Source organism: Rhinopithecus roxellana, chromosome 9, assembly GCF_007565055.1.
Source record: "Rhinopithecus roxellana isolate Shanxi Qingling chromosome 9, ASM756505v1, whole genome shotgun sequence".
In the NCBI taxonomy this organism is placed as follows: Eukaryota; Metazoa; Chordata; class Mammalia; order Primates; family Cercopithecidae; genus Rhinopithecus; species Rhinopithecus roxellana.
The window spans coordinates 38,050,924-38,123,012 of NC_044557.1; the positions used below are offsets into that span (position 1 = coordinate 38,050,924).

The following is a 72,089-nucleotide window of genomic DNA, read 5'->3' on the forward strand; positions in this document are numbered from 1 at the left end:
ACACACACACACACACAAAGAGAGATCTTCAGCAAAGGCTGAGAGCCTTATTGGCTCAAAGTAATTAAGTAAATCTCTGTCTAATCATTAGCTGATCACTAAGCTAATCAAGCAGAGACTTCAGTGGCCACGTATACCCTTATAGACTTTACACAGACTTTACAGAATACGAGCCCAGAAACATCACTTAATAAATAAACCAACAGAAACAACAAAAACTCTTGAGGGATGGGAGAGGAGTGAAGAGGAATGTGATTTCCAAATCTGTCACATTATATAATTTCAATTGCCAGAGTTCAACAACAACAAAAAGCTACAAGATATGCAAAGAATAGGAAAGTATGACATATGTTTTTAAAAATCAGTAATAGATGCTAAGGAAGCCCAGATGATGGACTTAATAGACCGAGACTTTAAAATACATTTTCCTGAATTACATGATAACAACGTAATTATAAGAGTTCTTAAAAGCAGGAGGTAGAACAAAAGAAGTGGTCAGAGTGATGCAATGTGAGAAGGACTCAATCTCCTGTTGTTGGCTTTGATGATGAAAGAAAGAAGCCAAAAGCCAAGGAATGTGGGCAGCCTCTAGAGGCTGAAAAAAATGCAAGGAACCAGATTCTCCCATGAGCCCTGTCAGGCTGCTGACACTTTGATTACAGCCCAGTGAGACCTGTGTCAGATGCCTAACCTTCTGACCCACAGATGATAAATTCGTATTGTTTTACACCACTAAGTGTGTGGTAACCTGTTACAGCAACAACAGAAAACCTATTATGAATAAACCAGGCACAGAAAGACAAACATCACATGTTCTCACTCACGTGGGAGCTGAAAAAGCTGATCTCATGGAAGTTAAGAGTAGAATGATGGCTACCAGAGGCTGGGAAGGATGTGAGTTGGTTAATGGGTACCAACACACAGTTAAATAAAAGGCACAAATTCTATTCAATAGCACATGAGGGTGACTATAGTTAACAATAATTTATTATATATTTCAAAATAGCTAGAAGATTTGAAATACTCCCAACTCAAAGAAATGATAAGCATTTGAGGTGATGGATATCCCAAATACCCTGATTTGATCACTACACATTACATGCATGTATCAAAAGATCATGTGCACCCCATTAATACATACAATCATTATGTATCAATAAAAAATTTTAAGTAAAAAGTAAAATTAATTTTGCTGATATATTTTATGGCAGGGCTCATACCTGTAATCCCAGCACTCTGGGAGGCTAAAGCAGGCAGATCACTTGAGCCCAGGAGTTCGAGACCAGCCTGGGCAACATGGCGAAATCCAGTCTCTACAAAAAATACAAAAATTAGCCAGACATGGTGGTGCACACCTGTGATCTCAGATACTCGGGAGGCTGAGGTGGGAGGATCACCTGAGTCAGGGAGGTCGAGGCCACAGGGAGCTATGATCTGTGCCACTGCATTCCAGCCTGGGCAACAGAGTGAGACCTCATCTCAAAAAATACACATATATTTTGTATTTTACCCAATATATCAAAAATATGATTTCAATAATTGATATAAAAATGATTAAAGCAATATTTTACATTTTTAAAAGCCAATTACAGATTTTGTTTATGAGAATGGGGTACTGATATAACAAATACCTGAAAATGTGGAAGTGACTTTTGACTTGGGCGTGGACAAAGGCTGGAAACATTTTGAGGAGAACGATAGAAAAATCCTAGATTGCCATGAACAGACTGAGAGTCTATTCAAGAAATAAGGACATTAATGACGCTGCTGATGAAGTCTGAGAAGGAAATAAGGGAGCATGGCAGCATCTTAGAAAGTCGCTCAGTAGGCTGGGCACAGTGGCTCACGCCTGTAATCCCAGCACTTTGGGAAGCAGAGGTGTGTGGATCATCTGAGGTCAGGAGTTCACCGTAGGCCTGGCTAACATGGTGAAACCCCATCTCTACAAAAATACAAAAAGTAGCCGGTCATAATGGCGGGTGCCTGTAATCCCAGTTACTCAGGAGGTTGAGGCAGGAGAATCGCTTGAACCCAGGAGGCGATGGTTGCAGTGAGCCAAGATCGTGCCATTGCACTCCAGCCTAGGCAACAGAGCAAGACTCCGTCTCAAAAAAAGAAAAGAAAAGAAAGGAAAGGAAAGGAAAAGAAAAGAAAAGAAAAGAACAGAACAGAAAAGAGTCGCTCAGTAATCATTAACAGACTGTTGGTAGGGTTAGGGGAAAAACTGCTCAGCAAAAATGTAACCAGTTAACCAGGGCTTGCTGGTTTGGGGGATTCTCAGCCTTTCTGGATTGCAACTGATGCTAAAATTTAAGACTTTCACTGGCAGGAGAGGAAAAAGAGCTGAGTATGTGGATGCATAAACTTTTGCTAATACCTCAAAACCATCAAAAGGTCAAGGTATTTAGTCATATGTCACAAAAAAGATTAAGCGTGTGACTAATAAATCTCTTCAGCCCTCTCAGGAGAAGCCAAAAATAAAGATGAGACTGTCTAAGAAACATTTTGAAAGACCTTGTTGTCTAATAGAGTGAGTCTCCAGTGCACATGATGTATACTGGAGACCTACAAGGTTCTTGGGAATTTTAAATACGAGCAGAAACATTCCCATCTTGGATCTAAAAGGACAAATAGAGTACAAAATGAAAGATGGCTGTTGGACAACCAAAAGTCTATAGGCAGGAAACTGAGAGAACGACTCAGTTGCAAAAATGTGCTACTTTTTCTGAAAAAAAAAAAAAGAGGTAACTCAGAGCTGAGAGCCTAGATAGTAGGACCCAAACTATAGAGAGGATTCTCAGACCTTGAAACCCAATAAAGTTTTCTCATTGAATTTCTTTTTTTTTTTTTTTTTTTTAGACAGATTCTTGCTCTGTTGCCCAGGCTGGAGTGCAGTGGCTTGATCTCAGCCCACTGCAAGCTCCGCCTCCCAGGTTCAAGTGATTCTCCTGCCTCAGCCTCCCAAGTAGCTAGGACTATAGGCGCCCACCACGCATGTCTAATTTGTTGTATTTTTAGTAGAGACGGGGTTTCACCATGTTAGCCTGGAGGGTCTTGATCTCCTGACCTCATGATCCGCACAACTTGTTGAATTTTTTAATTACTTGGGTCTACTGGCTCCTTTTTTTTCATTTCATGGCTTCTGTTTTTGAACAGAAATGTCTAAAACTGCTATCCTATGCCAGTCCCACTATTGCATCTTGTATGCAGATCATTTGTTTTCTAGTTTCACAGGTTGATAGATGGAGATTAATTTTGCCCCAGGATGGATTACACCAGAGCCTCACCCATACCTAATTTAGATTATTTAGATAATCAAATTTAGAATGGTTGAGCTAACAAGATGTAGATGAGATTGTGGAGTTTGGGGTGATGCTGTAATGCATTGAGAATTAAAGACATATGTCCTTGCAAAAATGGGTACAACATGTGTGAACTTTAGAAACAGTATGCTAAGTTAAAGAAGCCATACACAAAAAGTCACATAGTGTATAATTTCATTTTTGTGGAATTTCCAGAATATGCAAACACATACAGATAGAAAGTAGATTGGTGGTTGCCAGGGACTAGGGGAAGGAAATGACTGCTATGGCTATGGGGTTTCTTTTTGAGATTATGAAAATATTCTGGATTAGATAGAAATAATGGATGCACAGCTCTGTGAAAATACTGCAAACCATTGAATTGTATATTTAAAAGGATACACTTTATGGTATATGACATATTTCTTTCTTTCTTTTTTTTTTTTTTTTTTTTTTTTTTGAGATGGAGTCTTACTCTGTTACCAAGGCTCGAGTACAGTGGCACGTTCTCAGCTCACTACAACCTCTGCCTCCTTGGTTCAAGTGATTCTCCTGCCTCAGTCTCCAAAGTAGCTGGGACTATAGGCATGGGCCACCATGCCCAGCTAATTTTTGTATTTTTAGTAGAGACAGAGTGTCACTGTATTGGTCAGGCTGGTCTTGAACTCCTGACCTCATGATCCGCCCTCCTTGGCCTCCCAGAGTGCTGGGATTACAGGCGTGAGCCACCGTGCCCAGCCAACATGTTTGAACAAAGCTGTTATTTTTTAAAAAGTTATTGCTTATCAAAATGTTCTTAGATGATCATAAAAACTTTTATTTTGAGAATAAAACTTCCATTATATCTTGCTAACAACTTCTAACCTTCATAAAGAAGGACTAAAAATATGAGATTTCATTTTGTTTCTTATCAGGCTTAAAATCTAATTTTTAGTTTGTGTATATTCAAAGCCGTAAATATTGAGTTTTTCATTTTTATTCATTCATTCAAGAAACATTTGTTGAATGACTATTGTAAATTAGGCACGGGGCCATGCACAAAAATGCAGTGATAATCTTTGTCTTTAAGTAGGTTCATAAAGGATTTTTCTAAATAAACAGAAAGTAAATGTTAAGATGCCTTGAGACGGCTGGGTGCGGTGGCTCATGTCTGTAATCTCAGCACTTGGGAGGTGGAGGCAACCGGATCACCTGAGCTCAGGAGTTCGAGACCAGCCTGACCAACATGGAGAAACCCCGTCTCTACAAAAGATACAAAATTAGCTGGGCATGGTGGCGCATACCTGTAATCCTAGCTACTCAGGAGGCTGAGGCAGAATTGCTTGAACCTGGGAGGCAGAGGCTGTGGTGAAGCGAGATCACGCCATTGCACTCCAGCCTGGGCAGCAAGAGTCAAACTCCATCTCAAAAAATATATATATGCCTTGAGGTATATGTGCAAACTGCCACTATCACATCGTCCCACTTACCTTCATGTGTGCATATGTGCTCTAACTTCTCTCAGTTTTCTTCAAATTACATCAGTTCCTTAAACCCAAGTTCATGTTTCATACAAAGTTATTTCTCCAGCAATTATTTCCCTCTCTCCTGCATCATCAGTGTTCCCTAGATGTTTCCTGCTAGATTATTTCCATCACCATGCAACCTTGCAGTTATTTCTCCTTTATTCTTTTAATTTCTTTTGACTTCAATTCTCTTTTTCAGCTACTACTATTTTTCTTTCCTTCTATTTATAGTAAAACTTCTTGAAATAGTTGTTGGTACTGTGAAAGTTGTCAGAATCAAAATGGAGTTACTTGTGTTAAAAAAAAAAAAAAAAAAAAGAAAAAAGAAAAAAGAAAAAGAAAACCTGAAGAACAGCCAGGAAAGGTCATGAAGGGAGAGTTCTTATGCACAAATGCCTGACAACAAAACTATCACAAAAGACTGAAAAAAACACAACCTTGTACAAAGTCCATCACAATCTTACACACAAAAAATACTTCTTCGAGGACATATGCCCAGCAATGGCCTGTCCAATATTGGGCTGACACCACCCATGCTATTGATCTTTGCAGCCAAAGATAATTATCTCAGAGCCATTACATAATCCTCCTCTTTTTTCTTTTAAAAAGCTTTCTCTTTCTTTACCTCCCTGAATACACACAGTTTACTGTAGTATGCATATGCATTGCAATGCCCATTCCCAAATAGACATTATTTTCTTTTAGAAAGTCACCCTCTCTGTTTGCTATTTCTGATAGTACTCTGCTTCTTCCTATTTCTCCACTCTCATTTTCTCTTGAGTACGTATCAGTTTTTACTCCTACTGATTCACTGAAACTATTTAACATCACCAGTGATTCAAACACCACACGCTCTAGGTTTTACCCCTGCTTTTGACTGTTCCTTCTAAATTTCTTTTGGAGATAAAAGATAAATAGCAAGTGTTGGTGAGGATGTGGAGTAAAGGGAACACTGGTACGCTATTAGTGGGAATGCAAATTAGTACAATCCTTTCGGAAATCAGTAGGGAGGTTCCTCAAAAAATTGAAAACAGCGTTATCATATGACCCAGCAATCCTACCACTAGGTATATATTCAAAAACTATAAAAATCAGCATATCAAAGAGATATCTGCACCCCTTTGTTCATTTCAGCATTATTCACAATAGCCGATATATGAAATCAGTCTAAGTATCCATCAACAGATGAAAGAATAAACAAAATGTGGCACATATACACAATGCAGTACTAGTCAGCCTTCAAAAAGTAGGAAATCCTATCATTGGTGACAACACGGATAAACCTGACAGATACTATGTTAGGTGAAATAAGCCAGGCGCAGAAAGACAATTACTGCATTATCTTACTTACATGTGGACTCTAAAAATTCAAACTCATGGAAGCAGAGAATAGAATGATAGTTATCAGAGCCTGGGGGCTAGATGAATTAGGAAGATGTTAGTCAAATAATACAAAATTTCTGTTGAATGGGAGAAATAAACTCAGGAGATCTATTGTACGAATAATGACTATAATTCGTAATAATGTATTATATACCTAAAAATCGCTAAGAGTAGATTTTAAATGTTCTCACCACAATAAATGAGAAACGTGAGGTAATGGACATGTTAATTAGCCTTTCCACAATGTATACATAAATTAAAACATCATGTAGTATACCATAAATATGTACAATTTTTATTCATCAATTCAAAAACAAATACAATTTAAAATCAAAAAAAATAAATACATCTCTTTTGCCCCAGAGATTTTTTTTTATTCAACTCTCCTATTCTAAGGAAACTCTAGAGATTTCAATCTCCCCAGTCTTGGAATGTTGGAAAGCCCCAGAGCTCCATTCTTATTCTCTCTGTATTCATTCTCTATTTTCTCTCATCTGGTCACATGATCTTAAATACATCCTTTTGCCCCAAATGTATATCTATAACCCGAACCTCTCCCCTGAACTCCAAACCTATATATCCAACTGCCTACTTGATATCAACAATCGATGCCTAATAAGCATCTCAAGGTCAATATGTCCAAAATGAGCTCTTAAGATTCTTTCCAAAACAATTCCTTCACCTATAGTCTTCTGTATCTCACTGAAAGTAACTCTATCCTTCCAATCACTCTAGCTTAAAAACTCACCTCCCCCCTTTTTTTTCCCCCAACTCCTACATCTGGTCCTACCATCTGTGAATCCTATCAGCAGTACCTTCAAAATAAAATTAATCAAAAACTCAGGTATTTTTCATTATCCTCACTGTCCCCATTTTGATGCAACAATTGTCTCCCTTCTAGATTAGTTCAGTAACCTCCTAACTAGTCTCTCTCCTTCAGGCCCTATCGAATCAGCCTTTTTTCAACCCAGACAGATTATATTACTTTCATGCTGGAAACCTGCAAAGTGATCCAGCTCGCTCAAAGTCTTTACCATTACTTAAAAGATCCTACATGGTATGGCTCTCCATTACTTCACGTGTCTCCTCTCCGCCACTCATCCTCCCTCCAACCACACTGGCCCTCTGCAGTTCCCTGAACCCCTCAGGCACATTTCCACATCAGGACCTCGATGCTTGCTGGATCCTCTGCCTGGGATGTCCTTCTCCCAGACAGCTCCCTCACTTTATCCTTATCTTTATTCAAAATGTACCTTCTTAGTGAGGCTTCCCTGGCCACCTTATCATAGTTCAATATTCCCCAGCAATTTACATCTTTTTCCTCTTTGAGTTTTTGCACTTATCACTAGAACTATATTTGACTCCTGTGTTTTATTCATCTTGTTTCTCCCTCACTAGAGTGTAAGCTCCATGGGGACAGAAATTTTGTCCATTTTGTTCACATTGTACTCCCAATGCATGCATGAGAGAGTCAGGCTGTGTGTGTGCAAGTCACATAGTGCTCAGAAATGAGTTATTGAATGATTCATAAATGAAGGAATACAGATGTTTTTATGAAAACAATGAAGAGGGAGAATGGAGTTATCTTAAGAAAGAAAATGATAGCTTATTATTGGATACAATCATAATTTGTCTCTCATATTGTGAAGAATTCTACAACAATCCTTATTCTTACTGGTCTTTGAAGCTCCAACTCATGTTTCATCTTTTTCATGGCCTCTTCCCTGATAGACTTAGTACTCAGGGATTCTTGTCCTTGCCCATCTCCTGAACCCTTACAGTCAGCATTAACCACTTACCACTTAAAGGCCTTGTATGGTACATTAGCTGTACATGTGTATGTGTGTGGGTACACTTGCAAATTCTTTTTCCAGCCCAACTGTCATCTCTTTGAGAACATGACCCTTATCTTATACTTCTATGTATCCCTCTCTTCCCTCCACTGAGAACTCTTGTAATTCTGTGTATGTCTTTTATCTGTTTTTAATGGATACGAGGGGAACCAGAGCATCAAGATGTTTTTAAAAGTCAAGATTCACCAGGGTTCAGAGCGCTGGACACTCCTAGCAATCTACCAGGAGATACCAGTCTGAATAACAGGGGAAGGTAAGAATGGCAACATTAGGATTACAGTTTTTCTCTTTCTTTTTTTCTTCCCACTCCCCACCCCCGCCAATTATTATTCTTTTTTATTTTGGTAATATAACATAGATAAAATTTGCCATCTTAACTATTTTTAAGTACAGTTCAGTGGTATTAAGTGCATTCCCACGGTTGTGAACCATTATCCCCATCTCTTTCTTACATAAGCCTTTTTAGATGTCTGCTTCAGAAGCAAGTTAAAGATTTTCATATTCTTCCTTACATGGCACCACTACATCAGTGGCAACCCCTAAATTCCTGGGAGCCAAAGCTGCCCTTCATTTTTTGTTTTTGTGTTTGCTTGTTTGTTTTCTAAAGCTACCTCAGGACTTTAAGACACCATAATTACTGAAAAGGGATCCTGCCACTGGACATGCTAACTAGATAGGAATAGGCAAATATAGAAAACCATCAAAAAGTGTCAAGTAACAGCAAGCCTGGCAAATAACTTTTAAAACTGTGCCAAATAAAGTTAAAGATAACTTCAAGTAAGTTTACATGACCAAGAAAGCTTCACTGTAACAGTTTGTTTTCATTTCCCAAAGGTTATTTTATAAATTTATTACAAGTATTTCACAACAAGTAATTTTGTACAACAGAGGTTTTTCCCTCATCCTTGTCCATTTAACAGTTGTCCTGTATGATGAGTTACCTCATTCTATGTTCCCATTAATTGCACGCCAGGTTAAACCAAGTGAGGTTGCTGAGCAGTTATAACCAACCTCTTTACCTCTCCACTGGCCTCCAGCAAGCAGCATTTCCCCTTAATCTCTTATTCCTCTCCCTGTGAAACATTTTAATAGGTTTCTTTTGCTTTTTTGTTTTGTTTTGTTTTGTTTTGTTGAGACAGAGTCACTCTGTCACCCAGGCTGGAGTGCATTGGCGTGATCTCCGCTCACTGCAACCTCCACCTCCTGGGTTCAAGCAATTCTCCTGCCTCAGTCTCCTGAGTAGCTGGGATTACAGGCGTGTGCCACCATGCCTGGCTAATTTTTATACTCTTAGCAGAGACAGGGTTTCACTATGTTGGCCAGGCAGGTCTCGAACCGCTGACCTCAAGTGATCACTTGCCTCGGCCTCCCAAAGTGCTGGGATCACAGGCGTGAGCCAAGGCGGCTGGCCTCAATAGGTTTCTGTTTTCTGTTTTTTGTTTTTTGACGGAGTCTAGCTCTGTCGTCAGGTTAGAGTGCAGTGGCATGATCTCGGCTCACTGCAACCTCCGCCTTCCAGGTTCAAGTGATTCTCCTGCCTCAGCCTCCTGAGTAGCTGGGATTACAGGCGCCCGCCACCACACCCAGCTAATTTTTGTATTTTTAGTAGAGACGGGGATTTCACCATGTTGGTCAGGCTGGTCTCGAACTCCTGACCTTGTGATCTGCCCACCTCAGCTTCCCAAAGTGCTGGGATTACAGGCAGGAGCCACCACGCCCAGCCCTCAAGAGGTTTTTTAAAAAACAAACTCATAAGTTATTTATTAAATACATACATGTAAGTCCAGAAGAAGGCACCGGGAAAAGATATTACCTGTGTAGTACAAATTTGCTGTCCAGGGCAGTCCTCCTCAGGAAGCCATATTTGCAGCACTTCAAAGCAAAGACTTTGAGCCATGCAGGCTTCAGTTCCCATCCTGATCCCTCCACTCATGAGCTGCACAACTCAGGAAAGACGCCATATCTCTGAACTTCACCTCCAGACACTGGAAAATGGAGTGTAATAGCAGTAGTTACTTCTCATGATGTTTGTAAAGGTTAAATGCAATAGGTGCAACTGTAGCTCTAAGTTCTGTGCCCATACACAGTAAAATGTTTGATAAGAATTCATGAAGCATACTAATAAATAATTATTAGTATTATTATTATGTAACAGGAAGAAAAAGGAGCAGCAATATAAAAATCAATCATTACTCTTGAAGTGGGGAGAATAAATTTTAAACTGCACCCCTTCACTAACAAACTGTGAGTAGGAAAAAAAACTGCTTAAGAATTTGATCACAGTCTGGGCAACACAGTGAGATTCTGTCTCTACAAAAAATTTAAAAATTAGCCAGGTGCGGTGGTGCATGTCTGTAGTCCTACCTTCTCAAGAGGCTAAGGTAAGAGGATCCCGTGAGCCCAGGAGTTCAATGTTGCAGTGAGCCATGATCATGCCACTGCACTCCAGCCTAGGCGACAGGGTGAGACTCTGTATCCAAAGGGGAAAACAAAACAAAAAAAAGATCATCAAGAATTTGATTTTCTTTCTCCAAAAATCAAAGCTTTTACCAGTTCTTCATATCGCATTTCCTGAGGACCAGGATAGAGAATAACCTAGCGACAGAGTTGCAAGCTATGAAAGGGGAGGCCTGGAGTTCATCCTGATTGGCAGGTTGAAATGAGCCTAGATTACTGAATGAAAGAGCAGGAATTTGGGGAGTTGCCTCTGGGTAACTCCAAGGATGCAGGACCCTGGAAACTGAGGAGAGGGAGATGATGAGCTCTCCGGCTACTGAAGAAAGGCCAGCAATATTAAGACAATTTAGGGCCCTTAGCCAGACTGTAGTCAGTAAAATGTGCCCTGTGATGGAAAGTGGTTAGTAAACTGTGTTTGGAGAAAGCGTGTCTCCTGTCAACTTTGACTTCCTTGTTCTGAGCTGTAATCATTCTGTGATCCCTAGACCTTCTTTTTTTTTTTTTTTTTTTGGAGACAGAGTCTGGCTCTGTTGCCCTGGCTGGAGTCCAGTGGCACAGTCTCGACTCACTGCAACCTCTGCCTCCTGGGTTCAAGCAATTCTCCTGCCTCAGCCTCCTGAGTAGACGGTATTACAGGCATGTGCCACCTCGCCTGGCTAATTTTTTTTTTTTTTTTTTTTTTTTTAGTAGAGACAGTGTTTCACCATATTGGTCAGGCTGGTCTTGAACTCCTAGCCTCAGGAATTCAAGAACTCGGCCGCCCAAAGTGTTGGGATTACAGGTGTGAGCCACCATGCCCAGCCTAATTTTTGTATTTTTAGTAGAGACGAGGTTTCACCATGTTGGCCAGACTGGTCTCAAACTCCTGACCTCAAGTGATCCGCCTGCCTCAGACTCCAAAAGTTCTGGGATTACAGGCATGAGCCACCACACCCAGCCCCTACAACCTTCGTTAATAGTCTGTTGTGCACATTGCCTTGTCGGTGGTGCATGAGGCAATGGGGAAGCAGGCGCTGGGGCCAATCTGGGGTCATGTGGGCAGGGAAAAGCCAGGAGCCAAAGGGCAGGAGATTGGTGAGGAGAAAATGAAATAAAAGAGTTAATATGAATTATGAGTTTGAAAGACAGGAGAGAATAGAAGCTCTAACAGGAATCCTAGAAAGTACTGGAGAGGGCACTAGACCGACAACATGGGATGGGATGAAAGCTTCAGTTATGCTGTTTGGAACAGATGTTAAAGAAAAATATGAAAGCTGGAGAACTCAGGGATACTATGATTACAATGGTTAATTCACATATCTGCTACTAACTTAAAATTTTATGTAACTGTTCACTTATATTTGGTCAGATCTAATTACAAAATGTTAGCTAAGAATCATCAGCTAGGAAGTTAAAATTTACAAGGATATTTTACTTAAAACATGTGGACATGGTGATTATTTGATCAAAACTCTTACATTTAAATAAGTGCAAAAGTACAAATCAGTAACTATTTTAAAAGATCATATAATATATTGAAAGCATGCCAGGCGTGGTGGCTCACACCTATAATCCCAGCCCTTGGGGAGGCTGAGGCTGGAGGATCGCTTTAGCCCAGGAGTTCGAGACCAACTTGGGCAAGTCTCTACAAAATTTAAAAATTAGCCAGGCATGGTGGTGTGCGCCTGTAGTCCCAGCTACTGAAGAAGCTGAGGCAGAAAGATCACTTGAGCCCAGGAATTCGAGGCAGTGAGTTGTGATCATGCCCCCACACTCCAGCCTGGGCAATAGAAAGACCTTGGCTCAAAAAAATAAAATAAAAACTAATATGTATTCATGTGTGTGTATATACATGTATTTTTATATGTGTGTGTGTGTGTGTGTGTGTATGTATATAGAAAGAGAGAGAGAAAAAGCAAAATTCATGTAGGAATCAGCCTAAGCCAATGCAAATTCCAGTTTTGCTGCTTTGTGTGAGTTGGAAAACTCACTTAAGTTGGCAAATTTCCATGAGTCTTATCTGTCAGTGAGGACAAGGAAGCCCTGGTCTGTCAGGCTGGACATATACAACCCTCACACCTGACCCCACCATTCATTCATCAGTGGGCTCCCTCCATTACTGAAGCTGCCATCTCTCCAGCCCTCTTGGATTTTTTTGGACTCTCTAAAATCCTCTGTGGATTTTTTTTGGCTTGAACATCCCCTAAGAGTCTGGGCCTGGCTCATTCATTCAGTTTCTGCAGCTCCTTCACTCCACCCCCCCGCCTGCCTTGGACGTGGACTTCCTACTGCAGACACCATTCCTTCCACTGCACCTGCTCATGCCCAAGAAGCCTAGCCTCAGGAAGTAGACAAGATTTTGACAATAACACCCACCACTAGGCTCCCATCATAATCAAATGAAATCATGTCTACAGAAGTTTTGTATAAAAATAAGGCTTTAGAACATGATTTTTGTATTAGTCGTCACAAAAAGATGCCTAAATACCCCATGTTTTATATTAAGTCCTTCCAGCTTGGATTTAAATATATATATGCTAATCTAGATAGTGTGCTTTCAGTTGCTATTTCTCTTGTGATGACATTCTCAACAGAATACTCCTTAACTGAGATTTTAGCACCTTAGTCCAGGACATAAGTTCTACTAGATGATTCCAGGTGCCAAGTCATTTGGTAGCTGTAACTGAGCAACCCAGCATTCCTGAGGTTTGTGTAAAGTTGATGCACTGGGGTATTCTAAGTAAGAAACAGAATTTTGCCAATCATTGAAAGTTAAAATAGCTGAGCATGGTGGCTTATGCCTGTAATCCCAGCATTTTGGGAGGCTAAAGGAGGCGGATCACTTGAGCCTAAGAGTTTAAGACCAGTCTGGGAAACATGTCAAAACCCTGTCTCTATAAAAAACACAAAAATTAGCAGGGCATGGTGGCACATGCCTGTGGTCCCAGCTACTCAGAAGGCTGCATTAGGAGGATTATTTGAGCCCCAGGAGGTGGAGGCTATGGTGAACTGAGATCCCACCATTGCACTCCTACCTGGGTGATAGAGTGAGACTGTCTCAAAAAAAAAAAAAAAAAAAAAAAGGTTAAAATTATTTTAAGATTGTCAAGAAATTTAGTATTAAATTCATTACTGGAAAAAGAAATAGTCAACATAACATTTGTAGAGGGCAATTGCAAGCACTTTCGGGAAACTAAGTCCATTCACACAGACTCTGGTTTCATTAAGGCTGTCTTTCCTACCCAAACACTGTCCCATCTGTCAACTACAGTCACTGGCTAACTCAGCCACAAAAGCTCCCTGTCATTTCTGGACAGGATTCCGACAGCTTCCAGAGCATCAATTCTGTCACTAACACTTATTTCTCTCCAACCTACATAAGATTATATTAACTCAACCAGGCTAGAGACCTTCTTGTTCTGTTAAGATCAACCTTTAGGCCAGACCTGTCCTCACTCTGAGTTTTTCTGCAGGGTCCACTTCAAGGCCTCTCCTTCCTGCTCCCTTTCAGCTGCCTCAGTCAGTGACTCAGTTCATGGTAGTCACGCTCAAGAACACACAAAAAAATGTTTCCCTCGGTTAACACTCCATTAGCTTTGGAGGTGAATGACTTTAGAGGTGTGCTTCTGCTAAATTATAACTGGCACATTCAGGTCAATTTCCCTCCTCTGTCTATTCTGACATGTTTCTCTCTGGGGCAGTAAGAACTGCCACTTCTCTCCCGGAACCACCCGCTGTGTAGAGAATTCCTCAGCCAGGTGACTGCCGGAGCTGCCCAGGTGGGGCAGCATTCCAAACTATCTCCCTTGAAGAACACTCATACTTCCAAGTGTCCCTCATGTATGTCATGAAAACTCACACAACACTGAAGGTGCGTCATGGTTATTTTCCACACAGAGGATATCCCAGAACCTTTTGCTGATTTCTGTAGAAATAACACAATATGCGTTAGTGTTTGCTAATAATAATTAAGCTCAGTGAACTAGTCCATGTAGGATATCATGCAAAATTGACTGAACTTGGAAACTAACTGGAAATGGAGGTGAGAGAGGTTTTACATAAGGTTGAGTAGAGTGAGGAGGAGGGTGGTGAAGCCTTTACGTGAAAATGGAATTTCAGGAGTGGGAGCAGGATGGGAGAGGGATTGAAAGGTGGAGGAGCAGGGAATGAAATTGATTTTAGATACGTTGTGTTTGAGATACCTACAAAATGAGAATTGAGAACTGAAATGTAAAAGAACGGTAGAGGCTGGAGAAACTGATTTGAGAATGATCATTGTAACAGATTATTCCTGAAGCCAGGGAAGTAGTTAAGAATTGCAGAAAAAAGAAGACAGAGGAAGAAAAGAGAAAGCTAATCTGTAAGACATGTTGCCATGCTTCTTTTGTCTGTCCCCTTTTGGGCACACGTCTATTTATGGAAGAATGAGTAAGTGTTGTGACTAGAGAGAGCTTAGGATGGATGGAGAGACAGAGCACAATACAAGAACAAGACTGAGGAGGACACATTTCAGTTAAGGAAGTCCTTATTTTCTCAGCTTTATCATTAGAAGTTAAGCCATTCTCTTAACACCAACCAGGAATTCAGTAGTAAATTAATTCCCAGAATATGAATCAGTCAGCATAGCAATTGTGGAGAGAAATTGCAAGCACTTTATGCTAAGTCTACTCTCATACCCAGTAAAGTACACAAGTTCTGCTAAAAGTCTCTGCATCACCCAGGCCCCCACAAACTTACTTATTCACACTGGACAAGGAAGCTTAGTAATCTACTAGACAGATCCAGAAAACAAAACTCTATTCTATCTGTGGTTAGACAATAAAAACCCAATTTACTTTTTTTCTACAAGATCTCAGAAAAGTCCACCTAAAATTTTGCATGCAAGCATTGATTTGTTCAATCAAAATCATTATTTTCCCCATGATAACAAAATCTAGATTGGAAATGTTAACTTTCACTTTAAAGTTATTCAACTGTACTCGATACTAGCACCGAAGAATGTGGTTTCTACCTGCTATATGTCAGTCATACTGTAAACTTCCAGAATTATAACAGTATTATGTCTAGGTTAAGTCTGTACTTGCATTGCCCAATAAAAAACACAGATTACTGGTTCAGTTTCTGCTTCATCTCACTGGACACTCAAGGATCTCCCACATGGAATTTTTGCCAAGCCCTACAACAATTCGGTAGAGTCTCACTGAAAATTGCTATTCTGTGCATCTCCTTTTGTTAACGTGACTATAACAGAAAAGAAGAGAATGAAATACAGGCCCATGCCAGGCGCAATGGCTCACGCTTGTTATCCCAGCACTTTGGGAGGCTGAGGCGAGTGGATCACCTAAGGTCAGGAGTTCAAGTCCAGCCTGGCCAACATAATGAAACCCCATCTCTACTAAAAATAAAAAATTAGCCAGACATGGTGGTGGGCTCCTGTAATCTCAGCTACTCAGGAGGCTGAGGTGAGAGGATCACTTGAGACCAGGAGGTTGAGGTTGAAGTGAACTGAGATTGTGCCACTGCATTCCAGCCTGGGTGACAAAGTGAGACCCTGTCTCAAAAAAAACAAAAGAAAAGAAATACAGGCATCAGATATATCATCTTCTCTCTCCTTGAATCTGATCCACTCACACTCCCAGATATTCTTATTGGGCTGGTCTGTTGTTAATAGTTTCAGGCTCAGCTGTTTAGCATAGAGACTCCCAAGCACAACTCTTTTTTTCTCTCTCTCTCACACAACCTGATGATGGACAGTCCTGAAAGTCAACAGCTCTGCTCCCTGAGATCATCCAGGGACCCACATTCTTTCTACCTTCTTGTCCCCACTGTATCCAAAAGCTGCTGTTTACATCCCCATTTTCAAAGCTAGCTAACCACCACCATGGCCTGCAAAAGAAGGAAGTAGAAAGTGGAGGTAGCACATTTTACTTCTGCTCACCCTCCACTGGCCAGAGGTTAGGAAATATAGTCCCTAACCGGACACTGTGCTCACTGAAATTAATAGGTATATAGGGGTTTTTTAACTGAAGGAAGAAGGAGAGAATGGACTTTGGGAGACAATGAGCAGTCTCTACAGCAGCTAGTTCAGATTTAGGCTTAGAAATGCCAGGCTCAGCTGGGCACGGTGGCTCACACCTGTAATCCCAGCACTTCAGGAGGCCAAGGTGGGTGGTTCGCTTGAGCCCAGGAATTCGAGACCAGACTGGGCAACATGGCAAAACCCCATCTCTGCAAAAAATACAAAACTTATCTGGGCACAGTGACACACACCTGTAGCCCCAAGTGAGAATCGCACCTCAGCCCCCTTACCCCTGAGAACAGGGGCCCGAGTACAGAGGACAGGGGTCCAAGTACAGGGGTCAGTGGGCCAAATACAGAGGTCAAGGGGCTGAGTACATGGTTCAGGGGGCCAAGTACAGTGGTCAGGGGGCCGAGGTGCGAGGATCACTTGAGCCCTGGAGGCAGAGGTTACAGTGAGCTAAGATTGCACCACTGCACTCCAGCCTAGGTGACAGAGTGAGAACCTGTCTCAAAATTAAAAGAAAATGCCAGGCTCACCCAGTCAGATCACAAAGACATAGACATTTTTCATGTGAGATCTCTGAGAAGCCTCAGCTATGGGTGCAGTATTAATCATGTCTCCAGGAAAGATATTATGTCTCAGGTATTGTGCCAAACACTTTATATACATGAGCCCATATAACCCTCACAGCAAACATGTGATATGGATACCACCGTTCTCATTTTAGGGATATGAAAAAATGTATTTAGAGTAGTAAGGCAACTTTCCCAAGCTCAGACAGCTACGTGACAGCATCAGAGGATAGGGTAAAGGGAGAAATAAACTAGACAATTGGGCAAAGCTTCAAGCTAAAAGGAATGGGATTGAAAGTAAGGATCCATGAGGTACTGGAGTGTGGACCAGGAACCAAGAACAATGGCAGAAGGTCATTCAGCTTGGATGACCTATGATGCTAGAATTAAATAAATAAGCCCTGGACTGCTTCTCACTAAGACACTGAGCAAGGGATGTGCTTACCCTGGGGCCCACCAAACCCTGAATCTAGTAGTAACTCACCTCTTTTGCCCCAGCTCACTGGATGGGGAAACTCCTGTATGGTGCTATAATTAGTTTCCTCGTTTCAGGACCAGGAAGGGACTCTGCCCCTCTTCAGTCATGCAGCACATGTATTGGTGCCATCCTTTGATCAGACCTTGGGAATGTAGAGGTAAACAAGAACAAAATCATTCCTTCTCTCACAGGATGCATGGAAGAGAAAGCAGACACTAGATATTGTGCCCACAATAATGGGTAGCAAATGTTGTGGTAGGGAAAATGCCAACTGATGAGGGCCATGGCCTTTCTGATGTGAAGAGAGAGGTGCCCTTCAACAGGAGGGAGGGGGCCATTCACAACCAGGAGGGAGGGATTCTTTCACAACCAGGAGGGAGAAGCCCATTCATAACCAGGAGGGAGGGGTCCATTCACAACCAGGAGAGAGGGGTGCATTCATCACCAGGAGAGAGGGGCCCATTCACAACCAGAAGGGAGGGGCACTTCATCAGGACAGAGGGGCCCATTTATAACAAGGAGGGAAGGGGCTCATCCACAACCAGGAGGGAAGGCCCATTCTTTCCAGAGAACTAAAGGAGAATGGTTTAAGCAACTGGCCAGGAAGACTGTGAAGACTGAGAACAAGGATGAGCTGACATAATAACCAGAGAAGTATTCTGTTGTATAGACCACAGAACACAAGTACTGCTGCTTTAAGTCACTGTTCTGTGGTTGCAAAAAGAAGATGACATAAGAGTTTTTAAAAGGACCCAATAATCAAATTATTGTACTGTTGACTTTCTTCTTGAAACCTCATTTCCAAAATCCTGACTCTGATTTATTTTAATTTGATCTTTTATCAAGGACTATCTTTTTCTGGCGACCCTTGGCTCCCTGGTATTGATGCTTTCATTTAATCCCTTCGCCTTCACTGATCTGACTCCTTTCCCCTATCACTTTTTCCTGGGGCAACCAGTGCTTATGGCAGACAACATCATCTAAGTAAACAGTTGCTACAAAATGTTAGTGACAATCACTACTGCTAATGAAAGTAAACTACAAGAATATTTGTATCATCAGTCTAACGGTCAGAGGTGTTCGAACAAGTGCAACTCCATTTTGAATAGGGGCTGGATAAAATAAGGCTGAGACCTACTGGGCTACATTCCCAGAGGGTTAAACATCCTAAGTCACAGGATAAGATAGGAGGTCGGCACAAGATACAGGTCATGAAGACCTTCTGATAAAACAGGTTGCAGTAAAGAAGCTGGCCAAAACCCACCAAAAGCAAGATGGCGATGAGAGTGACCTCTGCTCTCCTCACTGCTATACTCCCACTAGCACCATGACAGTTTACAAATGCCATGGCAGCATCAAGAAGTTACCCTATATGACCTAAAAAGGGAGGCATAAATAATCCACCCCTCGTTTAACGTATAGTAAAGAAATAACCATAAAAATGGGCAACCTGGGCCAGGCGCAGTGGCTCACACCTGTAATCCCAGCACGTTGGGAGCCTGAGGCGGGTGGATCACCTGAGGTCAGCAGTTTCAGACCAGCCTGGCCAACACAGTGAAACCTCATCTCTACTAAAAATACAAAAATCAGCCAGGCGTGGTGGTGGATGCCTGTAATCCCAGCTACTCAGGAGGCTGAGGCAGGAGAATCACTTGAACCCGGGAGGTGGAGGTTGCAGGGAGCCGAGATCACGCCACTGAACTCCAGCCTGGTGACAGAGTGACACTCCGTCTCAAAAAAAAAAAGGGGGGCAACCTGCAGCACTCAAGCTGCTCTGCTTATGGAGTACCCATTCTTTTATTCCTTTACTTTCTTAATAAACTTACTTTCACTTTATGGACTTGCCTGAAATTCTTTCTCGCATGAGATCCAATAACCCTCTTCTGGGGTCTGGACTGGGACCTTTTTCCGGTGACACAACTATAACACTCCTTGAGCACTTTCAGTTTAAAGTATCTTTCCCACATGTTCTTAGGATCAGAAACATACACTATTGTAAAGGAGAATTAAGTGACATAATAAACAGTGTTGGTGTCATTACCCACACGAGCTAAGACTGCAGACTGTTAGGTAAAGAATGGGGAAGGCAGCCAGGCACGGTGGCTCACACCTATAATCCCAACACTTTGGGAGGCCAAAGCGGATGGATCATTTGAGGTCAGGAATTCAAGACCAGCCTGGCCAACATGGTGAAAACCCATCTCTACTAAAAATACAAAACATTAGCCTAGCGTGGTGACGGGCGCCTGTAATCTCAGCTACTCAGGAGGCTGAGGCAGGAGACTCGCTTGTACCCAGGAGGCAGAGGTCGCAGTGAGCCAAGATGACGCCACTGCACTCTAGCCTGGGCGACAGAGCAAGACTCCATCTTCAAAAAAAAGAAAAAAAAAAAGAAGAAGAACGGGGAAGGCTACACAGTGTGTGTCCTGGAGTGTAGACCCTCATTATTGAGTAGGTCCAGAATTAACTCAGTTGAAAGAACAATGACAGAACAAAAAAAATCGCTTGGCAAAAAGTAAAAAACAGCAAAAAATTTAAGAAGCTGTGTTTGCAACTTCAGAGGGTGCTAAGATTTGAATATTTGCCACCTCCAAAAACTCACGTTAAAATTTAATCTCCAATTGTCAGTTTTATCAGACTGGGCTTTTATCATGATTGAGCCATGAGGGGTCTGCTCTCTTGAATGGATTTGTCCATTCATGGATTAATGGGCATCGTGGGAGTAGGACTGGTGGCTTTATAGGAAGAAGAAGAGAGACAAGAACCAGCACTCTCAACGCCTCACCATGCGATGCTCTGCACCACCTTGAGACTCTGCACAGAGTCCCCACAAGCAGAAAGCCCTCACCAGATGTAGCCCCTTCACCTTGGACTTCTCAGCCTCCATAATTGTAAGAAATAAATTTCTTTACTTTGTAATTTACCCAGTCTCAGGTATTCTGTTATAAGCAACAGAAAATGGGCTAAAACAGAGGAGTAAGTTCTCCATTTTGGGGTACTTTATACCTCAGACTGTGTTGCTGTATACACTGCAAATACTTCATCCCACAAGTACTTATTGAATACCTACTACGTACCACACCATCTGATGGGTACTGAAAATAACACAGAAACAGATGCAGTTCTTGCCATGTGGACAGGTAGACATTCAAATAAATCTATGATCATAAACTGTGATAAAGTCTATGGAGGAAAGTTAAAGTTTGATGAACAGTTTGAAATGACAGTAATTTAGATTAAGAAGCCAGGGAAAGCATCTATGGAGAAAACATTGAAGCCCAAAATAAATAGGAACAGGCCAGCAAAGTGACAGGAAGTGAGAATGGCGGAGAGCACTGAACACAGGTAAACACAGAATTAGACGGTCTGGGCTCCCGTACTCCCGTAGAGGGGAGCAAGGCTCCTGTATTCTGCAGCACCTTCGCTCCCTGGGCTGCAGCAACCCAAGAAGGCTATAAAAGATCCTTTTCTAGGCCGGGCACAGTGACTCACACCTGTAATCCCAGCACTTTGGGAGGCCAAGGCTGGTGGATTACCTGAGGTCAGGAGTTCGAGACCAGCCTGGCCAACACGGGGAAACCTCATCTCTACTAAAAATACAAAAAAAAAAAAAAAAAAAATTAGCCGGGCATGGTGGTGCATGCCTGTAGTCACAGGTACTCCAGAGGCTGAGGCAGGAGAATCGCTTGAACCTGAGAGAGGGAGGTTGCAGTGAGCCAAGATCGCACCATTGCACTCCAGTCTGGACCACAGAGCAAGACTCTGTCTCAAAAAGAAAAAAAATTAGCTGGGTAGGGTGGCATGCACCTGTAGGCCTAGCTACTCAGGAGGCTGAGGCAGGAGAAACACTTGTACCCAGGAGACGAAGGTTGCAGTGAGCCGAGAGCACGCCACTGCACTCCAGCCTGGGCAACAGAGTAAGACTCCATCTCAAAAAGACAAAAGATCTGCTTCTCAACTCAGGTCACCAGACCTTCAGAGGTAGGTTGTTCTCTGCCTTTAGAGCCAAGATAGGAGGGAAGAAGCTACAGACAGTTTGAATTCTAACTGCGAGGTTGTCACTAAGTCAATCCTTAAACTCTCAGGTAGAATTAATCGTTAGATATTCTGACTTCCCATAATGTTTTGACTGCATTTTTCTGTCTCACTGCTGCTATATTATAATTACATCTTTACACATTTTTCTCCATTTTAGCTTTTGAGGTTATAGAGCACAGAAATATGTTACTTCTATTTATACCCCTGGAGTCTAGCACACTGCCTGGAAAAGAGTAGCTGCTCTATAGATGTAAAATAAATAAATGCATGAAAAAACACATTAATTCATCAATCAGTTGTTAGGCTCTATAGAATTTTTTTATAATTTGAGTTGATATAGGTTTACATACATTATGTATTTTTATGTGAAAGTGTCTAAAGATAACAGTTTAATAAGAAATAGCTTCTTTATTGAATGTTTCTCAAAATCTTAATGAAAGAAAAGAAAATGGAAAAATATGCTCACCCAACCATTGGGTATGCTACTAGTTATTTTCTTAAAGAAATATCAGTGCAGACCGGGCACGGTGGCTCATGCCTGTGATCCCAGCACTTTGGGAGGCCAAGGCGGGTGGATCACTTGAGGCCAGGAGTTCGAGACCAGCCTGGCCAACATGGTGAAACCCCATCTCCACTAAAAATACAAAAATTAGCTGTGCGTGGTGGTATATGCTTGTAATCCCAGCTACTCAGGAGGCTGAGGCAGGAGAATGGCGTGAACCTGGGAGGTGGAGGTTGCAGTGAGCCGAGATTGTGCCACTGCACTCCAGCCTGGGCGACAGAGCTAGACTCTGTCTCAAGAAAAAAAAAAAAAGAAAAGAAATGTCAGTGGGTTATGAAGGCAAGTCAACTGAAGATACAGAGCCCTCCACATCACCACCTGCCTCCAAAAATAAATTCATCCAGCTGCAAAAAAACAAGTCAGCACTGAGTTCTTCTGTGCACTCATTGAAAATCTGATGATTTTGACGAGGAAAAGACTTATATTCCAAACTAATAGCCTATGAATGCAATTATTCACAAAACGTCCTATTTGGAATCATTGCATTTTGCACAACAATGCCAGCCACCCACAGTTGCTGAGACTCTCACCACTGACAATGGCTGGATATCAAGTGTAATAGGACCAGACGCAGCAAACAAATTAAAATGTGTGTCTTTGTCGAATGATACTGTTTCAAGGAGTGTAAGTGACATGGCAATTAATGTCTGTGAACAGCTGGTTTTAAAGATTAAAGAAAGTGATTATTTTGCCCAGGCAATGGACAGATACACCTAAATGTGCTGAGATGCTGACATTTTAAGTCACATTTCTGTGAAATACTATGGATAAGAGCATGCTGTTTAGAAAAATTTAGTCCAGTATTACAATAGAAGACCATTTTGAAATATTTCAAGAGACAACCAAAAATTTCCATATGCCAACTGGGAATTGTGTATTGCTGTTTATATGGTTCAGAGAGTAATTACAGACTTCTCAAAACAGGAAATTATTTGATTACAAAGAATGATTCAGATCCTTTTTTTTCTTCTTCTTCTTCTTTTTTTTTTTTTTTTTTTTTTTGAGATAGTCTTGCTCTGTCACCCAGGCTGGAGTGCAGTGGTGTGATCTCGGTTCACTGCAGCCTCCACTTCCCAGGTTCAAGCAGTTATCATACCTCAGCCTCCTGAGTAGCTGGAACGACAGGTACGTGTCCATCACACATGGCTAATTTTTGTATTTTTAGTAGAGACGGGGTTTTGCCATGTTGGCCCGGCTGGTCTCAAACTCCTGGCCTCAAGTCATCCACCCGCATCGGCCTCCCAAAGTGCTGGGATTACAGGCATGAGCCACCACACTGGCAGATTCAGATTCCTATTGGTTTTTAAAAGGGAGAGAGAGAGAGAGAGAACATGTTTCCCCATAGCGGGAGGACTATCATCAGTTTTAACAGGAGCAACCCTCAAAATGGCTATGTAATAAAGAAGTGCCAAGGCCATGAGTATAAAGAATATCCAAGTCCAATTATCAGTATCTCTTTAAACCAAAATGTCTCCACAAGCAAACTGGCATAGTAAGCATAGTGATCAAACCCACAATAGTGTAGTCACAACATCCCAAGGGACACATCCTGTGAACTTCCATATCTTAAGAACTTTCTAGAACAGTAGCACAGACTAGCAATGGATTGTGGGGTTTTGGGGGTTTTTTGTTGTTGTTTTTTTTTTTTTAAGACGGGTTTTGCTCTTATCTCCCAGGCTGGAGTACAATGGCACGATCTTGGCTCACTGCAACTTCTGCCTCCAGGGTTCAAGCCATTCTCCTGCCTCAGCCTCCCAAGTAGCTGGGATTACAGCCACCCACCATCACGCCTGGCTAATTTTTTAGTAGAGATATTAGTAAGAGTATTTCTTAGTAGAGATGGGGTTTCACCATGTTGGCAGACTGGTCTCAAACTCCTGACCTCAGGTGATTCACCCGCTTCAGACTGTGTTTTAAAGGATAGTTTTCACAAAGCAGTCATACTGCTGTCACTTAAGAGGTTTATTCCTTGGAAAATGAGGTCAATTCATTCACATACCAAATATGTATTAAGGTCTTTCTTTTGCAACTCAGATGCCTCCAAATGACAGTTTCACAATGATCTTGACTTCACACTCCAGGAAATGTACAAACTAGGGAGTTGCTTCCACACAGCCAATGCTCATATTATGCTTTCATACATACAAACATTTGTAGAAGATTTTTAAAGAGATGATTACACACTTTAAACTTTCCCGAATTTTATTCCTTATTTGGAAAAATGTGACAAATGCATTGCCCTGAGGCCAGTCAAGACCTAATTTCAGACAGCATGCATGACCTTAACCCTCTTTCTTGCCAAGGCAGGCCCTTTTTTAATTGTTTAAAATGAGTAACCTTTGCTTCTCCTCTTCATAGAGATATTTTTATCTCAGGTCTCTCAGGGGCCCAACAGTAAGCCCACAAGCTGTCTTCACCACAGAAGACCTAGGAGACTGTAGGACTCCTAGTCCTGTTATGGGAATAAGTTGTCTGCTATTCGCACTGTTATCCCAGATTTCTTAAGACATACTTGCCAATTAGGCCTCATCCATGACCTTGTTTCGTAAGAAATAGCTAAAAAAATGCAAGTAAGTATATGAAGTGAATTAGTTAGAAATGAAATCTTTGAGACAATAAGTCTTCACCTTGATCATGAAGAAGGTGTCAGGGCAATACCTCAAACAAAGGTGGGAACAAGCACCTCTTTGTTGTAAGCCTTGCCTGAAAAGAAGAGGCCATGACAGAGGAATGGCATGCATAGGTAGAGAGGCAATAAGCTGGTCGGTCTCCCTTATTGTAAAGCAAAGGAACTCAGATTTGATCAGGCAGGTAAATTCTTCAGTAGAAGAATAGCAGACTAACAAATATCTGAGAAAATTTAATCTATTAACAAAAAAGACGCAAGAAAATGAAGTGAAAGGAAACTGAGCTACAGGATTATCTCGATAATTTGAACACACAGTGATGAAAACTGGAAAGGTCTACAGTTTTGCAAACAATGGGAGAGAACCCCATCTAAGTGATACTGTCCATAGTGAATCAGCAGACACTGGAAACTGACCAGATAGAAGCCTAATATACATATGCAACAAACCTGCAAATTGTGCACATGTACCCTAGAACTTAAAGCATAATAATAATAATAAAAAGAAGCCTGAAGCAGGGACTAGCACCAAAATAACTCCAAAATGTTGACCCAGGAGCATACTTGTAGAATTTAATACGAAAGGAGGTTGAACCAGACAACCTATAAGGTCCAGTTCAACTCCTACTGTTATGATTCTAAAAAAGGCGAAGACCTCACATATTTAAAAAAACAAGGAAGTCCTCAAACTTTCTTAATTCTGAAAGTATTGACTGAGCACAAACTATGTACTAGGCACTGTCCAAAGCCCCCAAAATATAATGTACACAAGAAAGGTCTTTGTCTTATGCAGAAATATATTCTAAAGGGGGTGCACATAAAAAAATTCACTGAAGGGGTTAAACAGAGATTGATCCAATCCAATTTATGTTGTAAGATTACTTTTCTGCTGGGTAGGGATCAAAGGCTAAAGAGGTAAGATTTTTTTGAAGGCAGTTAGAGGGATACAGGGGGTCATACTGAAAATGTAAAGAAGTAAAACTTAAAAGATATTTACAGATAGAGTTTCTAATTGGACTGGGTATAGTCAATGAGAATAATGGTGGAATCTTGAATATTGCTATGTTTCTGGCTGAAGTAATCAGGGGTATGTGATACCTTTTGCTGTGATGTGGAAAATTAGGGGGAAGTAGGAAGAATGGAAGTTTAAGGGAAAAACAAGCCTCCTAAGGAAAACATTATTGTTGAAGAAGGTATTATTGACTGACAATGTAAGTAAGAAAGTGTGTGTCAATTCATCCATCAATGGACATTTCCGTTGTTTCCTATATATCTTGACTATTGTGAATAATGCGGCAATGAATATGGGTGTACAAGTGTCTCTTCAAGATCCTGATTTTAATTATTTTGTAGAAATACCCAGAAGTGGGATTGCTGAATCATATTGTAATTCTATTTTTAATTTCGTTATATACATTGACTGGGATATTATTCAGTCATTAACTAAAGGAAAATCTGTGAAATGCAACAACATGGATGAACCTTAAGGATGCTATGCTAAGTAAAATAAACAGGTCACAGAAAGACAAATGCTGAATTATTCCATTTATATGACGTATCTAAAGTAGTCAAGTTCACAGAAGCACAGAGCAGAATGGTGGATGCCAGGGTCTGCAAGGAGGGGAAAATGGGGAGATGTTGTTCAATGGTTGTAAAGTTTCAGTTTTACAAGATGAATAAGTTCTAGAGATCTGCTGCACAAAAATTGTGCTTGTAGTTAACAATATTGTGTTGTACATTTAAAATTTTGTTTAAAAAAGAAAAAAATGCTGCTGGGCACAGTGGCTCATGCCTGCAATCCCAACACTTTGGAAGGTTGAGATGGTAAGATCACCTTAGCTCAGGAGTTCAAGGCCAGCCTGGGCAACATAGGGAGACCGCGTTTTTAATAAAAATAAGAAATAAAAATTAGCACAGCATGATGGACCATGCCTGTAGTCCCAGCTGCTCAGGGGAGGCTGAGGTAGGAGCCCAGGAGATAGAGCCTTCAGTGAGTTGTGATCACACCACTGCACTCCAGCCTGAGTGACAGAGCGAAACATGTCTCAAATTTTAAAAAAAGAAAGAAAAATAAAAAGAAATGCTGCATTATTGATGATCTTGATGGTCCAGAGACCGATACCCTGTAAAAAGATAGGATTTTGACATGTAATTCAGAGGGATCACATATAAATGTGGAGTCATTTTAGGAATATTTTAACCGATTTATTGAATTTATATTTTACTTCTTTTGAATGGAAATTAAAGTCCTAAATAATAAAAGTCTATTTCCAAGTTTATTTTAATAAAAAGAAAAGGTGTATCAAGTGTCAGGTATTTGAACCATGCCAAACGAGTTTCCACCTGTGGAGGACTCATCCCTCTACAGTGAATATCAACATTTAAGGTTTGATCTGTTGGCTTTTTGAGTATCCAAGAGCAAGTATTTGGGGTTTCAGTGGGCAGGGTGAAAGTGAAACTTGCGGATTGAAGCTGAGTAGATCTTTCATATGTAAGTCAGAAAAAAATTACAAAATATTTATGCATCATCAAGTAGCTTATTAGCACTGTCACACCACATATTGATGACAGTGAAGTGTCTAGGCAGGGATGTTCTTTGCCATCTTAGTGCCACAGGCAAGACTCAAAGGCAAACAGAAATGTTTTGGGGGAAAAATTAAGTGACTTCCCGGTAATATGTGAGTCTTAACGACAAAGTCAACATTCTTCCCCATAAGCTCATGTAATAGAAAATCTTTATTTAGGCCGGGTGCGGTGGCTCAAGCCTGTAATCCCAGCACTTTGGGAGGCCGAGAAGGGCGGATCACGAGGTCAGGAGATCGAGACCATCCTGGTTAACATGGTGAAACCCCGTTTCTACTAAAAAATACAAAAAACTAGCCGGGCGAGGTGGCGGGTGCCTGTAGTCCCAGCTACTCGGGAGGCTGAGGCAGGAGAATGGCATAAACCCGGGAGGCGGAGCTTGCAGTGAGCTGAGATCTGGCCACTGCACTCCAGCCTGGGTGACAGAGCAAGACTCGGTCTCAAAAAAAAAAAAAAAAAAAAGAAAATCTTTATTTACAATATTGGTATCTGTTATCACTGCTTTAATTGTTATCTAAAAGTTACCTTTTCTACTTTAATCCTTACTTAGAAACATCCAGTGCTGAAATATACTCATAGTTGCCAGAAGCAGCTAATCAATGTTGTAAAGATTCTTCTGACATAGAAAATCAGAACTTAACACATAAATGGACTTTCTGTCTTGTCTCTAATCAATAGGTCAACTGGTTCTGGCGCCAAGTATTCAATATATATTTAACCTTAAAATAATAGACTCTTTTAACCTAGTTCCATGAATCTCTCTAAGTTAGTGGGCTATGTCTATTAGTTATTTGGAAAAAATGGACAGAATCATTCAATGTAAAAAGGAAGGAAATCATTTTCATACAGCATCTTAAACGCGTCTCTGGTTCATTTCTTCTCTAAGTCTTACAGCTCTCAAATCTTTCCTCTCTTCTTACCCATTGCCACTCTTGGTATCTCATCCTTCAGCAGTCTTCAAACTCTCTAGTACTATTTAATTAATCCATCCAACATACATTAATTGAGCAGCTACTTATGTGACAGACATTATTCTAGGTACTTCAGAACCAAGCAGACAAAACTTTCTGTCCTCGAGTTTACATTCTACTGAGAGGAGATGGGCAAACAAGAAACCTAGTAAGTAAATAAATTAAATAGTAGCTTAGAAAGTGATAAGTGCTATGAAAAAAAAAAAAACAAAAAGACCAAGTAAAGGAAGATAAGGAGGGTCAGTACGGTAGTGTGAGAGGTTAGATCATTGGACCAGGGAGTCCTCATGGAGAAGGAGAGATCTGAGCAGACTTGGAGGAGGAGGAGTTGACCAAGCAGATAGTTGTGGGAAGAGCATTCCAGGCCAGGGAAATAGCCAGAGCAAATGCCCAAAGCCAGGAACGTGCCTGGCTTTTTCCAGGAACAGCAAGGAAGCCCTTGTTGGCTATTGTGGCCAAGTGAGAGGTAGAGCTGCAGTAACAAAGTCAGTTTCTTTTCTGTTTCCCACACCAGGACTCAAGTCAGAAATGTAGGTATTATCATAGAGTCCTCCTTCCTCCACCATCCATTCTATCATTAAATCATGTTGGTTTTGCCTCATCCATATCTTTCTAATATCTTTTCTGGCTTATCTTATCTGGGTGATAGGAATGCCTGTAAATTTTAATTTTTTAGACAATTTTATTGCTTACTTTTTCTTTGTAAAAGTGTATATTATATTTATTTAAAAAGTAAAATAATTTTATAATAAAAATGTTAATAATAAGCTCTTTCATTAGGGGGAAGCCCTGCCCTACTTATTTATTGACAAGGGGAAATATATGACATTGTTTAGTGTAAAAGCAATCTATCATTTTATACCATGTCTGTCTTTAGAGAAGAGGGACTACGAGATACACAATAACATGTTAGACATGATTTTCTCTGGACTCTGTGATAACAGGTGACTTTCCATTTGCATTTTTCTACACTGTTACATGTCTTATGCATTGAATATATATTATTTCTATAATTTTTTTTTGAGATGGAGTTTTACTCTTTCACCCAGACTGGAGTGAAATGGCTTGACCTCCGCTCACTGCAACCTCCACCTCCCGGGTTCAAGCAATCCTCCTGCCTCAGCCTCCCAAGTAGCTGTGATTATAGGCACCCGCCATCACGCCCGGCTAATCTTTGTATTTTTAGTAGGGGTGGAGTTTCTCCATGTTGGCCAGGCTGGTCTCAAACCCCTGACCTCAGATTATCCACCCACCTCAGCCTCCCAACCTGCTGGGATTACAGGCGTGAGCCACCGCACTCGGCCTGTTTCTATAATTTTTAAAAACAGCAATGTTGTTTTTTATATGTTTTACATATTTTAGTAAAACTAATACTAAAAACCTGAATAGTATCATATATTTGCATTGAAGCTACCTTTGTTAATGCTAATTAAATATTCTACCCCATTCCTCCTTCTTGATATGCACTACAACCCTACTGACTGATTGGCCACATCTAGAAATCCAAGAAAAGAAGACATTCGTGCAATTTTTTCTTGTTTATGCAGCCCTAAGATAAGTGAAAATGACTGAAAAAAAATGACATTGGAGAGACTACATAGGAAGAATCTGCCATTCTTCTAAATGGCAATATGGTTAAGGGCTGGAACTATCAACATAAACTTGGGAATACTCATTACATTTTTGTTCAGATTCCCAGCACCAATAATATTGTCTATTTGTCTCAGCTGTTTAATACCATTTAATTTCTATTTCTCTGACCTCAAAGCCTGTCTTCCCTTATATTGAGAAGAGTTCATTATCATTTCCATCTCTCCCCTGGGAACTGCATTCATGTGCTCACATCCTAATCATAAAGGGTTAAACTATGGACCTCACCTTACCTTGTTCCTAGAAATCCTGACCAGAAATGCTCTCCTCAATGAGCCCTCGGTGTCTTTATTTTATATCTAAGCCATCTTCCCAGTCAATGAGCCTCCCTAAAAGATTAATGTAGTTTGAACTTTTATAGAGGAATATCATTTGTGCACTGTCATATTTAGCACAAATGGTGCTTCAGTCACAGTTCAGTAATACTCCAGCATATTACTTCCAAGGCATTTGAGAGTTTAAAGAATTATTGAAGGGCACACTGTACTCATTTGGTAATAAGGCAGAGAGCACTGCTTTCTACATATGATTTCAGCAAATGGAATCTCTGCTAATTTCATTGCACGTAGCAAAATAGTTGTGATAATAACCAAGGTAAAATATCCCACTGGAGGGAATAGATGAGATACATTTTTTATAAGACCTCCAAGAAGTATTGAGGAGGAAGTTCTAGAATTTGAGGGCAAGATGTTGAGAAATCATCTTCTTTCATTGAATACATACCCTTGACACTGTGGTTTGTCAGCCCTGGGTGAGAAGTCACAGCCATTACTTGGCCATTATTTGGCTGCAGAGTCCACTGAGCTACACACGTGCCATGCAGAGGGATGGGGGCAGCACAGGCATTAAAGAGAAATAAAGCACTTAATATCATTTAGAGAAAAAAATGTAACTACACCAAAGCCCAGGTATTTGGTGAGAAAATTCCCTATTGCAGCTTTGTAAAGCGCATACATGAGATAAGTTTGGGTATTTTTTTTAACATTTAAATTGATAGATACGTTTTAAAGGAAGGAAAGGTCTTGCTCACTGTCAGGTGTCACCAAATAGTAGTTTACAGGTTTCTGGATGTGTGTGAATCAGAAAGAAAGAGAGACACCTGCTGTCATGAAAGGACCTTTTCATATAGATCCTGTTCCAGCTCTGTCTCAGGTGTTGGCCTTATTTCTTTACTAAATTATACATTCTAAGCAATTATAGCATTTACATTAATATCTCCTAGTTATGAGAATCCCAAGAGCAGAAGTGGAACTCCCTTTTCTAGGTAAAGGAAGGCATAATTTTGCCATTTGGGGAACAAGCATATTTGAAATCCATTACAATTTCTTCTGCTTATTGAAAGTTACTCTCTGGTATTAGAATCAGCTTGCTGAGACATTTGGAGAATACTCAGTTTGTATTAGTTTGAAAATATCCAACCCTTAATTTAGAGAGCAAACAGCTGTGCTCCTCTCTCCTCCCACTGCTTCTCAACAGTGTTGAGCCCTTCTACTCCACTGCTCTGTCTTTGCTTCTGACCAGAGGAATGTCTCCCTTTTAAGTGGACTCTCCTGGGATATTCTGTGGGCAGCATCTTCATGTCTCTTACTAAGGTAATGTGAAATTATTTCTGCAACATTTTGGTATCACTCACCACTTAGAAAAAGTAGTCAAAAGTACAGGTAGCACATGAAGCTCCTTAGATTTTAAACCAGATATAAACCCAATAAAAACCTTACAAAGTATACAAATACCTAGAATGATTCATCTGACTACTGCTGAGGTGACAATATGGCAAAATCCTTAAAAGTATAAAAAGATGCTTTTACAGATTTTTATAAATACAGAAAATTTATTGTATAGTATTTAGTGTCTTGTACATAAGACTATACATATATATCTTTTTTTTTTTTTTTTTTTTTTGGAGTGCAATGGCGCAATCTCAGCTCACTGCCACCTCCGCCTCCTGGGTTCAAGAGATTCTCCTGCCTCAGCCTCCCGAGTAACTGGGATTACAGGCATGCACTGCCACAGCCAGCTAATTTTTGTATTTTTAATAGAGATGGGGTGTCACCATGTTGGTCAGGCTGGTCTTGAATTCCTGACCTTGTGATATGCCCACCTTGACCTCCTAAAGTGCTGGGATTACAGGCGTTTGAGCCACCGCGCCCGGCCAAGACTACAGTTTTTTTTTTCAGGTACCTTATTCCTCTCCAGGTATCCTATGTTGACGTCAACAACCAACATATTCTATTTCCCTGCATAAGTCATTGTTCAGGGATGACCATGGGCCTTTACAAGAGCCAGTAAACATGAAATTCAGAATATTGGTTCAGATGTATTCTTTTCCTCATTAAATAAATTATAAAAACACACAGCACTAAGAGTTACTGGACATTATCTTGCAAGCACTAGAGAGAATCAGACTTGGGATAAAGCTGACACCTTAAAGGGCAAAGTAGAGAGAAGAAAAACAATGGCCCCCATTGATAACATTATTGAGCCTTGACACCACATTCTGAAGCCCAACTTAGCTTTGTTTTACAGCAACATAAACTAATTGGCCCCTTATAATAATAAGGTAATTTAAGATATGTTTTCAGTTTTTTGGGTTTTTTGTTTTTTTGGTTTTTGGGAGGTTTTCTTTGAGAAGGAGTCTGGCTCTGTCACCCAGGCTAGAGTGCAGTGGTGTAGTCTCAATTCACTGCAACCTCCACTTCCCAGGTTCAAGTGATTCTCCTGCCTCAGTCTCATGAGTAGCTGGGACTGCAGGCACCCACCACTAAGCCTGCCTAATTTTTGTATTTTTGGTAGAGACGGGGTCTTACCATGTTGGTCAGGCTGGCCTCAAACTCCTGACCTCAGGTGATCCTCCCACCTCAGCCTCCCAAAGTGCTGGGAGGACAAACATGAGCCACCATGCCTGGCCGGTTTTCAGTCATTTATAACAACATAAAGTTCTAACTGATAAAGATCTAACAGATCCAGAAAAAAAATATTAAAACTCTAATCAAGAAGCACATTGTCAAAGACTAAATAAAGCATTTTTTGGCTTATAATTTTATATAGTACTCATCACCAGGCCACCCAGGCTCTGTGACAAATGAGCAAGTGTGATAATTTAGAACTAAACACCATACCATTTCTCAGGTTCTGTCTGCAAAAGACCTTTTTAAATTTTTTATTTTCTTCTTTTTTTTTTAAATCTCTGAGCAAAACTGGAATCAGGATTAGATGCAATTTTCTCTTTCATTCAGGGCCCAGATGGCAGACTGCACGAACTTAATTTCTGGTCTCTCGGTAGAAATTTGAGGACTGTCAGCTCTTAAGATTTTAAGTAATTCAGTTAAGTGACTATAAGCTCTGAGGTTTGAGAACTGTGTTGTCTTCAGTTTTGTGGTTGTTGTTTTGTTTTGTTTTTAATCATTGTAACATATCTCAATATTCATAGGCCATCCTTGGAGAAAATTGGCAGGACTCTCCCCTGTGTCTGACAACACGGATTTGTGTACAAGCCAAAGATCCCCACGGATCTGAATTGGAGCAGCTCGAGCTTCTAAGGACTGGTGTGATAGAGCTCAGTGAACATTTGGGGAACTGCACCATGAGATGTTTCCTTGAGAGAGGCTTGAGAATAGAAGAATGATGACATAGCAGAAGCAGACCAGAGGCCAGAGGAATGTAGGTTGTCCACAGCACTCTGGAGAGGCTTTTAAAGCTCACAGATTCGATGAACCATAGGGTTGTGTGTGGGGCAGCAGGCAAGATGCTAAAATGGTCACCAAGATTTCCTGCCTCCTCCCCCCACCTCTGTACACATGCTGCAGGATCCCCAGTACTGTTAATGTGATGAATGTTTTCCCCATGATTCCATTATGCAATATGGTACAGGTGACTGTAAGAAAGAAGGATTATCAAGATGTACATGACCCAATGACTTGAAAGCCTTCAAAGCTGGGAGTTTTCTCTAGTTAGTGGCAGAAGAAAAGATTATAGACTAGGAGCATCAGAGGGATTTGCTTCACCATTGCAGGTCTGCAAATGGTGGGGCTGCGTGGCAGGGAACGTGAGCAGGATCTGGTTGCTGAGAGAGTCCCAGCTGACAAGCAGCAAGAAGATGGAAATCCTAGCCCTGCAACTGCAACCAAGGGAATTCTGCTAACAACAAGCATAAACTAAAAAGTTGATTTTTCTTTAGAGCCTTCAGACGAGAACTCAGCCCAAGTGACACCCTGATTTTGGCCTTGAGTTCATCCTGAACAGAGAACTCCACCTTGCCATGCTAGACTTTGACTTACAGAACTGTGGGCTAATAAGTGGGTGCTGTTTTAAGCCTCTAAATTTGTGGTAAGTTGTTCCACAGCAATAGATAATGAATACATTTCTCAAATCAAAACAGTAAACAGAGGAAACTATTTTGGCAGGAACAGTGAAGAATGAATGCAAGGAGGTAGAGCCACATGTAGGAAACCTACTGAAATCATCCAGGGTTTCCATGCATAATAAGAACCAGTGGCAAACAGTAACATAGTTCAGACCTGCACATTTTGATACTAATCATATTACTGAGTTGGAGAGGAAAGGTTATCAACACAGAAGATGTATAAAAATCACATGGAAAGGGATATCGTCTTCATAATTTCCAAAGCTCAGCCCTTATGCAGTATTGGTGGCAACACCGGGAATGAATAACTGATTTATAATTGTATTTGTAACTCAGCCAAGTGAGTATAAATTTGTTGGCTACACATATATATATGTGTGTGTATATATGTGTGTGTATATATATATGTGTATATATGGCGGTGTGTGTACATATATATGTGTGTGTTTTTTGATAGATATTTACTAATGATGGGACAAATATGTAAGAAGAACCTTGAGACTTCCTGCCAGATTCCTAGCTCAGCAAATGATCCCATGCATGTGGGTTAAGAAATCAGAGGTGATGGGAATAAACTAATTTTTATGTGTCTTGGTTTTCACATTAGCCCCTATATCAATTGTTTGCTGGCTTTGTTTTTATTTCTATTGAGTGGTCTTGAACCATTTTCACCGACTAGAGATTGATAGATTAAATGACAGACAAATAGACAGACAGAGGCAGCTTTGTTGTTTACTAAAGAGTTGTACCTGATTATGTACAGCTTTCTACATGTGAATATTCAAGCCCTATTTTAAAGAATAATGTGAAGCTATCATTCACAAAGCGTTTTTTTAATAGGCATCATTTTTAAAAGCAGTGATATACTCACAGCAACATTGGGTGGAAAGTGCAGAGATTTTCTGTATATCCCTGCCCCCACCCATGCACAGCCTCCCCCACTATCAACATCCTCCACCAGAATGGTACATTTGTTAGAACTGATGAACCTACACTGCCACATCATTATCAACCAAGGTCTATAGTTTAGACCAGGTGTTGTGCATTCTGTGAGTTTGGACAAATGTATAATGACATATATCCACTGCTGTGGTATCATAAAGAACAGCTTCACTGCCCTAAATATCCTCCGTGCTCCACCTGCTGCTCCCCCAGGACCCTAACACCCACAACTTTTTTGTACTGTCTCCATAGTTTCACCTTTTCAAGAATTTCATCTAATTGGAATCATACAGCTTCTTTTACTTGGTAATATGCATGTCAGTTCCCTCTATGTCTTTTCATGGCTTCATAATTCATTTCTTTTTAGCATTGAATAATATTCCATTGACTGGGTGTATATCTTGGTTGTTGCCAAGTTATGACAATTATGAATAAAGGTTTAATAAACATCTATGTGGAGGATTTTGTGTGGACCTAAATTTTCAGCTCCTTTAGGAAATACCAAGGAGTGCAATTGCTGAATCATATGGTTAGAGTGTGTTTCGTTTTGTAAGAAACTGTCAACTTGCTTTCCAACGTTGGGGTACCATGTTGCATACCCACCAGCAACGAACGAGAGTTCCTGTTGCTTCACATCCTCACCAGCATTTGGTATTGTCGGTGTTCTGGATTTTGGCCATTTTAATAGGCATGAAGTGATATCTCATTGTTATTTTAGTTTGCATTTCCCTAAGGAGATGTAATGTGGAGCATCAGTTCATATGTTTATTTGCCATCTGTATGTCTTCTTTGGTGAGATGTGTGTTCAGATCTGTTGCCCATTTTTTAATTGGGCTGTTTAATCAGGTTGTTTAATTGGGTTGTTAAGTTTTTAAGAGCTCTTTGTATATTTTGGATGGCAATCCTTCATCACACAGGTCTTTGGCAAATGTTTTCTTCCAGTTTGTGGCTTATCTTTTCATTCTTTTGACACTGTCTACTGTCTTTTGCAGAGCAGATATTCTTTTTTTTTTTTTTTTTCTTTTTGGGTATAGGGCTTCGCTCTGTCACCCAGGCTGGAGTGCAGTGATGCAATAATGGCTCAATCAATGCAGCCTAGACCTCTGAGGCTCAAGCAATCCTCCCACCTCAGCTTCCCAAGTAGCTGGTACTACAGGCAGGTGCCGCCACACCTGGCTGTTTTTTAATTATTATTTGTAGAGACAGGGTCCGTGATGTTTCCCAGGCTGGTCTCAAACTCCTGGGCTAAAGTGATTATCCTTCCTCAGTCTCCCAAAGTATTGGGATTACAGATAAGAGCCACTGCACCCAGCCAAATTTATTCATTTTAATGAAGTCCAGCTCATCAATTCTTTCTTTCATGGATCATGCCTTTGGTGTTGTATCTAAAAAGTTTTCATCAAACCCAAGGTCATCAAGATTTTTCTCCTGTTATCTTCCAGTAGTTTTATAGTTTTGTATTGTGCATTTAGGTCTATGATACATTTTGAGTTAATTTTCGTGAAGAGGTCAAGGTCTGTGTCTAGGTTCATTTTTTGGTATGTGAATGTCCAGTTGTTTTGGCAACATTTGTTGAAACACAAAACACTTTTCCTTTCACTGCCAACCCAAAGAAGACAAAAGTGGGGTGCCCTAGTGGTGGGGAGGATGCATCTGTGGAGACTGTCTCAGATTTGTCATGTATGAGTCAAGACTTAAGACAAGTTTATTCACATTGATTCCTCCCCTTTACGTTTTGCAGAGGGATTAATTGATACACTGCACATAAAACACACAGTATTCCATGGAACAACAGATGTGGAATTGATAGGTATTTTATTTCAGAGAAGCCATTTAACCTCTCTGCCTCTTTTTTTTTTTTTTTTTTTTTAATCTTTAAAATGGTAGTGGTAATATGAGGAGTGGCTGTCAATGGAAATAGAGAAAGCATGTAGGGTGTGTGGTCAGCAGTGAGCACTGCATGAGCAGCAGACCTCCCACCCGGGACCAATATAGGAATTACCACCTGACAGAAGTTGTGTGATTCTGTGATTCTTAAAACTTACACTTTTTTTTTTTCTCTTTAAGATGGCCTGCTCTGTCGCCCAGACTGGAGTGCAGTGGTGCGATGTCAGCTCACTACAACCTCCGTCTCCCAGGTTCAAGTAATTCTCTTGCCTCAGCCTCTGCGTAGTTGCGATTACAGGCACACACCACTATGCCCGGCTAATTTTTTTGTACTTTTAGTAGAGACAGGGTTTCACCATGTTGGCCAGACTGGTCTCGAACTCCTGACCTCAGGTGAGCTGCCCACCTCAGCCTCTCAAAGTGCTGGAATTACAGGCGTGAGCCAACGCGCCCGGCCAAAACTTACTTTTATTTACTTATATATTTATTTATTTATTTATTTATTTATTAGTAATATTAAGGGTCTTTAATTAGGTACTGCTCATTTGAGGCAGTGTCCCATTTTTCACTGTCTTGGTTAGAAAAATACTGTGACCTTTGTTTATTTGTGTGTGAACTGATGAATCACAAGTGAGTTTAAGATCATTGTAGTTCCGGCCGGGCGCGGTGGCTCAAGCCTGTAATCCCAGCACTTTGGGAGGCCGAGACAGGCGGATCACGAGGTCAGGAGATCGAGACCATCCTGGCTAACATGGTGAAACCCCGTCTCTACTAAAAATACAAAAAAAAAAAAAAAAAAAAAAAAACTAGCCGGGCGAGGTGGCAGGCGCCTGTAGTCCCAGCTACTCGGGAGGCTGAGGCAGGAAAATGGCGGGAACCCAGGAGGCGGAGCTTTCAGTGAGCTGAGATCGTGCCACTGCACTCCAGCCCAGGCGACAGAGCGAGACTCCGTCTCAAAAAAAAAAAAAAAAAAAGATCATTGTAGTTCCCCACTCATGGACTGGTACCTCCTGATAGTTCCCCACTCATGGACTGGTACCTCCTGATACACACATCAAAGACTTTGATGTCCAGTCAACATTGAGAAAAACTGCTGTGGAAAGTTCACATGGATTCTGAAGACACCATCCATTCCGGATTTTGACACGTGGTTTGACATAATAATTTCTACTCCACAATAAGCCAAATCCTATTCCTTCCTCCCTGAAGCCATAGGCACTTACTAGGCCATAGGTGGCCAGAAGGCACAAGGCCTCTCTAACCACAGAAAATCTCCATCAAGACTCCTATGAGATCTGACTTGGAAGCTGAACAGTTCCAGTATTCTAGCACAAGGCAAGACACTCATTTGACACTCAATGTAAGTTTTTTGAATAAATGGCATTTTCAAACTTTGTGGGTTAGTTATAGATAACTCTATTTTATATATTATTGAAATTCTGACAGTGACTACATTCGAATTAGTAAGATAATCTCTGTGCTTCTTTCTCACTTCATCCTTTTGTACTATTAGAAGTAGTATTATCTAGAACATGACCAAAATAATACCTCTAACTGGACTGGTGCTTAACAGCTCCTCTCAGGGGTCTTTGAAACTTACTAAAATGAGTGACCCAATTGTATTCGTGTTCTACTGCTGTGATAGCAGATTACCAAAAACTACATGGCTTAAAACAACCAAATGTATCCTCTTACAGCTCTGGGGGTCACAAGTCTAAAATCAAGGTGTCAGCAGGGCTATGCTCCCTCTGGAGGCATCAGAGTACAATGTATTTCCTTTTCCTCGCAGGACTTCTAGAAGCACCTCCATTCCCTGACTCATGCTCCCCTTCTCACATCACTTCAACCTCTTGCTTCCATCGTCATATCTCCTCCTAGGTCCTCCTGCCTCACTCTGATAAAGACCCTTGCAATGACACTGGCTCATCTGGATAATCCAGGATAATCTCATCTTAACATTCTTGACCATATCTGCAAAGTACCCTTTACTATATAAGATGACATATTCCTGGGTCTCAAGCATCAGGACATGAACATCTTTGGGTGGCCACTATAACAGCCTACTACACCAATGATTTCTCAATTCATCTAAAATATGTATTGACAGATTGACTATCTAAAATGTACAAGGCACACTTGGGCGTTGTCAGGATCATAAGGATAAAACCAAGTTCCAATCTTAAAGAATTTATTACATAAAAAAGCAAAATAAGATACATTCATAAATGACTCTCAGTTTAAAGATCCATATAGGCAAGCACAAAGGACAGAACAATACGGCTCTCAGAGCCAAATACAGGAAATTAAGTAGGACACTAAATTCAGAAAGTGCCAAAAGTTAAGGTTGTCATGGCAACATGAACTCAGCAACACAGCAAAACCTGTTCATCAAAAGTATACACTTAACAGCTTTTCACAATTATGATCTGCCGAAAGAGCAGCTTTCATTCAATGATCCAGAAACCCTTACAACTTTGGATTAGCTCTTGTTCTGTGGCTATAAGAAAAGAAATGGTTTCACTAACCAAACTCAATTTCACAAATATTTAGATGTCATTGACTATGTGTGAGATGTGTAAGACAAGAAGCTGAGGTCTGAGAGCATGCAAAGATAGGTAAGACATCATTCTTGATCCCAAGGAACTTTTCATCCAGGGCTACGGGCATGCAAATGACGGTAGGGAAAGTACACTAAGCAGAACATTGCTAAGGAAAGTCAAAGGGGTAAGAGGGCTCAGACGACTGGGAGTGAAGAAAATTCTCCTGGATTGGGTGGCATTTGAAATGGGCTTCCAATGATGAATGGTATATTTGCAAGGAAGTGGTATGGTGAGAACAACCAAATAAAAGATCCAAAGCTGGAAAGAGCAAGGCGCGTAGGGAAACAGTAGCAGTCCGGCTGAGATAAAGACTACAGGAAAGAGTCAAGGTGCTTGAAATGTGAGATTCCTACTTGTCTTACAAAGCCAGGGCCTGGAATGATATATAGTAATGTACTTAGTAGATAGCAGGGTTTTTCATAAAGACATTACCAAATTTAAAAGATCAAAGGCCTCTTTCCTCTGTCTACTTTCCCTGATTCCCTACTGTAAAAATTTACTTTCAGAAAACCTCATATCTGATTTTCTCAAGCCTCTTATGTCCATGCTGTTTTGTTGTTCCCCCGAAATGCAAGGCAAAAGTTATATCCATTTTCTAATAAGGAGACTGAAAATCAGAGGTAAATTTCTCAAGTTTACACAAGGAAGGCGGTGGTGACGCAGCTTGTCTGTGTGACTACAAAACCCAAGCCATTTTTTTTTTTTTTTACTTTGTTGACCTTATCACACTGTGCTGCAATTACTTGTTTGAATGTCTCTCTCTCCCAAGTTAAACTGTGAGGATCTTTTGGACAAGGTTCATATCTTGCTCAATTTTGTATTCTTAGAATCTAATTCAACAAATGACACAGAGCCGGACCCATGTAAGTTTTGTCAAATAAGGAATTATGGATTTTAGGCAACCAGTTACTGAAGGCAAAGAAATGTGAAAATGTAGCAGTAATGTCAATTGTATGACCTGTTATAGCAAACACTTAGTCGGTTTTATTCATCACTTGGCTATTTATAAAAATACAAAAACAGATATGAACTTCATGGATGTCTCTTCTCCAATGTTAATTCACACTTGCATATTTCCCTTTGTCTGTTCTGCCCAAAACTTGTTCCCAGCAATACTGAAAAAAATAAAATAATCGCCAATCCTGCTGGTATCCTTGGAGGACAAGACAAAAGTCTAGTTTCCTTGCCAATCGGGTTGCTATGGCCCATGGTTCAGAGACCCCACATCAAACTTCTCTGTAACTTGTGACACCACAGGGCACCATTGGCCTCTCAGCATCCTGTTTGAGCTGGTGCCCAGTAAAACTTTGGCCTGGATCGCAGCTTCCCTCAGCCTTTCTGTCTTCTCTCGGAAGTTTTTTATCATCTAAGAGCACTGGAATGACAATTTCCTTTTTCTAATTAGGATAAGAGAAAATCATTTGCTCTTTGGCTATTACTTCGCCTGACCCCACTAAAGCCCCAATCTCCTTTATCCTGAATTTTCATCCCATGGGTTTATGTACTCTGCCTAGTGCTTTTTCTATAAGAACTGTTATATTAAGCATTTCTCAAGAGACACATTACCTACTCTTCATGCGTGGCCCTTCCCTGGTTCTAGTTTCCAAGTATTGGAAAGACTGCCAGCATCTCTTCAAAGCTACAAAGTAGAAACCTTGGAATAGTATTGAATTCATCTCCTAGCCCATACTCAGAATGCTAAATTAGTTGCCAAGTTCTGCCAATGTTTTCTGTAACAAATTTTTCATAACTACCCCTTCCCTTCTATCCCTCGCTCACTACAGCTTTGTTGAGTTTCTTATATTTTCCCAACACTCTTTGCCTTTAGACTAGCCTTATTACTGCTGAGAAGGTATTTTCTCCATGTTCTGCTATAAATTGGGGCCTATTTCACTCTTTAAACCATAACGGAATCGCACAGGCCTTTTGATCACATCAAAAGTCTTTACCGTGTGCTTCATCAAGATGCTACGAATTACTGAATTCTTAACCTCCTCCCAAAACTCTCTCTCCCTTGACAGGATTGTCTCTTTAATGATCCTACCCTACTCTGCTCTTTTAAGTTTTTATCTTCTGCTTCTCCATTCACTTAAATTGTTTTAGCAATTCTCTCCTTCCTTGGAGTCTTGCTAGGTAGATGCTGTACTATCAGGAAAAATTGATTTGGAAGGTCAGCATCACCTTCAAAATACAGGAACAATCTCTATTTCCACTGCTACCCCCTGGGACAGGCCACCGTCACCTCTTTCTAGGGCTGCAGCAATCAATTCTTTAGGTCTCCCTGCCCGCCCCTCTGTCTGTCCTCAATACAGCAGCTTCAATAACCTTTTAAAAATCAAATCAAATCACTTTACCCCTCTACTTAAAATCCAAAATGGTTCCCCCAAGTTACTCATAGTAAAGGCAAAGTCCTGTCCAGCCTACACATGCCCATGTAGTCTAGCCTTCTTCCCTCTCTGAGCTGGCATCATACTCTCTCCTTCTGCAATCCACTCCCGCCACAAAGGTCTGACCTCATACTTGCCAGGCATTTGCCATCCGTCCTGCTTAGGGCACTGCTTTCCCTTCCATCCACTCCTTCAGGTCGTTGTTCAAATGCCATCCTACTCATCCATGAGTAAGGCCTACCCTGACGTCCCACCTAACAGTGCAATTCATCCCCTTTCCATGCTTTGTTTTTCTCCTTAGCACTGATCACCACCTCATATGCTAAGAATGGTTAATTCGCTTACTGTCCCTATGTACTAAAATTTGAGTGCCCTGAGGGCAAGAAATTTTATCTCTTTTGCTCATAAAACAGTGACAAGAACAATACCTGGCATACAGCAATTTCTCAATGCAAACTTGTTGAATGAATGAACTCAAAATATTAATTTACTACAAGTTTTCTATTTGGCCATTGTTACTATTCAAACTTCATAGAGATACAGAATGTATAAAACACAGCCTCTGCAGTGCAGAGGGCACATTCAATGCTTTAACTTTCCAATGTTTCACTCATAAGCAGCAAAACCATACCGCTTTTTTTTTCTCTGTAGACACCAACAATGCATTTGCTGCCTTCAGAACCTAAAGGGAGCCTCTCAAACACCAGACCCACATCTAGGAGTCCAGTCTACAAAACTAGACACAGTTCAAAATGGACCAAGAAGAGGCAGACATTATTGTAAAAGAATAATGAGGGCCAGGTTTGGTGGCTCACACCTGTAATCCCAGCACGTTGGGAGGCTGAAGCAGGCGGATCATGAGGTCAGGAGTTCAAGACCAGCCTGGCCAACATCGTGAAACCCTGTCTCTACCAAAAATACAAAAATTAGCTGGGCATGGTGGCACTTGCCTGCAGTCCCAGCTACTCAGAAGGCTGAGGCAGGAGAATCCCTTGAACCTGGGTGACGGATGTTGCAGTGAGCGGAGATCAAGCCACTGCACTCCAGCTTGGGCAACAGAGTGAGACTTCGTCTCAAAAAAACAAAAAAAAATAGAAATAATGAGAAAATGGCTGCCTTATATAGTAAGAAAAAGTTGTGTCTAATGGTCTTGTTTACAAATCCTAGGACCTTATAAATGGAAGAGTCCGTATCTTTTTCAAGATCCTAGTTACCCAGGATCTTTTTATATATCACCTAGTTGATAAAGGTTGAGATCACCCATTGCTGCAATCCCAGAGACACCCTCCAGACCCCCAAAAAAGGCCAGATACTCAGTTTATAGAACCATTGGGGTACAAGATTCGATTAAAAATACTCATGGGACTTGAAAAGGAGTTCTGAATGTGAAATGTTACACCTGTTGTCCTATATTTGAATTTCCATTATTTGTATAAAATGTTTTCCTTCCTTTTCATGAATCCCTTGGCTGAGAAATCCTGTCATAAAACAATACTTTGCCAGCGTTCGCCCCTCCGTGTGAAGTGGCAGAGATGATGAGATGATCTCCGCAGCTCGGCGGGCCTGCGGGTGAGGGGTCCGCCATAAGGCGACCACTTAGGAAAACGCTGGAGCAAACAGATGGGGCCTCCGCTGTGCCCCGAAGGCAAACAGCCCCGGCCCTGCTGGACCCGGGCGGAGCGCATTCCAGAGTCCTGAGTGCCTCCTTGACAATGCCCTGCCCCTGGCTTCCCAGACTTCAGACCTTCCCCTCCTTGATCTCTGGCACCGTGGAGGAATCGAAGAGAAGGAGGGGCCCGAGGGAGAGCGCATTTCAATCCTGCCTGGCTGTGTAGATAAAAGCTAACACCTGCTGGCGAGGCGAGGTGCGCCTGGAGCCGGTACTATCGGGGCCTCCCAGGTGTGAAGAACGCAGCGGGGGGCCGAGCACGGGGGAAGCCGTGGTCACGGAGTGCGTGGTACAAGCTGAGAGCCGGGCGCGCGCTGCCGCTGTTCACACACAGGCTTCATCCCAGTGCTCTCAAAAAGAAGAAAGCTTCATCAGTGTGTTCCCACGTGTAATGTACCAGCTCTGCCCATGTGGGTGTCATCATAGGATTTTATTACTAATTTCAACTGTGGTGTTCCACTTCTGAAAATGCTATTTGGTCAAAAGTTTAGATTTTAAATACTCACAGAGAAGCACAGAATATTGCTCCGTGCAGCATTGTAATTATAGCAACAAAAAACATGGAAAACAATATCCATCAATAGTTAGTTTAAAACATTATGTCAGGAACATGTAATGAAATCATCTGTGGCTTATAAAAATCAAACATGGAAAGATGTCCATGATAGAGTAAATCTGAAACCTAAGTTGCAACGCAGTATCAGAGCTGTATGATCTCATTTGTTAAAATATGTAAATGTGTTCATCTTTCCTTAGAGAAATATCTGCAAGAATATTCACAAACTACCTCAAGGGATTGTGGGACTCTTCATATTCTATTTCATATATTCCTGTATGATTTAAAAGTCTGCGACAAGTATGTCCTATTTATATAAACAAAAAGCACATTCAAGCATGTGTATGTGTGTTGTGTGTGTGTGTGCACTTGTGTGTGTGCTTATGTGTGTGCGCGTGTGTGTGTAATTAAGTTTCCAAGCTTCAGGCATAATGAAATCCATAGTAATAAATGATACAGAGTAATGATAATTAATTTGTTATTAATTATATCTATAGAACAGACTTATATTGTGCCTTTTATCACTTCATAAGAAATACATGACACTAAAATTAGAAAATTGAGGTCATTTGTAGGAAAACAATCTCTTTTCTTCTGAATAAAAAGTACCTGCAACGATCTATTGTTAACTCCAATTACTCTCTCTAACAAATAAGTGAAAATGTAACTGATAATATAAATATAATACAAATTTAGGTGAAAACTGCAGTCTCTATGGAAATATCCTTTTCCCCCCACACTCCCTCTCTTCTTACCCCACTCACCACCCACTCCCCCACCTAAACTCAGGCTCCAATACCTGAAAACCATCTCTTTCACTTTCTTGTTTGTTCCTAAAGGATGGTAGCATCAGGTTGTAAATCACCACAAAGAACACTCTTAGTGATGTCCCAAAATGTATTGTTCCCAGCTTTGCTAAGATTACTTATGAGAATGCTCACTGTGAAAGAAAAACATAGCTCGACAAGTACATTTCCAGGCATTTAGACCTGGTTCTTGCTGCAAAATGTAGAGAGCAAGGAAAACAACTTTAAGACCAATAAAAAATAAAATAAAATAAAACCCTCATTACGTCTCTCATAAAAGACATGAGAAATAACTTAAAAATTCTAACTGGCTACTCTATGTTTAGAAAGGACCAAATTACAAAGGTTAGTCTATTTTTTGTTAAAGTGCACTTGTAACAACCTCTCCATAGATGATACATTTAAATGAACATTTCTCTGCTGCCATCTCGTGGATTATTTAGGTAATGTGGTCAAAGGCAAAGGCAAATCTAAAGTCCTTTCCACTAAAATTTTACTGGATGTGAAAAGTCATATTGATTACTTAGTCATTTATTTGACAGAACAAAACATAACTTAATGTATATAGCATGCTACATATAACATAGTAATCCTCATTCTAAGAACAAAGTTTAAGATCCTTTCCCTTTTAAATGTTGTTAACCTTGATAGAGAAAACAACAAAATGCTTTTTGCCATTGCATAAGCAATAATTACTACACAAGACATTACATCTCTATTCAATAATCACTAAAAGTAACGAGATCACACCATTGCACTCCAGCCTGGGCAATAAGAGTGAAACTCCGTCTCAAAAAAAAGGGGTGGTGCAGTGGAAAGCAGGGTGTTGCTGCTGCATGCTCTCAGTTGGATATTTCTTTACCTTTGGTTGTAATTTAGATGGCTCTATGGGAAGAGAAGGGTGTTGGCCTAACAGATCATGCCTTCTGAACTAGATCCTGGCCTCCAAGATTCTACTTCTCCATTAGATTCTAGAACCTAAGTTTGGAAGGATTCAATATAGAATATTAAGTACTCCAGGAGTAGAGCCTGGGATTGGTAGATTTAGGGGGGAAAAATTACAACACCCAGTTAAATTAAAATTTCAGAAACACAACGAACAATTGGGACATACTTACCCTAAAAAGATCCTTGTTATTTACCTGAAAGTCAAATTTCTAATGGACATCCTGAATTTTATCTAGCTACCCCATATAAATGTTCTTCTTCCCCAAAATACTATTGATGCCAGTTAAAGAACACAGATATTGCAACTAGAGAAAAATAAACTGCTTCTCTTTTTAACATAAAGTTATTTTTTAATCATTAAGATAAAATAGCAGCATGGTGGCTCACACCTGTAATCCCAGCACTTTGGGAGGCCCAGGCAGGAGGATTGCTTGAGCTTAGAAGTTTGAGACCAGCCTGGGCAAATCCTGTCTTTACAAAAAAAATGTTTAATTAAATTATAAAAAGATAAAATAGCATAAGAATACTCTGAGTAAGAGGTTTTCCAAATATCATGGGGATAAAATAAGGCAAATTATATCAAGGTTATAATTTAAAGGTAGAATTGAAGGTTGGTGGAATTATCCAGGTTAGTCATTCAGATATTTGGTAAGCACCACATTAGATAGGCACCATCCATGCTGGACACGGGGAAGAAGATGAACAAGACACAGCCCCTGTTTCCAAGAAGCTTACAGTCTAGTAGAGGAAAGAGACAAAAAGAGATGATAAACATGTGATATAAATAGGAATATAAAGGAAATGGGGATTTCATGCCTGTCCTCTCCCTTCTCCCCTGCCCCCCCAGCAAAGCCTACAGTGCCTGGTCTCATCACTAATGAGATGTGACTATCACTTGAAGAGATTTATTTACAAGAAATAGACTAGAACTGTCTGCACTGATTCTTGATAAACATCAAAACCTATACATTGTCTGCCAGATAATAAAATGTCAAAGCTGGTAATAACCTTGGAGATCTCATCCAGCATGTGCGTTTTATGAACAGAAGCCTGCCATCCCCCAGCCAGCAGGCATCAAAGCAGCTGACCAACTTTATCCAGAGTTTTTCCTGGCTGCTGCTTCCTTAGGTGAGGTCTGGCCATGAAGATGGTTAGGCCCATATCTGTTTCCAAATAATTTATTAATTCATGCTTCCAGGAACCAAAACTATTAAAGCAGAAAGAATTATCAAAAGAGTTACAAGAAAGCCTGCTGCCCACATTGGAACTAACACTCCAACCAGAGTACCATGCACAGTGAGCTTAGGAAAGTAAAGGAAAAAAGTTATTAACATCAGAGGTGATGCTTCCATCTTATTCAGCAAATAATATCTACTCATCCCATCCTTTGCCCTCATTAAGTTGCTTCAAAAGGCTAATCTCTGAACTTTGATACAAACTGACCAGGAAAATTCACATTGTGTTGACAACTGGTTCACAGAAGCAGGTAGAGGGTAGACAATGACTGATAAACTACTCATGTTAGCTCTTTATGCTGAAAGTCCTACTTGTTATGTTAACTTAAAAGAATAAAGAGGGGGAAGAAGAAAGAAGAATAGAGCTGAGATCCAGTCCCTGAGAAAAGGAGAAAATGGCATCAAAGTAGTAGAGAATATGTCTTCATTTTCCTCTAATTCCAGTTCTTCCAATCTCTCCTTCCCTAGGACATCTTCCTCTTCAAAGTCCTTGATGTCATGTTGAGAAAGTCTTCTCTCCCTCTCCCATGTTCCCATATATGTAAGTATAATATAGGCTGATCTCTTCTAGAAATAGGAAAATTGATTAAGACCATTCTCAATAAAATGTGAGTGATCAATAGTTTTCAACCTTCTCAATCCACCCAGTAGCACCTCCCTGTTCTAACAAAACTGGTGAAATTTCAGATAGAAACACAGAGATACTTTTAATCATCAAGGGTTTAGGTTGGGTGCAGAAGCTCACACCTGTAATCTCAGCACTTTGGGAGGCTGAGGTGGGAGGATGGTTTGAGTCCAGGAGATCAAGGCTCCAGTGAGCTGTGTTTGCACCACTGCACTCCAGCCTGGGCAACAGAGAAAGACACTGTCTCAAACACATACACACTCACATGCACAAGGTTTATTTCTCTGCCCACTCCTCCACACATGCTCACATACATCTGTAACAGTGTGATATAAGGGATCTCTGGACAATTTTTATGGTACATACTTAACCACTCCCCAGTTTGCTACCCTCCATCTCAGTAAAATGCCCAATGCTCATTTACATTTTGCACCTACTTATTCAAAACACTCAATATTTATCTATATTGTATTAATGCAGAAAGTATTTGTTATGTGTTATGGCTAGGACTCCCTGTCCTGAGGTTACCTCATTTTGCTCTGTTGGGCCATATCCTGCTAGTCAGCCCTTTGTGTTTGAATCTACTCTGCAACCTAGGCCAAAACTCTATGGTCAGACAGGCTCTTCCCTAATGGAAGAAAGATGACTATGGCTGCACTAGTGTACACCTTCCCACTTCCATTCCCACAACCACTGGAATTTGTTCAGGAACGTGTCCAGTCAGAGACAGCATGCTGCAATGAGACCCCTGCTGGGAACTCTAGGAAAAGGACTTCACTCATTCTTATGGAACATTAGCTTGTGTGGGTTGAGCCTGCTGCTGTCTATTGCTACCATGAAGGGAGAGTGAGAATAGAGCTACAACAAGCAAAGGTAAGATGAAAATGGAAATCAGGTCCTTGTGACATCATTTAAGCTCCTATGTCAAACTAAACTACACTCAAAGTAAGCCCTACTACTGAACTTTTTAGTTTTGTGAGCATTAAGTTCCTCCTTTCCTTATGCAGTTTAGATTTGATTTTCTATCACTTGCAATGAAAAAAAGTTGATATCATTCATATTCTTAGGAATATCTGAGACAATAGGTGAGCTATGCCTCTCTAAAAGCAGGGCCGAGTGCCAGAAAGATTCCTTAAAATCAAAACTATTGTTTCCTTAATTAAAATTTCAATAAAAGGTCTAGAAGAGAAAGTTGAGAAAATGTCTCAGAATGTAAACCAGAAAGATGAAACCATGAAAATACAAGAAAAAAGTTGGAGAATGGAGATCAACTGAGGAAGCCCAGTATTAGTCAAATAGTCATTACAGGAGAAAAAAAGAGACAACTAACTGGGAGAAAATAGAAGAAAATTCATAGAGCTAAAAAGATGTAAGTGTACAGCACAGAATGCCATTAGGATAAATAAAAAGATTTATACCGAAGTGTATCCTTATAGAACTACAGGACTCCAAATAAAAGGTGAATATCCTAAAGCTTCTAGAGTTAAAAACAGGTTCCCTACAAAAGAATGGAATTTTACATAATATTAGATTTCTCAACAGGGTCCCTGAATATTAGAAGACAATGTCTTTCAAATTTGGAAGAAAAAAAACGGTATGGACCTACAATTCTATACTACATAGTACTGGACGTTCTGACCAATGCGATAAGAAAAATATAAGGACTGGAAGGAAAAAGATCAAACTGATTATTTGTAGATGCTTTCATCTCCAAAGCAGTTAACTCTTAGACCTAATAAGAGAGTTGAGAAAAGTTCCCAACTAAAAGATCAACTCAGCAATAGTGTTGTTCTGCACTCCCCATTTAGAAAAGATAATTGAAAGTAAGCTACTGTTCACAGCAGCAACAAAATCAAGTGTGAGGAAAAAAAAGCTTTATAGATACAAAAGTACTATTTTGACACACCCTTCTGGAAAAATTACATAGTATCTGAAAAAAATGACACCAACCCAGGGAGTACAATAAAAAGAAATTCCCAGATGGCAGCTCTGTGACTGGAACACGAAGTTAGAAGGTATGAAAAAGAACATTTTCAATGTCGGAATGGACTTCATTCTACAAATCATAGATTAGGAGGCTGAAAGAACTTAGTGAGATGGCCAAGAAGTGTCATTTTTTTCTCAACAAGAATTTTAAAAGCCACTCTAGAACTCTGAGAAAAAAATTGAGAAATTACAAAAAAAGTCACCAGCCAAATAGGAAGCATTCTCCTTCAAAGGCACAGGTTTAGTGAAGCAGTATATTTCCTTCTCTGCTGTTCCAATCCTACTGACTCAGTGTTAAATAATATTACATGTTTACATAATAAGACTCTATATTTAAATCTCATAATGCTAATAACTTAAATGCTGTATTTATTTCTAACTTGTTTGTTTGTTTGTTTGTTTTAGAGATGGGATCTCACTGTGTCGCCCAGGCTGTGTCACCCACGCAGTGGTGTCATCATAGCTCACTGCAGTTTCCAACTTCTGGGCTCAAGCAATCCTCCTGCCTCAACCTACTAGGTAGTTGGCATTACAGGTACTGGCTGTACCTGGCTTATTTATTTATTTATTTATTTATTTATTTATTTATTTATTTGAAACAGAGTCTCACTGTCACACAGGCTGGAGTGCAGTGGCACAATCTTGGCTCACTGCAGCCTCGACCTCCTGGGCTCAGGCGATCTTCTCACTTCAGTCTCTCAAGTAGCTGGGATTACAGGCTCACTCTATCATGCCTGGCTAATTTTGTGTAGAGACAGGGTTTTGCCATGTTGCCCAGGCTGGTCCCGAACTCTGGGCTCAAGCTATTCTCCCGCCTAGACCTCCCAAAGTGCTAGGATTAAAGGTGTGAGCCACCATGCCCGGTTTATTTTTTATTGATACATAATATTTAAAAATCAATGGGGTACATGTGATATTTTGTAACATGCATAGAATGTGTAATTATCAGGTCAGGTGAGGGTATTGAGGTGTCATTCATCACTTTGAGCATTTATCATTTCTACATATTGGGAACAACTCAAGTTCTCTCTTCTAGCTACATTGAAGTATACAATACATTGATGTTAATGATAATCACTCTTCTCTGCTGTGAAAAAATAGAACTTCTACCTTTTATCTAACTGTGTGTGTATACCCCTTAACTTACCTCTTTTCAGACCCCAATCCCACCCACCCATCTTTGATACCTATCATTCTACTCTCTATCTTTATGAGACCAACTATTTTAGCTCCCACAAATGAGTGAGAACATGCAATATTTGTCTTTCTATGCCTGGCTTATTTCATTCAATATGATGACCTCCAGTTCCACCATGTTTTTTTGGGTTTTTTTTTTTTTTTTGAGACAGCATCTTGCTCTGTTGCCCAGGCTGAAGTGCAGTGGCACAATCTTGGCTCGCTGCAACCTCCACTTCCTAGGCTTAAGCAATTATTATGCTTCTTGGTCTGCTGAGTAGCTGGGACTACAGGTGCCCACCACCACATCTGGCTAAGGTTTACATTTTTAGTAGAGATGGGGTTTCACCATGTTGGCCAGGCTGGTGTCGAATTCCCAGGCTCAAGTGAGCCTCCCACCTCGACCTCCCAAAGTGGTGAGATTACAGGTGTGAGCCACCAAGCCCAGCCTTATTTCATGATTTTTTAATGGTTTAATAGTATTTCATTGTGTATATATACCACATTTTCTTTATCCAGTTATCCATTGACGGACATTTAGGTTGATTATATATCTTTGCTATTGTGAATAGTATTGCAATAAACAGGCAAGTGCAGGTCCCTTTGATACATTAATTCCTTTTCCTTTGGGTAGGTACCCAGGAGTGGGATTGATGGATACTATGGTAGTTCTATTTTTAGTTTTCTGAGAAATTTCCATACTGTTTATCATAGAGGTTGTACTAATTTACATTCCCACCAACAGTGCATGAGAATCCCTTTTCTCCACATCCTTACCACCATCTGTTATTTTTTGACTTTTTAGTAATAGCCATTCTAGCAGGATAAGCTGATATCCCATGGTGGTTTTGACTTGAATTTCCCTGATAACCAGTGATGTTGAACATTTTTTCATATACCTGTTCGCCATTTGTATGTCTTCTTTTGAGAATTGTCTATTCATGTATTTGCCCACTTTTTAATGGGATATTATTATTATTATTGAGTTCCTTGAATTCCTTGTATATTCTGGATATTAATCTCTTATCAGATGAATAGTTTGCAAATATTTTCTCCCATTCTGCAGGTTGTCTGTTCATTCTGTTGACTGTTACCTTTGCTGGCAGAAGCGTTTTAGTTTAATTAAGTCCCATTTGTCTATTTTTGTTTTAGTTATCTGTGTTTTGTCTTTTTTTGTCTTAACCACAAAATCTTTGCATAGGCCAGTATCCCGAAGTGCTTTCCCTATGTTTTCTTTCATTCATTTTATAGATTCAAGTCTTATATTTAAATCTTAAATCCATCTTGAGTAGATTTTTTTTGTATATGGTGAGAGATAGGGGTCTAGTTTTATTCATTTGCATATGGATATCCAGTTTTTCCAGCACCATTTATTGAAGAGCATGTCATTTCCCCAGTGTATGTTCCTGGTGCTTTTGTCAAAAATCAGTTGACTGTAAATATGTGGCTTTATTTCTGGGTTCTCTATTCTGCTCCATTGATTTATGTGTCTATTTTTATACCAGTAACATACTGTTTTGGTTACTGTAGCCTTGTAATATATTTTTGAAGTAAGGTAGTATGATGTTCCAGCTTTGTTCTTTTTGCTCAGGATTGCTTTAGTTATTTGGGCTCTTTCTGTTGTTGTTGTTCCATATGAATTTTCTAACAATTTTTTTCTAATTCTGTGAAAAGTGACTTTGGTATTTTCATAGGGATTGCATCGAATCTGTAGATTGTTTGAGGCAATGTAGTCATTTTATTAATTGGTCAACTTGGTAATTTCCAATCCACGAACATAGAATGTCTTTCCATTTGCTTGTGTCCTCTTTAATTTCTTTCATCAGTGTTTTGTAGTTCTCCTTGTAGAAGGCTTTCACCTTCTTGGTTAAATTTACTTTTAGGTTTTCTTTGTAGCTATTGTAAATGAGATTGCCTTCTTGATTCCTTTTTTGGCTATTTCGTTATTGGTGTACAGAAGTACCACTGATGTCTCTAAAACAACCATTCGATTTTTTAGAATTTTAAAAATAAAGAAATGTTACTGATTTTTGTAATGTTGACTTCATCTGCAACTCCTAGCCTCAAGCACTTCTCTCACTTCAGCCTCCCAAGTAACTGAAATTACAGACACACTATATGTTGATTTTGTTCACTGAAACTTTTCCGTATTTGTTCATCAGTTCTAAGAGGTTTTTGGTGGAGTCTTTTGGTTTTTCTGAATGTAAAATCATGTCATCTACAAAGAGGGGCGATATGACTTCCTTTTTTTTTTTTTTTTTTTTTTTGAGACGGAGTCTCACTCCATTTTGCCCAGGCTAGAGTGCAGTCGTGCGATTGCGGCTCACTGCAACCTCCGCCTCCTGGGTTCAAGTGACTCTCCTGCCTCAGCCTCCCCACTAACTGGGACTACAGGCACACAACACACCTCCACGTCTGGCAAATTTTTTGTATTTTTCATAGAGACGGTGTTTCATCATGTTAGCCAGGATGGTCTTGATCTCCTGACCTCATGATTTGCCCACCTTGGCCTCCCAAAGTGCTGGGATTACAGGCATGAGCCACTGCACCTGGCTCATTTCCTCTTTCCGAATTTGGATGCTGATATGGTTTGGATGTTTGTCCAAATCTAAAGTTGAAATATAATCCCCAATGTTGGAGGTAAGGCCTGGTGGAAGGTGTTTGGATCGTGGAGGCAGATCCCTCATGAATGGCTTAGCACCATCCCCTTGGTGATGAGTGAGTTCTTGCTCAGTTAATTCACATGAGATCTAGTAGCTTAAAAGTCTGGGATCTCCCTCTTCTTCTTGCTTCCTGTCTCACTGTGTGATACATCTGCTCCCGCTTCGATGTCCACCAATATTGAAAGCTTCCTGAGACCCTCACCAGGAGCAGATGTTGGCACCATGCTTCCTGTACAGCCTGCAAGCCATGAGTTAATTCAACCTCTTTTGTTTATCAATTACCCAGCCTCAGTTATTTCTTTATAGCAATGAAAGAATGGACTACTAAGATCAGAGCAGAACTGAAGGAGATAGAGACACAAAAAACCCTCCAAAAAATCAATGAATCCAGGAGTTGGTTTTTTGGAAAGATCAACAAAATTGACAGACCGCTAGCAAGACTAATAAAGAAGAAAAGAGAGAAGAATCAAATAGACGCAGTAAAAAATGGTAAAGGGGATATCACCACTGACCCCACAGAAATACAAACTACCATCAGAGAATACTATAAACACCTCTACGCAAATCAACTAGAAAATCTAGAAGAAATGGATAATTTCCTGGACACTTACACTCTTCCAAGACTAAATCAGGAAGAAGTTGAATCCCTAAATAGACCAATAGCAGGCTCTGAAATTGAGGCAATAATTAATAGCCTACCAACCAAAAAGGTCCAGGATCAGATGGATTCAGAGCTGAATTCTACCAGAGGTACAAGGAGGAGCTGGTACCATTCCTTCTGAAACTATTCCAATCAATAGAAAAAGAGGGAATCCTCCCTAACTCATTTTATGAGGCCAACATCATCCTGATACCAAAGCCTGGCAGAGACACAACAAAAAAAGAGAATTTTAGACCAATATCCCTGATGAACATCGATGCAAAAATCCTCAATAAAATACTGGCAAACCGGATTCAGCAGCACATCAAAAAGCTTATCCACCATGATCAAGTGGGCTTCATCCCTGGGATGCAAGGCTGGTTCAACATTCGCAAATCAATAAATGTAATCCAGCATATAAACAGAACCAAAGACAAGAACCACATGATTATCTCAATAGATGCAGAAAAGGCTTTTGACAAAATTCAACAGCCCTTCATGCTAAAAACGCTCAATAAATTCAGTATTGATGGAATGTACCTCAAAATAATAAGAGCTATTTATGACAAACCCACAGCCAATATCATACTGAATGGGCAAAAACAGAAAAATTCCCTTTGAAAACTGGCACAAGACAGGGATGCCCTCTCTCACCGCTCCTATTCAACATAGTGTTGGAAGTTCTGGCTAGGGCAATCAGGCAAGAGAAGGAAATAAAGGGTATTCAGTTAGGAAAAGAAGAAGTCAAATTGTCCCTGTTTGCAAATGACATGATTGTATATTTAGAAAACCCCATTGTCTCAGCCCAAAATCTCCTTAAGCTGATAAGCAACTTCAGCAAAGTCTCAGGATACAAAATTAATGTGCAAAAATCACAAGCATTCTTATACACCAGTAACAGTCAAACAGAGAGCCAAATCATGAATGAACTTCCATTCACAATTGCTTCAAAGAGAATAAAATACCTAGGAATCCAACTTACAAGGGATGTAAAGGACCTCTTCAAGGAGAACTACAAACCACTGCTCAGTGAAATAAAAGAGGACACAAACAAATGGAAGAACATACCATGCTCATGGATAGGAAGAATCAATATCGTGAAAATGGCCATACTGCCCAAGGTTATTTATAGATTCAATGCCATCCCCATCAAGCTACCAATGACTTTCTTCACAGAATTGGAAAAAAACTGCTTTAAAGTTCATATGGAACCAAAAAAGAGCCCACATTGCCAAGACAATCCTAAGTCAAAAGAACAAAGCTGGAGGCATCACACTACCTGACTTCAAACTATACTACAAGGCTACAGTAACCAAAACAGCATGGTACTGGTACCAAAACAGAGATATAGACCAATGGAACAGAACAGAGTCCTCAGAAATAATACCATACAACTATAGCCATCTGATCTTTGACAAACCTGACAGAAACAAGAAATGGGGAAAGGATTCCCTATTTAATAAATGGTGCTGGGAAAATTGGCTAGCCATAAGTAGAAAGCTGAACTGGATCCTTTCCTTATTCCTTATACGAAAATTAATTCAAGATGGATTAGAGACTTAAATGTTAGACCTAATACCATAAAAACCCTAGAAGAAAACCTAGGTAGTACCATTCAGGACATAGTGGGCAAGGACTTCATGTCTAAAACACCAAAAGCAACGGCAGCAAAAGCCAAAATTGACAAATGGGATCTGATTAAACTAAAGAGCTTCTGCACAGCAAAAGAAACTACCATCAGAGTGAACAGGCAACCTACAGAATGGGAGAAAATTTTTGCAATCTACTCATCTGACAAAGGGCTAATATCCAGAATCTACAAAGAACTCAAAGAAATTTACAAGAAAAAAATAAACAACCCCATCAAAAAGTGGGCAAAGGATATGAACAGACATTTCTCAAAAGAAGACATTCATACAGCCAACAGACACATGAAAAAATGCTCATCATCACTCTCCATCAGAGAAATGCAAATCAAAACCACAATGAGATACCATCTCACACCAGTTAGAACAGCAATCATTAAAAAGTCAGGAAACAACAGGTGCTGGAGAGGATGTGGAGAAATAGGAACACTTTTACACTGTTAGTGGGATTGTAAACTAGTTCAACCATTATGGAAAACAGTATGGCGATTCCTCAAGGATCTAGAACTAGATGTACCATATGACCCAGCCATCCCACTACTGGGTATATACCCAAAGGATTATAAATCATGCTGCTATAAAGACACATGCACATGTATGTTTTTTGCGGCACTATTCACAATAGCAAAGACTTGGAATCAACCCAAATGTCCATCAGTGACAGACTGGATTAAGAAAATGTGGCACATATACACCATGGAATACTATGCAGCCATAAAAAAGGATGAGTTTGCATCCTTTGTAGGGACATGGATGCAGCTGGAAACCATCATTCTTAGCAAACTATCACAAGAACAGAAAACCAAACACCGCATGTTCTCACTCATAGGTGGGAACTGAACAATGAGATCACTTGGACTCGGGAAGGGGAACATCACACACCGGGGCCTATCATGGGGAGGAGGGAGGGGGGAGGGATTGCATTGGGAGTTATACCTGATATAAATGATGAATTGATGGGTGCTGACGAGTTGATGGGTGCAGCACACCAACATGGCACAAGTATACATATGTAACAAACCTGCACGTTATGCACATGTACCCTAGAACTTAAAGTATAATAAAAAAAAAAAAAAAGAAAAAAAAGAAAGAAAGAATGGACTAACATAGATGCCTTTTATTTCTTTCTCTTGCTGATTGCTCTGGCTAAGACTTCCAGAACGATGCTGAATAGGGTTGGTGAAAGTAAGCATCTTTGTCTTGTCCCAGTTCTTACAGAAAAGGCTTTCAACTTTACCCCATTCACTAAGACATTAGCTGTTGGTTTGTCATACATGGCCTTTATCAGTTTGAGGTATGTTCCTCCTATACCTACGTTGTTGAGCATTTTATCATGAAATAATGTTAAATTTTACTAAATGCTTTTTCTGCATCTATTGAAATGATTATATAGTTTTTCTTTGATTCTGTTGATGTGATGTATCATGTTTATTTATTTGCACCTGTGCATGGTAGCTCACACCCAGCACTTTAGGAGGCCAAGGTAGGAGGAATTCTTGAGTCCTGGAGTTCAAGACCAGCCTGAGCAACAGAGCAAGACCCTGTCTCTACAATATTTTTTTTTTTAATTAGCTGGGCATGGTGGTGTGCATCTGTAGTCTCAGCTACTCAGGAGGCTGAGGCAGAAGGATCACTTGAGTTCAAGAGGTTGAAGCTAAAGTGAGCCATGATCATGCAATTCCACTCCAGCCTAGGCAAAAGAGAGAGATCCTGTCTCTAAAAACATTTTTTAATTAAAAATCTAAAAAAAAAAAAAAATAGCGATTTGTATATGTTAAGCCATGTTTGCATCCCTGGCATAAATCCCAAATTGTCTTGATGCATTATCTTTTTACATGCGGTTGAATTTGGTTTGACAGCTTGTTTTTTGTTTCTTGTGTTTTTGTTTTGTTTTGGTTTGGTTTTTTGAGACAGAGTCTCACTGTCACCCAGGCTGGAGTGAAGTGGCGTAATCTTGGCTCACTGCAACCTCTGCCTCCTGGGTTCAAGTGATTCTCCTGCCTCAGTCTCGCAAGTAGCTGGGATTACAGGCATGCATCACCATGCCCTGCTAATTTTTGTATTTTTAGTAGAGACGGGGTTTCGCCATGTTGGGCAGGCTAGTCTCAAACTCCTGGCTTCAAGTGATCCGCCCACCTTGGCCTCCCAAAGTGCTGGGATTACAGGTGTGAGCCATTGCATCTGGCCGATTTGACAGTAATTTTTGAGGATTTTTGTATCTGTGTTCATCAGTGATATTGGCCTGTAGTTTTCTTTTTTTGTTGTATCCTTCTCTGGTTTGGTATCAGGGTAATGCTGTCCTCACAGAATAACTTAGGGAGAATTTTCTCTTCTTCAATTTTTTGGAATAATTTTAGAAGGATTGATATTAGTTCTCTATGTTTGGTAGAATTTGGCAGTAAATTCATCCTGCCCTAGGTTTTTCTTTGCTGGGAGACTTTCTATTACTGATTTGATCTCACTACTCATTATTGGTTTATTCAGGTTTTCTATGTTTTCCTCATTCAATCTAGGTGGGTTGTATGTTTCAAGGAATTTAACCATTTTCTCTAGGTTTTCCAGTTTCTTAGTGTACAGATGTTCATAATAGTATCTGGTGATCTTTTGTATTTCCATTGTGCCAATTGTAATGTCTCCTTTTCCATTTCTGATTTTGTTTATTGGGTCTTCTCTCTTCTTTCCTTGGTTTGTGTAGCTAGCAGTTTATCAATTTTATTTATCTTTTCAAAGAATCAACTTTTTTTCATTGATCCTTTGAATTTTTTTTAAGTTTCCATTTTATTTAGTTCTGATCTTTATTATTGCTTTCCTTCTGATTTTGAATTTGGTCTGTTTGCTTTTCGAGTTTCTAAGATGCATTATTAGATTGTTTATCTGAAATATTTTTACTCTTTTGATATAGGTGTTTATTGCTATAAACTACCCTTTTAGTACTGCCTCTGCTGTATTGCACAGATTATAGTATATTGATTTTCATTTTAAAGAAATTGTTTTATTTTCATCTTAATTTCTTTATTGATTCAATGTTCATTCAGGAGCATGTGTTCAATTTCCATGTATTTGTATAGTTTCCAAAGTTCCTCTTGGTATTGATTTCTAGTTTTATCCCACTGTGTCTAAGAAGATACTTGATATGATTTCAGTTTTTCTAAATTTGTTGAGACTTGTTTTGTGGCCTGACATATGGTCTATCCTAGAGAGTGTTCCATGTGCTGATGAAAAGAATGTGTATTTTGTAGTTGTTAAATAAAATGTTCTATAAATGTCTGTTTAGAGCCATTTGTTCTAAAGTCCAGTTAAAATCCATTTTTTTGTTGTTGTTGATTTTCTGCCTAGATGATCTGTCTAATGATGAAAGTGGGGTGTGGAAGTCTCCCACTATTATTGTATGGGAGTCTCTCTCTTTAGATCTAGTAATATTTGCTTTATGAATCTGGTGCTCCATTGTTGGGTGCACATATATTTAGCTTATTATTTCCTTCTGCTGAATTGATCCATTTATTATTACATAATGACCTTTCTTGTCTGTTTTACTGTTTTAGCTTAATGTCCTGTTTACCTGATATAAGTATACTTACTACTGCTTGCTTTTGGTTTCCGCTTGCATAGAATATCTTTTTCCATCTGTTTACTTTCATTCTATACATATCTCTACAAGTAAAATCAATTTCTTCTAAACAGCATGTAGTTGGATCATTGTTTCAATCCACTCAGCCAGTGTATATCTTTTAAGTGAAGAATATAATCCATTTATATTCAAGATTATTATTGATATGTGAGGTTTTTGTCTGTTATATTGTTAATTATTCACTGGTTGTTTTGTACATTCTTTGTTCCCTTCTTTTTCTCTTATTGTCATTTTTGTTTGGTGGTTATCTGTAGTGGTACCATTTGAGTCCTTCTCTTTCTCATTTGTGTGTTTGCTTTCCTAGTGAGTTGTATACTTTTGTGTGTTTTCATGACGGTAAATGTCATCCTTTTGCTTCCAGATTTAGGAATCCCTTGAGCATTTTTGTAGGGCTAGAGTGGTGATGATTAATTCTCCTACTTTTATTTATCTAAGAAAGACTTTTTCTCCTTCATTTATAAAGGATCATTTTGCTGCATATGTTATCTTGGCTGGCAGTTGTTTTCTTTCAGCACTTCAAATACATTATCCCATTCTCTCCTGGCCTGTAACATTTCTGCTGAGAAACCTGCTATTAGTCTGTTTGCCTGATGGGGGGTCCTTTAAAGGTAACTAGACACTTTTCTCTAGCTGTTTTTAGAATTTGTCATTGACTTTCAATATTTTGACTATAATGTGCTATAGAGAAGATCTTTTTCATTGTGTCTTTTTGGGGATTACTGGGCCTCCTGTATCTGGATGTGTAAATCTCTTGTTATACTTGGGAAGTTCACATCTATTATTCCATTACATTGATATTTGAATGCTTTCATTCTCTCTTCGCCTTCTAGGATACCAATAATTTCTTTATATGGTCACTTTATGGTCTCCCATCTATCAAGAAGGAAGGCTTTGTTCATTCCTTTTTATTGTTTTTCTTTATTTTTCTCTGACTGGGGTATTTCAAAAGATCTGTCTTTAAGTTCTGAGATTTTTTTTTACTTTTTTATTTTTATTTTTTTGTAGAGACAGGACTCACCTGTTACCCAGGCTAGAGTGCACTGCAACCTTAAACTCCTGGGCTCAAGTGATCCTCCCACCTCAGCCTCCCAAAGGTTGGGAATACAGGTGTGAGCCACCATGCCCAGTGCTTCTTTCTTTTGTTTGATCTACTCTATTGTTGAAGCTTTCAAATGTATTTTGTAATTAATTAAAAGAATTATTCAGTTCCAGATTTTCTGTATGGTTCTTTTTTATGATATCTATCTCCTTGATAAATTTCTCATTCATATCCTGAATTGTTTTTCTAATTTATTTGTATTGTTTTTTCAGTTAGATGCAAGCCACATGCTGGTCTACCCTTGTGCCTCAGCCCCTGGTGCAATGGCTTATGGTTGCTTACACCTGAGAGTCTCTTGTATCTAACTGAGTTTCTTTAGAATCAATAACTTTAATTCTTTTTCCAGGCTGTCATTAATTTCTTTTTGATTTGGATATATTTCTGAAGAATTATTGTGTTCCTTTGGAGGTGTCATACTTCCCTGCTCTTCATGCCTCCTGTATCCACATGTTAATATCTGCACATCTGGGCCGGGCATGGTGGATCACACCTGTAATGCCAGCACTTTGGGAGGCAGAGGTGGGCAGATTATGAGGTCAGGAGATCAAGACCATCCTGGCTAACACGGAGAAACCCCGTCTCTACTAAAAATACAAAAAAGAAATAGCCGGGTGTGGTGGCAGGCACCTGTAGACCAAGCTACTCCGGAGGCTGAGGCAGAAGAATGGTGTGAACCTGGAAGGAGGAGCTTGCAGTGAGCTGAGATTGCGCCACTGCACTCCAGCCTGGGCGACAGAGCGAGCCTTTGTCTCAAAAACAACAAAAAAAATATGCACATCTGGTGTATTAGCTGCTTCTTCCAATTTTTTGAATTTGCTTTCATATGGGGAGGACTTTCTCCTGAGGATGAATCCATGATGACAGTTGGGTAAAACACTTTGACTTTTATTCTGGGTCTGTGCAATAATGTAGTCTCTGTATGATACTCTGTATCGGAGTAGTCAAGATTTCTTTGGTGGCTTATAGTGTGGTATTTGTGGAGGCTGTGTGCAGTTTTATTAGGGACTGGGATGTCAGGTAGCCCAGTCTTTGGGCTCTGGTGGTGGGAGCCATGGGCTGATCATGCCTGTCTTTTGGTGGCATATGCTGGCACCAGTGTTAGCAGTGTTAGCAGGTACATGCGGATCAATTTTTGGGCCTCCACATGGCTTACTCAGATGCTAGTAGTGGCATCCATGGACCAGGCAGGTAGGCAGGTTCTCAGGCACCTGGGCAACCAGTATGGTGTGGGTTGTGGCAGTGACAGGATGACCCTCCATGTGCCACAGGTGGCACATGCAGGTAAGTGCCAGCTGTGGTTTTAGTGGCCGGGTGGGTAGGCCCAATTTCAGATCCTCGGGAGAGTGTTCAGGTACCAATGGTGGTGAGTTGGGCTGGTTAATAACCTGGCTCTGATTGGGTGCTCTGGTATGAGGTGGGATGACTTGTTCTCAAAACCCCCAATCATGTGTACAGGAGCTGGATGTGGTAGGTAAGGACAAGACAATCTCCAAGCCACCAGCAGAATGCTCGAGTGGTGGACAGCAGCAGCTCTGCTGTTGCTCTGCCATAGGGTGTGAGGGAGTGCTACCTTTGGTGATAGCAGCCTAGGCCAGCAGCTGGGGAGCACACATGCCATTCATGCCTCAGCTCCTGGTGCAGCAGCCCACAGTCGCTTGTACTTAAGCACCAGGGTTAACAGCCAGCTCTTCTCGTACGCCTCAGTCCCAGCACCAGAGGGCTCCAGAACAGTGAGGAGTTTGTTGGGGATGGGGCTCTAGAATGGCACCTCACTTGCACCTCAGTCCTAAAGGCAGCTGCACACCTCAGCCATGCTTTCACCCCCAGTGCAGTAGCTACAGTTGCTTGAACCTAAGCCCCAAAGCCACAGCCTGTGTTTCTGTCGCACTTTAGACCTGGCACCACTGGGTTCCAGGCAGTCTACTGAGGATAGAGTTCTAAAATAGTAACTCGCAAAAAACATCCCATGCTCTGTTCTCACTCATAAGTGGGGGTTGAACAGTGAGAACATATGGGCCTATGGAGGGGAACATCACACACTGGGGCCTGTCAGGGGGTAGGGGGAAAGGGGAGGGGTAGCATTAGGAGAAATACCTAGTGTAGATGATGGGTTGATGGGTGCAGCAAACCACCATGGCACATGTACACCTATGTAACAAACCTGCACGTTCTGCACATGTATCCCAGAACTTAAGTATAATTTTAAAAATCTCAAATTTTAATTGGAAAAAAATCCCATGCTCATAATTAGAATAATTAATATCATTTCAATGACCATACTGCTGAAAGCAATCTATAGATTCAATGCAATCCCCATCAAAATACCAATGTCATTTTTCTTTTTCTTTTTTTTTTTGAGACGTAGTTTTGTTCTTGTCACCCAGGACGGAGCGCATTGGTGCCATCTCAGCTGACTGCAACCTCCACCTCCAGGGTTCAAGTGATTCTCCTGCCTCAGCCTCCCCAGTAGCTGGGATTACAGATGCCCACCATCACACCTGGCTAGTTTTTTTTTTTGTATTTTTATTAAAGATGGGGTTTAACTATGTTGGCCAGGCTTGTCTCGAACTCCTGGCCTTAGGTGATCCACCCGCCTTGGCCTTCCAAACTGCTGGGATTACAGGCATGAGCCACGGTGCCCAGCCCAATGTCATTTTTCATAGAATTAGAAATAACAATCCTAAAATTCACATGGAATCAGAAAAGAGTCCAAATAGCCAAAGTAATGTTCAACAAAAAGAACAAAGCTAGAGGCATCACATTACCCAACCTCAAATTATACTCCAAGGATATAGCAACCCAAACAGCATAGTACTGGCATAAAAATAGACACATAGATCAATGGAATAGAATAGAGAACCCAGAAATAAAGCCACATATTTACAGCCAACTGATTTTAGACAAAGGTGCCAAGAACACACACTGGGGAAAGGACACCCTCTTCAATAAATGGTGCTGAGAAAATTGGATATCCATATGCAGAAGAATTAAACTAAATCCCTATCTGTCACCATATACAAAAGTCTACTCAAGATGGATTAAAGACTTAAATGTAAGACTTGAAACTATTTAAAAATACTAAGGGAAAACTTTTCTGGACATTGGTCTAGGCAGAGAATTGCCTTTGGAGGTCTTAGAGTACCTAAGACCTCAAAAGAATAAACAACAAAAACAAGGCACAAATGGGACTTGATTAAACTAAAGAGCTTCTGCACAACAAAAGAAACCATCAACAGAGTGAACAGACAACATGCAGAATGGAAGAACTTTGCATTCAATAGAGGACTAATATTCAGAATATGCTCAACTCAATAACAACAAAAAGCAAGTAACACCATTATAAATGGGTAAAGGACATGAATAAACGTTTTTCAAAGAAAGACACACAAATAGCCAACATGCATATGAAAAAATACTCAACATGACTAACCATCAGAGGAATGCAAATTTAAACCACAAAGAGATGTCATCATACATCAGTGAGAATGACCATTATTAAAAAGTCAAAAAATAACAAATGTTGGCAAGTGTATTAGTCCATTTTCATGCTGCTGATAATGACATACCCAAGACTGGGAAAAAAAATAAGTTGAATTGGACTTGCAGTTCCACATGACTGGGAAGGCCTCAGAATCATGGTGGGAGGTGAAAGGCACTTCTTACATGGTGGCAGCAAGAGAAAAATCAGGAAGGAAAAAAAAGCAGAAACCCCTGACAAACCCATCAGATCTCATGAGACTTATTCACTATCACAAGAATAGCATGGGAAAGAACAGCCCCCATGATTTAATTACCTCCCCCTGGGTCCCTCCCACAACATGTGGGAATTCTGGGAGATACGATTCAAATTGAGATTTGGGTGGGGGCAGAGCCAAACCATATCAGTGAGGATGTTGAGTAAAGGGAACACTTATAGACTGTTGGTGGGAATGTAAATTAGTACAATCTCTATCAAAAGCAGTATGGAGATTTCTGAAAAAAAAAATAAAAATAGAACTACTATTTGATCCAGCAATCACACTAGCCAATGGAAAATCATTATATCAAAAAGATACCTGTATTTGTATGTGTATCAGTACTATTCACAACAGCAAAGGTATGTAATCCATCTAACAGTTCATCAACAAATTATTGGATAAAGAAATATGCCAGGCAGCTGGGTACAGTGGCTCATGCCTTTAATCACAGCACTTTAGGAGGCTGAGGCAGGTGAATCACTTGCGATCAGAAGTTCAAGACCAGCCTGGCAAACATGGTGAAACCCTGTAATCCTAGCTACTCTGTTGGCTTAGGCAGAAGGATCACTTGAGCCTAGGAGGCAAAGGCTGCACTCCAGCCTGGGTGACAGAATAAGAGTCTGTGGAGAAGAATAAGAAGGAGAAGGAGAAGGAGAAGGAGAGGAAAGAAGAAAGGAAAAGGAGAAGGAGAAGGAGGAGAAGAAGAAGAAAGAAGAGGAGGAGGAGGAAGAGGAAGAAGGAGAAGAAGAAGGGGGGGAGGAGAGGAGGAGGAAGGGGGAGGGGGAGGGGGAAAGGAATGGGAGGGGGAGAAAGGAGAAGGGGAGGACAAAGAGGAGGAGGAGAAGGAGGACAAGAAGGGGAAGAAGGGGAAGAGGGGGAAGAAGAAGAAGAGGAGGAAGAGGAGGAGAAGGGGGAGGGGGAGGAGGAGGAAGGTGCAGGGGAAGGGGGAAGAGAGAAGAGAAGAAAGAAGAGGAGGAAGAGGAAGAAGAACTATGCAAAGGTTGCACTTCAGTCTGGGTGACAGAATGAGACAAGAAGAAGAAGAAGAAGAAGAAGAAGAAGAAGAAGAGGAAGAGGAAGAGGAAGAAGAAGAAGGAGGAGAAGGAGAATAAGAAGGGGAGGAGGAGGAGGAGGCAGGGGAATGGGAAGAAGAAGAAAGAGAAGGAGGAGGAGATGGAGAAGGAAGGGGAGGGGGAGGGGAGAGGGAGGGAGAGAGGGAGGGGGGAGGGAAAAGAAAGAAGAAGAAAAAGAGGAAGAACTATGCTGGGCACACTTGTAATCCCAGCACTTTGGGAGGCCAAGGCAGGAGGATCACTTAAGTCCAGGGATTCGAGATCAGCCTAGGCAACATAGTGGGATCCCTATCTCTACAAAAAATAAAAAATGAAAAAATTAGCCAGGTGTGGTGGCACCTGCCTGTAGTCCCAGCTACTTGGGAGGCTTGAGGTGGGAGAATTACTTGAGCCCAGAAGGTCGAGGCTGCAGTGAGCTGTGACCACACCACTGCACTCCAGCCTGGGCAACAGAATGAGATCCCCATCTTAAAAAAATAAAAATTTAAAAACTACTAAAATAAATACATGTATATTTATTATATATATACACACACAATGAAATACTATTCAGTCATTAAAAAAAAATAAATCATGTATTTTGCAGCAACATGGATGAACTGGAGGCCATTAACTTAAGTGAAAAAACTCAGAAAGCCAAATACTACACTTTCTCACTTGCAAGTGGGACTAAATAATATGTAAACATGGACATAAAGTGTAGAATAATAGACATTGGAGTCTTGGAAGGGTGGCAGGAGGAGGTGAGAGATGAAAAGTTAGTTAGTGGGTACAATGTACACTGTTCAAGTGAGTTATGCTAAAAGCCCAGACTTCACCACTGTGCAGTATATCCATTTAACAAAACTGCACTTGTACTCTGTAAATGTAGACACAATTTAACATTTAACACTTCATTTTAAAAAATTGAGGCTGGGCACAGTAGCTCACATCTGTAATGCCAGCACTTTTGGAGGTCGAGGTAGGTGGATTGCTTGAGCTCAGGAGTTTGAGACCGGCCTGAGCAACAAGATGAAACCCTGGCTCTACAAAAAGTACAAAACTTAACCAAGTGTGGTGGTGTGCACCTGTAGTCCCAGCTACTTGGGAGGCTGAGGCAGGAGGATGGCTTGAGCCTGGGAGGCGGAGGTTGCAGTGAGCCAAGATCGCACCACTGCACTCCAGCCTGGGTGACAGAGTGAGACCCTCTCTCAAAAAAAAAATAAAATAAAATAAAAAATAAAATAAAAAATAAAAATGAAAGAATGGGCAAAAAGTAATCAATTGAGCAATAAAAAATAGATTTAAAAAGGGGGGAATCCCCAAAACAGAAGAATAAAATGACACCTTACTGTAGCTGCTTAGACCTTAGGCATGTGAAGGACCCAGTGCAAGCTCCCTCCCTGAGGAAGGGGCAGTGCAAGTTTTTTAGGGCTCTAGAATCAACTTGGCATTAACTGCCAAATATAGTCAACCCTCTAGAGGGTTTGTTTTTTCAGGCTTCTTTATGGATTATAAGGCTGTCACATTTCACTTTTTTCATGAGCACCATCTAAAACCCACACTGGAAGTTAATTCGCAAAACAGAAGTCTCACTGTGATGATAGGACACAGAGAGTCTAGAATCAGGAACGTACTGTTTGCCATTGAATTATCTGGCTGGGCCACGCATGTGGACAGGATGAGATTCTGATCATAAGAGGACAATTAATCAAAGATGCCCCCAAGGCCAGGCGCAGTGGCTCACGCCTGTAGTCCCAACACTTTGGGAAGCCGAGGTAGGTGGATCACTTGAGGTTAGGAGTTTGAGAGTAGCCTGGCCAACATGGTGAAACCCCATCTCTACTAAAAATACAAAAATTAGCCTGGCGTGGTGGTGGGTGCCTGTAATTCTAGGTACTCAGGAGGCTGAAGCAGAAGAAACACTTGAACTTGGAAGGCAGAGGTTGCAGTGAGCTGAGATCATGCCATTGTTTCAAAAAATAGAAATAAAAAATAACAAAGACGCCCCTAAAAAACTATTCTGGGGTCAGCCCACCTAAAAAAGCCCACCTCTTGTAGCACTAAAAGAGGAAGTGCTGCAAGGCATAGTCACAACAAAGCACACCTCCAAACAAAGTGATACTACTATAGAAACAAGGGTAGAGAGGTCAATCTAATGCGTCAGTCAGACACATAGCAACTAATTCTAAACCCAGGAAAATTATACAGGCGAAGATCTTTGACTGCAGATATAGACAGGGCCTAAGAATCCCACATTATTCCTAACTAAAAGACGCTTGTCCTTTTACCAGAGATCAGTGAGGAGCAGTGGCACAGATGCGACCCTGGGTGATTGCTGGCGGCTGCCCCAGTTTGTCCCCAGTGTGTACACACAGGGTCGCATCTGTGTGCTGCTCCTCACTGATCTCTGGTAAAAAGATCTTGCCTCTCCCTGGCTCCAGAGATGGGTACATGGTTAGGTTAATCCCAGAGCGCCTCTGCATCCCAGCCACATTGCTGGGTAGGGTTGGACAATGGCCAACCTGTAGCTAGGAAGCAGACCTCCTGTTGCCTCCCAGATTGCAGCCCTAGATGGGGAGTTCTGGAGTAGCCTGAGCATTGGTCCCCACCACTTGGGAAAAGCCCTTCCACAGTAGTCTATGGAGGCAAAAATGAAGCCAACATGTGCACAAGTTCCAATGGCGTTTAAATCTCTAGATCCAGCGGACCCTGGGGCAGGTTCTATGCCTGCCCTTTCTGCAGTTTATCTATAGGAACTGATACATTCTTTTTGGCTTTAACTAAAGTTGGGTGAAACAGCACTAATACCTATCATCTGCATAACAATTTTATTGAAGACACCTCTTTGGGGAAATAAATGTAACATAATCTTTTTTTTTTCTTCAAATGACTGCCTCAAGCACAACACTGAGCATCCCTCTCATCTTTTAAAAATATGCACAGATTAAATGCCTTTCAGTTGTTAAAGGGTCAGCAAAGTTTTTCTGTAAAGAGCTAGATAATAAATATTTTAAGCTTTTTGGGCCACATATGATCTCTATTGCATATTCTTGTTTATTTTACAATCCTCTAAAAATGTCAGAACCGTGAGCTGGGCTGCATCTGGCCCATGGGTTATTAAAACAGCTCAGCTTTGGGCTTCAATCTTGTTGTTAGGATAGGCGCTTTGGGCCCTGAGAGCCCCGACATGTTCCTGCTAAGTGGACTGGACTGCCAGGACTACATGTCCTTTGACACTGAGAAAATTCTGTAGCTAGTCCCACAGGCAGCTGAATAAGTCAGTAAGTCAGTGGGAAGTCCAGTATGACCAGCAGAGCTAGGAAGAGGGTAGGGCAAGCAAGTCCCCCAGGGCATAAGATTTAAGGAAGCTCTCCCTCTCAGGTGCCAATTCTGCATTTGCACAAACCTGAGAGTACCACCTTACATTGTCTACCTTGGGCACCATCCCTTGCCTCATCCTTATCCCAGAGCAGATGACCACCACCTAACTGTTCATTCTGGAGGCCAGGGAACCAGCTTGCCTGCTGTTTGCTACAGTGTGTGCTGCTTGATCAAAAAGCACTGGGCTCTTGGCCCTGGCCTCTCCTGGAACAAAACCCGCTGACAATGTTTGTGTTATCTCAGCCCATGAAATCACCCTCATGGGACTTGGGAACAAGAAAAACCAACACAAATACACTGAGGCTCATGCTTTCATCATGCTGTGAGTATGAAAAGCCACTTGTTTCTGACCCAGGAGTCTGACATCGTCTGCTAGCAGATACAAAATCATAGCAGGCTAGTAAGTTGGGTAAAATCATACCCTTCATACTTCTCAGCCTTCATATCTGATGCAAAATCTCCACCCGTCCCTACTCCTATGACCATCTCAATCATGGGCTGGATGCCAACTACAGGGGCTCATAGCAGGGTTGTCTGTCTTTGTAACACCTTCTCTCCTTTCATCTTAAGGCTGGAGTTGGGGGAAGGCAGGAAGGATTAGGGAGACCAAAATGTGATGTACTTGCCTGCCTGCCTCATGGTGGTAGGAAGGGGCCCTCATGATTGGACTTGGTTCTCCCTGATGCTGGTGGTCTCCAAACAGCTATCTGTTTGTTCTTGGGTTGCTGTAAGCTCCACCATGGCTCCTTTTGTTGCTGAGAAGCCCCTCAGGGAGGAAAAGCCTAGTCCCCTTTGACCCTGAGAGTGGTAATATCCTAACCCCCTCTTGAGGTGGGTTGCCTTCTCACTTGACCTAGGTGACTCTACAGTTCCTGCCCTTCCTTAAACCTCCAAGCTCCTTCACAAGGAGCCCAAAGAACCTCTGGATACCTCTCCTAGAGCCTCTGAGGACTATGAACACTTAGAATGGGGTGGCAGTTGCCACCTTCTATCCAGGCATGCCACATCAAGGTCCTTTCAAGCTCTCCTGACACAGGGTACTTTTATTGATCTCACATCTTCAGAAGCCTCTGGATAGACACACGGGTATTGGTTTCTATGTACACATTAGTGCCCCAGATTCTTATGCGATATATTGCAAGCTCTCTCTAGGCTCTGTCCATCTCCACTGAAGTGACAATACAGGAAGGGCCTGTAAGCACTCTTGGTCTCAGATTGATTCTCTTGAACCCACCCTCCCCACTCCCTGGGTTTGGGGAAAACCCTCACTCTTCTCCCCATGAAGAGAGGAAGTGGCCTTCTGCTACAGAAACTGTTTTCCTGAAAGGCCAAGGTGTCACTCCCCCTTCCCAAGACTTTCCTTATATACACCTGGGGGTGAAGGGTTGATCATGTAAATTTGGAATTTGGCAGAGCTGAGCAACAGAAATGAGAGAATCTAGAATGCTTTGCTCTCCACTTTGGGCCTTGCCTGCAATTCCAGGATAGTAAGAAAGGCCCTTCTTAGTTCATTTTCTGTAGCTATAACAGAGTACCACAGATTGGGTAATTTATAAAGAAAAGAAATTTATTTCCTACAGTTCTGGAGGTTGGGAAGTCCAAGGTGAAGAAGCTGTATCTGGTGAGGGCCCTCTTACTGTGCCATAACGGGCACAGTATCACATGGTGAGAGAAGCAGCAAGAGCATGCCAGCTCAAGGTCTCTCTTCCTTTCTCGTAAAGCCACCAGTACCATCATGGAGACCAACCTTGATAACCTTACCTGATTCTAGTTACCTCACAAAGACTCCACCTCCTAATGCCATCAGTATATAAATTTGAGGATTAAGTTTTCAACACATGAAATTTGGGAGACATATCCCAACCACAGCAGGCCCCATTGAATATCCTGACACAGGTATTTGTAAGACATGTGTCTTTTGTCTTTTAGTTTTTGTTTTTGTGTTTTTTTTTTTTTTTTTTTTTTTTTTTTTTTTTTTTTTGAGATGGAGTCTCACTCTGTCACCTAGGCTGGAGTGCAATGGCACAATCTTGGATCACTGCAACCTCTACCTACCGGGTTCAAGCAATTCTCCCACCTCAGCCACCCAAGTAGCTGAGATTACAGGCATGCACCACCACGCCTGGTTAATTTTTGTATTTTTAGTAGAGGTGGAGTTTTGCCATGTTGGCCAGGCTGGTCTTGTACTCCTGACCTCAAGTGATCCACTCGCCTCGGCCTTCCAAAGTGCTGGGATTAGAGGCGTGAGCCACCACGCCCAGCCAGACATAGGTCTTTTAAAACCACACTTGAAATGCTCATAGGCAACAATACTGCATTGTTAGGTCTCACTCTAACAACAGGAAACCTCACGCTATTTTCTTCATTCTTTTTTTTTTTCCTTTCAAGAGTCTCGCTCTGTCACCCAGGCTGGAGTGCAGTGGCGCGATCTTGGCTTACTGCAACAACCTCCGCCTCCTGGGTTCAAGTGATTCTCCTGCCTCAGCCTCTGAAGTAGCTGGGATTACAGGTATGCGCCACAACGCCTGGCTAATTTTTGTAATTTTAGTAGAGACAGGGTTTAGCCATATTGGTTAGGCTGGTCTCAAACTCCTGACCTCAAGTGATCCACCCGCCTCAGCTTCCCAAAGTGCAGGGATTACAGGTGTGAGCCACCATGCCCGGCCACACTATTTTCATAGTTTTTAGTATATGTGTTAATAGCACAAATGAAAGCTGGTCTCAAATTTAAGGAGAAATTTTCAAGAGAAATTTAGGATACATTCAAACATAGTAAACGAAAAAGTCAACTTCAGAAATTGGAAAAGCAAATATTTCCTTACTAGAAGTATTAAAACTATTTTCTGACTCAATAGAGTACTTACAGTTATTTCATTGCTCAAATTACTATCATGTGCACCAATGGGAACATTGCCAAAAGTAGCTATTTGTATAGTTTGGGGTTGGCCTTAAAGGGGTCTAGATTTTTAGAGCAGCGGTTCTCAAACTTCAGCACTACATACATAAGAATCCCCTGGGGCACTTGTTAAAACACCAAATACTGGGTGCTGTCCCGAGTTTCTGACTCAGTAGCAACTGG

The 72,089-nt window shown here is 40.8% G+C and overlaps 1 long non-coding RNA gene across 1 annotated transcript; it reads right to left on the bottom strand.

Moving 5' to 3' along the window:
* Window positions 1-15,621: 15,621 nt before the first annotated feature.
* Window positions 15,622-46,097, bottom strand: LOC104668786. The gene is made up of 3 exons (XR_748888.2): window positions 46,054-46,097; window positions 17,558-17,693; window positions 15,622-16,030 (listed from the first exon to the last, which is right to left on the bottom strand). It is a non-coding gene; the product is annotated as an uncharacterized LOC104668786 (long non-coding RNA).
* Window positions 46,098-72,089: the final 25,992 nt, after the last annotated feature.